General features: G+C 41.5%; 1 protein-coding gene across 1 annotated transcript; it reads left to right on the plus strand.

Annotated features, from left to right (window-relative positions):
* Positions 1 to 287: 287 nt before the first annotated feature.
* LOC149447719 (amine sulfotransferase-like) lies at positions 288 to 42,367 on the plus strand. The gene is made up of 7 exons (XM_089652159.1): positions 288 to 359; positions 2,441 to 2,612; positions 20,378 to 20,592; positions 31,318 to 31,444; positions 33,816 to 33,910; positions 37,444 to 37,624; positions 41,758 to 42,367. Exons 2-7 carry the CDS (start codon positions 2,456 to 2,458, stop codon positions 41,874 to 41,876), a joined length of 894 nt encoding a protein of 297 aa, XP_089508285.1. The 5' UTR covers positions 288 to 359; positions 2,441 to 2,455; the 3' UTR covers positions 41,877 to 42,367.
* The last annotated feature ends 29,722 nt before the right edge of the window (positions 42,368 to 72,089 follow it).

The raw sequence follows: 72,089 nt of genomic DNA on the forward strand, positions 1-72,089 counted from the left end.
GCCCGCAATAAATATCCTTAGAACCCATGAGTCAAATTTTAAAGAAATGCCCTATTGCATTTAATGGTACTTTGTATAGTTTCCTGAAGTTTACTGTACTATAAGCATATAAATATTAGGCACTAAAATCTGCAGTAAATTGTACACACACTGTCAACTACTGAAAGTGCTGGGAGCTCATTAGTTAAAGACTAGGGATTATAACCGTGGGAAAGAGGGGTGGGCTTTGTAATGTCGTAACTGATTGGTTGTTTAAATTCAATACAATTGGAGAGATGAATTAAAATCACTTCTTTGGAATGTTGTGAGTTTAATACAAGCTACGAATCTTGGAGCTAAAAACAGGTGTAAATAGAAAGGTCAGTCTTATTAACGCTGCTGTGTTTTATCTTCATGTATTAACAGATGTGGTGTATGCTTGGTTGTTTATAATATTCTAAACTTTATCTTAAATCTATTCTAAGTGGTAAATGTATAGTTCACAATAACATGTAGTGACTGCGCTTAATGGTTTGTTTAGTATTTAAACTGAGTTAAACTGGGTTTTTTTTAAACTATACAGAATAGAGAAAAAGTAAATGTAAGATGTAAAAATGTTATGGAATAGATCCACAATAGTAATTTTTATCCAAATAAGAAAAGCATTCTGGCAAAAATAACTATTCTGGATGTTCAAGTTTTTGATATAACGTGGTTCTGCCTAGAGAAAAGAAATCTAAAGTGTTTGGTCATTGTGAGTGTTTGCACACAAGGTTTAACAATAAGGATAAGGAACTAGGTGTAAATTTATTAGGTGCAGTCAGCTCAGTGCTTTTGCATCCTGTGATGACTTTAATGAAATTTGCCTAGTTTCCATGCCCAGTAGCATATATACACTTTAAAGCAAATATACTGTATATTGTTTACATATTTTCTGTATTTATTTTGTTTTTAGTTAATAATAAACATTTTCCATTTTAATATTTCATAATTTAATTTTCTGCCAGTGGCTGCAGCTTTTCATGTGTTTAGCAGAACCAAAATTTAGCTCAATAGACTAATCCTTGTCTGCCCTGTAAGGCTTTATATAAAATTTCAATTAGAGAGAAATAAATTGGTAGAAACAGCTTCTACTGTGCTGTCTCTATTTAAAAAAACCCATAATGTATAATGGCACCAGTGTGTGCACCTTATATGAAATGTTAATTTGTAAAACTAATGGTTTTACATACATAGTAGGAAAAAAGTCATAAAATATTTTAAAACATACAAACTTAAAAACAAATTTAAAAAAAATTGACTCAAAAAAATAAATTGCTTTCCCATTATATGAATCTTACACAAGACAGAATCTGCTATGGAGTATAACAGGTGTCCAACACAGAGGTGCTAATGGGGTCTGATAATATTCTTTACAGTACTTTCTGTTATGACCTCAGTGTATGTTGGGACACTCTGCTCTGAATTTAGCGGGAAAGGAATGCAAGGTGCAGCATGCTTAAGCTAGCCATACACTAATAGATTTTCAAATGAACATTAATAGGAATATTCATACAAAATTCTCAGTACTGGACAAATGTTGTTCAAAGTACTTCATAATTTGATTTGCTTTTAACATTCAATTTTGGAATGATTTTAATTTCCCAAACAGAAACTGCATACACAGTTAGAAATTTGTTCATTCAAGACAAATTTTCCATTCTTCTTTCTCAAAATTTCTCATCACTGCAGTCGAAAACAAACATTGATTTGACCCCAATAAAGATTAGAAAATTGGACAAAACTTATATTAACATTTTTTAACAGAATTCTACTAGTGTATGGCCAGCTTTAGATAGGCCTCACAAACTAAAACCTAACAATGTAACATAACATTAGGGGCCTATGGTATTCCTACTTAGGTCTGAAGTAGGGCTTCCATGAAAGACCCTTTTACAGACCCCTTATCCCAGAGGTCTCCAAACGTTCTAAGTGACAGTTTATTGTCCTTTAAGTTTTATGGGGGCCAGACTATGGCCAATGGGAGTAGAAAATGTCCTGGCATCAGTGGGAATAAAAAAAGGTAAAATAGTGCCCTTTCATTGGTGTCAATGGGAGAAATGATGCCCCATTGTTGGTGTCAGTGGAACGAATAGTGCCCCACCATTGAATAGTGGGAGTGGGAAGAATTATGCCCCACAGTTGGTGTCAGTTGAAGGTATGGTGCCTGTTTGTGTTAGTAGGAGGAATAGTGCTTTGTATTAGTGGAAGGAATGGTTCCCTCAAGGGCTGAATAAAGGCAAGAAAAGGGTTGCATTTGGCCCAAGTTTGGAGACAGAAATGTCAAACATGTTTTACAGTATCTGAGAAAAGAATATGCGTTTAGCATTAGTAATTCCAATACTCCACTTTTCGATTCCTTTTTATTACATTTAGCATTAGTCATTCTAATATTCCACTTGTTAATTCCTTTTTATTACAGGTAGCTTTGCAAACAATGGCTGCAATTACTCCTGTACCACGTGACAGTAATCTGTACTGTTATAAAGGATTCTGTTTCTTAAAGAAAATGATGACACCAGAGTTTATAGACTCCCTACAGGATTTTAAAATAAGAGATGATGATGTTTTCTTGATTACATATCCAAAATCAGGTGGGTTTAACACCACTTGCAGAAATTCTAAAAATTCATTCAGAAATAGTTTAGAAATTTATGAATAAGGTCTGTTTTTAGACTGAAATGCGTTAGTAAGTTTGCCGAAGAATATCTTTACTCCTTTATGCATTAAAGAAGATTTTTGTATTCACTTGTTGCTGACATTTTTGGAATTGGACTTGTACTGATAAGCAGATGGAGACTGCTAGTGCAGCACATGAGCTTATATGCTTTAAGTCTAATACATTTGACAGGTAGCAACCCACTTCTGTTTGGATTTACATACAGTATGGGTTTGTACATTTCCCATTCATTTCCAATGAGGCTTTACACTCTGCTTCTTTCACTTTTTAGATTATACCAAAATATTTCAAATGAGCATGTTGTTTTACTAAATGTAGTAATATATCATGCAATAGAACCAGTTTCCGCTGGCTTGTGTACCTGAAGGACAGATAGCTGAACAAAGTCCACACTTCAATAAAATTCTGAAACACAGAAACGCGTTAAAGCAAATGAATATGATGAAGAGAATTTACAGTGCTTTTCCTGAGAAAAAATCTATACATCAAATTAGTGGTAGACCCTGATACATTATAAGTGTAACTGCAAATCAGATTGTTATGACACAATTCCCTCAATAGGATACAGCCTAAGTTTAGGTAAAATTTATATTAACCCCCTTGGAAGTATTCCTGAGTGTAGCTCGGGGTAAAGTTTCAGTACCAAAAGCAGAAACCCTGAGCTACACTCGGGATTACCCTGCAGTGCTGCTCAGGGATTCCCTCGATAACTTTCCTTGTCCTTCGCTCCCGCAATGTCCTCCCTGCAGTGTCCCCGGCCATCTCCTTCGGCCGATGCCAGCATCCATCTTTTGGGTTCCATTCCCCGTGAGCGCCGGGACGTACGGGGAATGGAACCGGCAGGAAATTCAAAATTTTTAAAAGTGACATTCACTCAATACACTAAAATCTCATAGTAAAATATTACTGTATCAAACCATTTCACATACATTTTGTCCCTAGTGCTTTGTCCTGCGCCCTGCCTGCATTTTTTCTGTTCTTTCTGCCTGGAAACTGAGAAAAGTCCATGGCGTCCAAAAAGCATCCCTTTAGGTCAAAAGCGATTTTAGACCAGCTAGAGAACAGCGATAGTAAATTAGAACCACTTGCAGAATTGAGTGATAATGATTTGTGGGGAAATTTGTCACCAGACACTGAAAACAATTTTGCAACTAAGCTCAGCGATGTGCAAACTTGGCTCTCTATTTCAAATTTCAGTGTTTTTGGTTTGATTATATTATTGAATTAAATTTATTATTATTATATTATTAATTTTTATGATTATTTATTATATTATAATTTATGATTTCGTGTTTCAAATTTTATCATACCCAGGATGTTTACTAGACTCTTGTTCGGACAGATTTCAGTGAGTTATTCCTAAGAATTACAGGCCTACAATAAAAAAACAACATATTTCCATGCAAAAAAATGTACTGCTTTTGAGCACAGAAATACTGACATAATCAGACTGCTAGGGAGGTTAAAAAGTCCTCTGTCTTCTCCATACCTCTATAGCCCTAATCTTCCAGTGCTGCAGGAGGTAATGCAAGTGCTGGACCTGTCACAGGTACTGGATGAATGGTGGAGGGAGGCAGAAAGGGTGGACACAGTCAGCACTCCCGATGAATACCTCTCCTTTCTCACACTGGCCAAATCTCTCCCCTTAACAGTCTCAGTGTACAGGATTTTCTGCCTTCCATGAGATTCTAGATTCTTCAGTTTCTACAACCTTCCAGCCCTGCCCATAGACTAACCAAACTGACCATATCCACAAATCTACATAACCTAAGTCAGCTTTTCCCAACCATTTTAATGCAGAAGAACCCTTGAAATAACATTTTAAACCCAGAGAACCCTAATATTTACTATATCAAATGTTCACAGTACATTAGCGTGATGGTCATTGGGAAGAATGCTCCTTACATTTTTTTTTACCATTGGTTAGATTCCCCCCTTACAGGTAGGCAAAAAGATCATTATTGATAGTGGTTACTCATCTGAGAGGCAGACGTTGCTCACTGCGCAAGGAACCCCTATCAACCTCTGGAGGAACCCTAGGGTTCTACAGAACCAATTAAGAGGTTGATCCAAGCTGTAAAGCTGTTTAAATAAATTAAAATGAGTTATTTTTATTCCCTTACACATACTGTATACCACAAGCTAGATGTTGTAAGATGCTATGGTGTGGGTACTGGTGGGCAGAACAAAAAAAAGCTAACAGATTCCTCTGCCCCCACACCCCACCAGGACATTGTATTCTGACACTGGCACCCACTGATTGGTTGCAGCTAGAGATGAGCGAATCGAACCAGGCGAACCGGAATTCGAGTCGAATTTCAGGAAATATTCGATTCGCGTCGAATCCGAAATTTTGCCTACTTCGGGTGCGCGAATCGAACATTTCCCGATCAGCCGGTAAAAGTGTCCCTGCAGTGAGCTCCGCTATTTCTGACAGTTCTCTGACAGAAGGAACACATGTTTAGCGGTTGAAACATTGTATCTATTAGTTTACATTTAGGATACAGATGTTTCAACCGCTGTACATGTGAAGAAGCTGTGAGAGAACTGTCAGAAATAGAGGAACTCTGCACATACACTTTTTGCCGGCTTGGAATTATTCTTCTTTTCATCCTACTTCTTCTTCTTCTTCATCCTCATCCTCAGAAGAAGAGGATGAGGATGAGGATGAAGAAGAAGAAGAAGTAGGATGAAAAGAAGAATAATTCCAAGCCGGCAAAAAGTGTATGTGCAGAGTTCCTCTATTTCTGACAGTTCTCTGACAGCTTCTTCACATGTACAGCGGTTGAAACATCTGTATCCTGAATGGAAACTAATAGATACAATTTGTATCTATTAGTTTTCTGCAGATACACTTAGAGGAGCTCTGCAGATACACTTAGAGGAGCTCTGCACATACACTTTTTGCCTGTTTGGAATTAATCTTATTTTCATCCTACTTCTTTTTCTTCTTCTTCTTCTTCTTCATCCTCATCCTCATCCTCAGAAGAAGAAGAAGAGGATGAAGAAGAAGAAGAAGAAGAAGTAGGATGAAAATAAGAATAATTGCAAGCCGGCAAAAAGTGTATGTGCAGAGTTCCTCTATTCTGCAGATACACTTAGAGGAGCTCTGCAGATACACTTAGAGGAGCTCTGCACATACACTTTTTGCCGGCTTGGAATTAATCTTATTTTCATCCTACTTCTTCTTCTTCTTCTTCATCCTCATCCTCATCCTCAGAAGAAGAAGAAGAGGATGAGGATGAAGAAGAAGAAGAAGAAGTAGGATGAAAATAAGAATAATTCCAAGCCGGCAAAAAGTGTATGTGCAGAGTTCCTCTATTCTGCAGATACACTTAGAGGAGCTCTGCAGATACACTTAGAGGAGCTCTGCACATACACTTTTTGCCGGCTTGGAATTAATCTTATTTTCATCCTACTTCTTCTTCTTCTTCTTCATCCTCATCCTCATCCTCAGAAGAAGAAGAAGAGGATGAGGATGAAGAAGAAGAAGAAGAAGTAGGATGAAAATAAGAATAATTCCAAGCCGGCAAAAAGTGTATGTGCAGAGTTCCTCTATTCTGCAGATACACTTAGAGGAGCTCTGCAGATACACTTAGAGGAGCTCTGCACATACACTTTTTGCCGGCTTGGAATTAATCTTATTTTCATCCTACTTCTTCTTCTTCTTCTTCTTCTTCATCCTCATCCTCATCCTCAGAAGAAGAAGAAGAGGATGAGGATGAGGATGAAGAAGAAGAAGAAGAAGAAGTAGGATGAAAATAAGAATAATTCCAAGCCGGCAAAAAGTGTATGTGCAGAGCTCCTCTAAGTGTATCTGCAGAGCTCCTCTAAATGTATCTGCAGAATAGAGGAACTCTGCACATACACTTTTTGCCGGAAACCGCTGTATGGAGGGAATGTCCCAGAACTGTCAGAAATAGACTATTTCTGACAGTTCTGGGACATTCACTCCATACAGCGGTTTCAACCGCTGTATGGAGGGAATGTCATAGAACTGTCAGAAATAGACTATTAATGACAGTTCTGGGACTGTCCTTCCATACAGCGGTTGAAACATTGTATCTATTTGTTTCCATAAATGGATCCATTTATGGAAACAAATAGATACAATGTTTCAACCGCTGTATGGAAGGACAGTCCCAGAACTGTCATTAATAGTCTATTTCTGACAGTTCTATGACATTCCCTCCATACAGTGGTTGAAACAGCTGTATGGAGTGAATGTCCCAGAACTGTCAGAAATAGACTATTTCTGACAGTTCTGGGACTGTCCTTCCATACAGCGGTTGAAACATTGTATCTATTTTTTTCCATAAATGACATTCTGCAAATACACTTAGAGGAGCGCTGCAGATACACTTTTTGCCGGCTTGGAATTATTCTTATTTTCATCCTACTTCTTCTTTTTCTTCTTATGAGGATGAGGATGAAGAAGAAGAAGTAGGATGAAAATAAGATTAATTCCAAGCCGGCAAAAAGTGTATCTGCAGCGCTCCTCTAAGTGTATTTGCAGAATGTCATTTATGGAAAAAAATAGATACAATGTTTCAACCGCTGTATGGAGTGAATGTCCCAGAACTGTCATAAATAGTCTATTTCTGACAGTTCTGGGACATTCACTCCATACAGCTGTTTCAACCGCTGTATGGAGGGAATGTCATAGAACTGTCAGAAATAGACTATTAATGACAGTTCTGGGACTGTCCTTCCATACAGCGGTTGAAACATTGTATCTATTTGTTTCCATAAATGGATCCATTTATGGAAACAAATAGATACAATGTTTCAACCGCTGTATGGAAGGAATGTCCCAGAACTGTCATAAATAGTCTATTTATGACAGTTCTATGACATTCCCTCCATACAGCGGTTGAAACCGCTGTATGGAGTGAATGTCCCAGAACTGTCAGAAATAGACAGAAACTGTCACAGAACTGTCCTTCTTCTCATCCTTCTCCTTCTTCTCATCCTTCTTCTCATCCTTCTCCTTCTTCTCATCCTTCTCCTTCTTCTCATCCTTCTCCTTCTCCTTCTTCTCATCCTTCTCCTTCTTCTCATCCTTCTTCTCATCCTTCTCCTTCTTCTCATCCTTCTCCTTCTCCTTCTTCTCATCCTTCTCCTTCTCCTTCTTCTCATCCTTCTCCTTCTCCATCTTCTCATCCTTCTCCTTTTCCTTCTTCTCATCCTTCTCCTTCTGCTTCTCCTTCTTCTCATCCTTCTCCTTCTTCTCATCCTTCTCCTTCTTCTCATCCTTCTCCTTCTCCTTCTTCTCATCCTTCTCCTTCTTCTCATCCTTCTCCTTCTTCTCATCCTTCTCCTTCTCCTTCTTCTCATCCTTCTCCTTCTTCTCATCCTTCTCCTTCTCCTCATCCTTCTCCTTCTCCTTCTTCTCATCCTTCTCCTTCTCCTTCTTCTCATCCTTCTCCTTCTTCTTCTCATCCTTCTCCTTCTCCATCTTCTCATCCTTCTCCTTCTCCTTCTTCTCATCCTTCTCCTTCTCCTTCTTCTCATCCTTCTCCTTCTCCATCTTCTCATCCTTCTCCTTCTTCTCATCCTTCTCCTTCTCCTTCTTCTCATCCTTCTCCTTCTTCTCATCCTTCTCCTTCTTCTCATCCTTCTCCTTCTCCTTCTTCTCATCCTTCTCCTTCTCCTTCTTCTCATCCTTCTCCTTCTTCTCATCCTTCTCCTTCTTCTCATCCTTCTCCTTCTTCTCATCCTTCTCCTTCTTCTCATCCTTCTCCTTCTTCTCATCCTTCTCCTTCTTCTCATCCTTCTCCTTCTCCTTCTTCTCATCCTTCTCCTTCTTCTCATCCTTCTCCTTCTCCTTCTTCTCATCCTTCTCCATCTTCTCATCCTTCTCCTTCTCCTTCTTCTCATCCTTCTCCTCATCCTTCTTCTCATCCTTCTCCTTCTCCTTCTTCTCATCCTTCTCCATCTTCTCATCCTTCTCCTTTTCCTTCTTCTCATCCTTCTCCTTCTGCTTCTCCTTCTTCTCATCCTTCTCCTTCTTCTCATCCTTCTTCTTCTTCTCATCCTTCTCCTTCTCCTTCTTCTCATCCTTCTCCTTCTCCTTCTTCTCATCCTTCTCCTTCTCCTCATCCTTCTCCTTCTCCTTCTTCTCATCCTTCTCCTTCTTCTCATCCTTCTCCTTCTCCATCTTCTCATCCTTCTCCTTCTCCTTCTTCTCATCCTTCTCCTTCTCCTTCTTCTCATCCTTCTCCTTCTTCTCATCCTTCTCCTTCTTCTCATCTTTCTCCTTCTCCTCATCCTTCTCCTTCTCCTCATCCTTCTCCTTCTCCTTCTTCTCATCCTTCTCCTTCTCCTTCTTCTCATCCTTCTCCTTCTTCTCATCCTTCTCCTCATCCTTCTCCTTCTCCTTCTTCTCATCCTTCTCCTTCTCCTTCTTCTCATCCTTCTCCTTCTTCTCATCCTTCTCCTTCTCCTTCTTCTCATCCTTCTCCTTCTCCTTCTTCTCATCCTTCTCCTTCTCCTTCTTCTCATCCTTCTCCTTCTCCTTCTTCTCATCCTTCTCCTTCTCCATCTTCTCATCCTTCTCCTTCTCCTTCTTCTCATCCTTCTCCTTCTCCTTCTTCTCATCCTTCTCCTTCTTCTCATCCTTCTCCTTCTTCTCATCCTTCTCCTTCTTCTCATCCTTCTCCTTCTCCTTCTTCTCATCCTTCTCCTTCTTCTCATCCTTCTCCTTCTCCTCATCCTTCTCCTTCTCCTTCTTCTCATCCTTCTCCTTCTCCTTCTTCTCATCCTTCTCCTTCTTCTCATCCTTCTCCTTCTTCTCATCCTTCTCCTTCTTCTCATCCTTCTCCTTCTTCTCATCCTTCTCCTTCTTCTCATCCTTCTCCTTCTCCTCATCCTTCTCCTTCTCCTTCTTCTCATCCTTCTCCATCTTCTCATCCTTCTCCTTCTCCTTCTTCTCATCCTTCTCCTTCTCCTTCTTCTCATCCTTCTCCTTCTCCTTCTTCTCATCCTTCTCCTTCTTCTCATCCTTCTCCTTCTCCTCATCCTTCTCCTTCTCCTTCTTCTCATCCTTCTCCTTCTCCTTCTTCTCATCCTTCTCCTTCTTCTCATCCTTCTCCTTCTTCTCATCCTTCTCCTTCTTCTCATCCTTCTCCTTCTTCTCATCCTTCTCCTTCTCCTTCTTCTCATCCTTCTCCTTCTCCTTCTTCTCATCCTTCTCCTTCTTCTCATCCTTCTCCTTCTCCTTCTTCTCATCCTTTTCCTTCTCCTTCTCCTTCTTCTCATCCTTCTCCTTCTTCTCATCCTTCTCCTTCTTCTCATCCTTCTCCTTCTTCTCATCCTTCTCCTTCTTCTCATCCTTCTCCTTCTCCTTCTTCTCATCCTTCTCCTTCTCCTTCTTCTCATCCTTCTCCTTCTCCTTCTTCTCATCCTTCTCCTTCTCCTTCCTCATCTCCAAGGGCATTTAAATTAAAGGTACAGTGTTCTGCACTAATTTAAAGGCTCTCTGAAGCCTAGAAACCCTTTTTATAAGTCATCTTCGTAGCGAAGAAATTCGCATCGAATCGAATTTCACACTGGAATTCGCCGAATCAGCCAAATCGAATTTTTGAGAAATTCGCTCATCTCTAGTTGCAGCCACTGATCAATGGAAACATTTTCAACATCTCACTTCTATATAGTTTAAATAAACAATTGACTTCTAGCTACTGAGGAAGCACACACATTTAGTCTGGTTCTTGTATGACTGGCTGAACTTTATTCAGTATTAGGCCAGCTTAATGTAGAATTAAAGGCAAAACTTTTTTTTTCCTTTTTGGGTAGAGTAAGGGAGAGTCATAACCCCTGTCAGTTTTTATTTGTACCCAGTTTCCCATTGGGGAGATTTCCTTTCAGTTTCTGTTGCATAGCCAAAACAGAAAGTGAGGGGAAATCCCACCAAAGTGAAAGAATTCCTGTTGTCACTAGTGTCCCCATTGGACGCTTTTCCGTCAAGTACTGTTTTGGTGACAACTCACAATATGACATTTTCTTTTACTTTCACTCTCAGTGAACAGTATACAGGACAAATAAAGAGGGCAAATCTACTTACGGGACACGTAGAGCAATGAAAACCTGACAGTTGTTCTAATCCCTTTCCACTCTGTCCAAAACTTAAAAAAGGTTTTGGCTTTAGTTACACCTCAACTCTCTTTGCCAGTTTTTTTGGAAGCAAAACCATGTCAGTGATAATATTCCATAGCTTTTTTTTGCAGTTCCTCTACCTGCAGTGTGTTGCATGTACTGTAAGTATTTTTTTTTAATTGCCAGAAATATTTGATCAGTATGTTTTCCATTGTAAGCAACATCTAAAAATAGATTTAATTAGAATTACATTTTTAAATATCTACTGCATTTGTTTAGCAAGAAATAACATTGTCACTGATGAGCATTATCTTAATTTACATTACCTGTACATTATAGGCACCAAATAAGATGATAACTATTGCTGGCCTTTGTAACTATTTTTGTTTTTAGAGCATTTCTGTATTTGAATTTGAAATATTACTAACAAATCTAGTAATGTGCAGCATGTTACAACAGATAATAAAACTCTGGATTGTTAGAAATGGTACTGTACATATAAAAAGACTTGTTCTTTATTCTATTAGAATTAATTAATGGAGTCCCAAACACTTAACCAATATAATTGCAAAAAATTAAAAAAATGCCAAGGACACCTATTTTTTGCTGTGTGTCTAGCAAGTCGTTGGAGGTGAAGGACATACTCTAGTACGGGGCATTCATTTAAAATGGGTGTGGTTTTACAAGAGGTATATTGTTAACTTAATGCCATACTTTAATTCAATACTGCAGACCAGGGGCGGACTGACAACTCATGGGGCCCCCGGGCAGTAGGGATCATGGGGCCCCTGTGTCCTTGCCCAATCTCAAAAAAGCCTATGACAAAGGTACCATGGGCATCTCGTGGGGCCCCCTACTGACCCCGGGCCCTCGGGCAGTGCCCGAGTTTCCAAATGGTCAGTCTGCCCCTGCTGCAGAGCCAAGTGCAAGAGACTCTAAAAGGAATAGTTTTAAAAGATAATACCTTACTAAAGATTATCAAGCCAGCAAGAGACAAAGATGTTAGTTGCTTGTATTCCCCAACTTGCAAAGTATAGAATCAAAGAAGGTCACAAAGATATAGAGTGGAGTGACCATGACAATACACTTACCTGTAAATACAGGATCAACAGGTCCTAGATAAACCTATGATTCCAGGAGCAAGAGGGAGAAGAGGAGACTTGAGTTAGTCAGCTCCCTCTACCTCCTGCCGCCACAGGCAAAGAAAGCAATAAAGCACAATTTATGAAACCTAGCAGGAGTTTCCCCCTTAGGCCCCATTCACCCCTGAGCGTAGCGTTTTTGTGCAATTTTTTTGTGCGTTTTGTTGCGCATTTTCATGTGCAACTTGGTCAGGCATTTTTGGTGTTTTTGAGTTCTGGCGTTTTTGTATTAGCCAATAGAGAAAAATGTAATATGTGACATCAGTTGTTTCCATTTTTTGCCATGTCAGAAAGTACTTTTGGTTACATGACAAAATGTGCAAAAGCACATGAAAACGCGTGATTTGTGTTTTTCCATTTAATTCTATGGGAATAAAAACACACCAAAAACACATCAATCTGCCTGGAGTGGAGATGTGAGCCATCTCCATAGAGTAATATTGATATTTTTTTTCTCCCTGAGCATTTTGGAGCTTCACCCTAAATGTGTCCTTGGTCTTCAGCTAGCTAATGGTGGAGCTCAAAAGTATCACTGTGCAATGGCAACTAGCAAAGTTAATATGATAGCACAGTGTATTTCCCAACCAAAGCTTTTAAGTAGATAAAGAGGGGGATAATGGTGTCTGAATGCAGTATCTATTGTGTTAGCTTGAATATTGGGCTTGCACCCGGTCACCGGACCCCTGGGACATGACACCTACAAAGTGCCCAGCAGCGGCCAACCCGATTTCCTGATGTTACTGCGGTCCCTGGAGCATTGAGGGTCTCCCCGTGGTGCTGATTGATGCTTGACTACCGAGAAGGTTTACTGTGCTAGACAGTGAAGCTGCAGCCTGGTCCTGAAGGGGAGAGAGACACGATCCCCTCTGTTAGCCTCCAAGTCCCCACATCAAGAGCCCCAGCATGGCTGCTGTAGGGGAATATATCTGCATCCCCAGGATGCCCCTCAGTTTTTATTTCCTCTGGTAGTCCAGAGAATGCTGAAGAATACAATGTCTTTAGGCGATGGGACTACAGGTCCAAAGTTCCTCTGCTTCTCATACACACTCCCCACTCTGTCAGCAGGACATGACAGGGGGGACAAAAGAGGGGAAAAAAATGAATCTTAGTCTATGCAGCAGATGTCCCTGAATTGCAGAATGACCCAGCCTGGACCTGGCTACGTAAATGTTAAACATTTTTACTGCCCCCAACTACTTCCCATTAAAAAATGATCCCCCCATTGCATTCGGTGGACAGTACCATTGCTGAAAGTGACTGATTCAAGTGAATGAAATCATGCTGGAACAGAGGGCCAAACAGTAGGCTCACAGTTGTGGTGCAGTAATTCCGATCATAAAGCCCCTTCAGCTTTCAAAAAAACAAATAGGCATTTAGGAGGTGGCAGTATTGCTTCCTGAATGCTTGTCATTCGCCACTGCAATGCTCTCTAAAAAGCTATCCACGGCAATCACCAGTCAAAGGGCATCGCAGGTGTAGACAAGCCCTAAAGTTGGCCATAGATTACTAATTTTTTCTTTTGATCAGCTTGCAGGCTGAATGAAAAAACAAAAATGAAGGAATTCCTCCACCCACACAAGCAAGGTGGAATTCTTCCCACTGCTGAGACATTGTATTCTGACAACAGAGACTCTCAACTGTCAGAATACAGTGGTCAGCAGCTACAGCCATTGATCGAGAAAAATTTTCCAACATTCATGTTTCATAGAAGTCATTTGAGAGATCAAATTCTGTTGAGCAGGATCGGCCATACATGGATCGAAATCCAAGCCAGTTCCTGCTGAACCAGCCAAATTTAAATCCATCGATGACCAGCTTCAGAGTGCTGTAGTTATCAGGACTAAAGAAAAACAAAAGAAACTAAAAACAGCAAAGCACTGGTATAATGCCTAGTACATGCTATGAGAATATCAGATGAAAGATCATCCATTTTTGGGGGGGCTAGTCTCATATTGAAAACAAATAATTTAGTAAAGTTATGAAAATTCTCGTAAGACAAAATACAACTTCAGAAGTAATGTAATGTATGATATTGTGTTGTAATGTATTCTTTCATTTCTGAGCATGCATGGTCTTGCTCACTCGACAGACAATTGCTGTGCTAATTACAAGAAAATTGCTAGTTCTGTTATCTTAGGTGAAAAATGTTTGTGCTTGTTCCTTCGGAAATTTTCGCATGAACTGTTGTCATCAGCTCTCGAAAGCTGTGTACTATTAAATAGATTATCAGACAATCGCTCTGAATGAGTTTTCATTCATATTATTTTCTCATTGTGTATACCAGGCATAACAGTATGTAAGTAAACACTAATCCCAACATTTTAAAGGAGGACTGGAGACATGAACTACATGAACACTCATTCTGTGCAGTAAAATAAATGGTGGAAAACCACTACTAAAATTAATTAAAGAAGAATTCCAGATATGGATATTTTTATATAGCTAATGCTCCATCAATTTACTTATATAATACAGTTATATAGTTATTTAGCAAACATACCTGGCTGATGCCCCTGGAAGCTGTGAAATGAACACTGCTACAGCAGTGATCTCCACTATTTTACAGGTCCTGTGCTGAGCAGCTTCTCTGCTGAATTATGAACACATTAGGTCAGATGCTCAGCACGGGTGCCAATCAGGGAATGCTTTGCATTCTCTAAATGAATGCAAAGTGTTCCCTGATTGGACAGAGTAGGGAGGTGGGATGGTGATGTCAATGCATCAGGGCAGCCTCTCAGCACGGGACCCAGATACAAGTGGAGATCACTGGAGTAGCGGTATCTACTACAGTGATTTCCACCTTCCTGGAAGATGGGTCAGGTATAGTACAAACATAGTTACATTGGTATATAATATATATATATAATATAGTCATACCTGGATAATGCAATAATAACCCCCAACATAGGTGTCAGTGAGTACAAAAATAACCCCCAACATTGGTGTCAGTGGATACAATAATAACCCCCAGCACTGGAGTTAATGAATGCAATAATAATCCCCAGCACTGGAGTCAGTGGACAGAATATTAACTCCCAGTATTGGAGTCCGTGTACACAATAATAACCCCCATCGGTGTCAGTGGATGCAATAATAACCCCTAGCACTGGAGTTAGTGGATGCAATAATAAGCACTGGAGTCAGTGGACAGAATAATAACTCCTAGCTTTGGAGTCTGGACACAATAATAACCCCTTGTGATGGAGGGTAGGCAGGACAGAACACACAAGGCGGATGACAAACACACAAAGCTTTATTGAGACAAATGACAGTCACTCAATGGGGGGATTGCAAGGAGTGGGACAGCGCCCAGTATGGAAATAGGAAGGAGAGGGCTCAAAATAATTGTAATCCATCCCCAAGGGGTAAGTTAGAGTCTCTAGCGATTTGTAATCCAAGTAGGGAGCAGAGGGGGAACAGAGTGCAAGAACAGTCTAGGGGGAATAAAACAGAGGTGCATACACTCATGGCTCCGGCAGGGGTGTTGTCAGGGCTCCGGGTATGACCAGTGGTATGTGAACTGACGCAGGGAAACGCAGGCTTCAGATATGTTATAAACAATATAATTTAATAATACTAACAATACAAAACGCAGTGCAATACTAAAACATAAACAAAGTGCAAACTAACCAAACCACCCACAGATAACAATACATACAATGCAAGCGTAGTCAGGCAGGCCGGGTCAATAACAATCGGGCAGGTAGGAACAGGAGGAGCAGGCAGAGAGTAGTCAGGTCACGAGCCGGGTACAGCAACTAACGGGCAGGTAGGTACAGGGGGTCAGGCAGAGAATGGTCGGGGTCACAAGCCAGGGATCAAACAGGAGAAGTCAGCAGAGGTCAGGATCAAGCAGGGTTGGCAACAAGTCAGTCAGGCAGGAACAGGAACAGGAATGCAGGTAACAAGATACAGGGGCCCATGGAAAAACACCCACCAAGGCACAGACTGCAGGTCTGGCCATCCCTTAAATACACCTCCGTAATCAGCTTCAGGTGTTTGGCTGACTGCAGGGTTGAGTCTCTGATTGCTGAGAGCACCCGCTGGCCAGCCCTGGTACTGCAGCCCACAAGGCAGGTGAGTCCCACCATTATTGGCAAATCCATTCCTGACAGGTGTCCTGGCTCACAGCGGACGGCAGCAGGGCGACCCTGCACAGCACACAGCAACAGCGGGTATTTCTAGCACACATCAACCGCGGGTAATCCGGGCCCCAGAGTATTAGGCAGAGTATCATGGGACCCACAGCAGATAGTCCTGACCCAGGGTATTAGCAGTGTCAGCAGTGCTCCCAGCCCTGGAGTGTTAGCAGTTAGCAGCGTCAGCAGTACTCCCAGACCTGGAGTATTAGCAGTGTCAGCGGTACTCCCAGCCCTGGAGTATTAACAATGTCAGTGTCAGTAGTAGCTATCCCCCCCCCAAGTCCTGGGTGACTGCAGAGGGCAGCTGACGTATCTCTACCTTCTCCTGGGGCTTTGCGGTGGGGCAGCTTGCGGTAGTCTCCCCCTTATCCTGGGGATCTGCAGAGTGGCAGCTTGCAGAGGTCTCCCCCTTCTCTGGGGCTTGCGGTGGGCAGCTGCGTGGTTCTCCCCCTCCTCTGGGGTGTGCAGAGCGGCAGCCCGCAGAGGCTCCCTCTTATTCCTGGGGGGTCTATGCAGAGTGGCCACGAGGGTCCCACCTCAGCTGGGGATCCCTCTGTGGCTTGGCAGCGGAATGGATGACCGGGGAGCCCGGCATTGATCTTTTAAACCAATGCAGGACGCTTCCCGGTCGTCCTCACAAAGGTGGGAGGTCTGTGGGCGGCGTGCCTCGTTGCCCCTCTGGACAGGGGTCGTGCTCTCGTGAGTGCGGCCTTTGTCCGGAGGCATCCGCAAGAGCGGAAACTCCTCGTGCCCACTCTGCGCATGCCGGAACCTTGTGGAGTCAGCCTGACGCCATGGTCTGGAACATTTCTGCAGGAGGTTTGCACCTCTCCGCAGAGAGGTGTGAACCTCGCTATCTTGTCCCCTCTGGCCTCGCTGGATGGGGATAAGATAGTAGCAGAGGTGAGAGGAGCCGCGCCTCTTGTCTTGCGCAGCTCGGCTTCAAAGAGCAGGACGAGAGACAGCAGGGGGGCATTCCTGAGCGGGCCAGCAGAGGGGGGAGAGCGACAAACTGTGACACCCCCATTGGGGTCAGTGGACATAAGGGTAACCCTCAGCATTAGTCTCGGTGGACACAATAATAACCTGAACACTGGTGGCAGTGGATGTAATAATAACCCCAGCACTGGTGTCAGTACTATTAATCCCCCACATTGGTAGTAAGTGACATTGAAATGTAACCCCCCATGAGTAATAATGTTGGGTTAACTTTCACTACCATGAAGGTTAACTCCCCATTCCCCACTGCATTAGTGGTGATGGCAATGAAAGTTAACCCTTTCCTCAATCGCAGCCCTCTACCATATCCCAATTACCTTATAACAGGCTCCTGCACCACTCTCTCTTCCTACTGGCCGGGGCTTGCCTATACTGTGGGCAGAAATATCTCCAACCACAGTACAGTCTGTACAGTCTATACTGAAGTGTGTTCTATGCAGCAGCCAGCCGCTGAGTTCTTTTATGGATGCAGGCACAGCTTTTGCATCTATCTCTGGCAGGAAAGATACCCTTCTTTCCAGCAGCGCTGTGAATTTCACTGCACACAGTGCGGTGTAGCTCGGCTGAAATGAGCTAACCCATGCATTCTGTTCCCAACCCAGGATGCAGCCCAGGATGAAAATATCCAGGGACAAATGGCAAGGAAGCTGTAATCTCCTGCTAAAAATGGGATTGTTGGCAACTATGAACCAATTGTCAGTGTGTGCTAGGAAAATAGTTGTACACCAGCATGGTTGCCAACAGTCATGATTTTAGCAAGGCAGCAAGATCTGCATTGACAGCTGTGAAAAGTTAGCCCTTCATCCTCCACTTTGCTTTTGGGTTTTATTGCACCCACTGACACCAATGCTAGGGGTTATCATTATGTCCACTGACACCAATGTTGGGATTATTATTGTGTCCACTGACTCCAATACTGAGGGTTATTATTGTATCCACTTACACCAATGTCGGGGAACATTATTGCACTCACTGACACCAATGTTAGGGGTTATTTTTGCATCCACTGACATGAATGCTGGGGATTATTATTACTGCCACTAACACCGATGCTGTGGGTTATTATTGCAGGCACTGGTACTAATACTGGAGTTATTGGACTCCTTCAGTGTGCCTTTTGATACATTGAGGTGTGCTCAAGCTCATTAATTGTGCAGCCCTCAGGAGGTGTTAGGGGCTGCACTTGAAGCCCTCTATGATTTTCAAGTACTGCTCAGGGCACTGTAAAGTCTGATCTTCAGAGTTGGCTGCAGAACCCAGAAGCAGAGTATCTCCACTGCAGGGCAGCGGGTGAGTGTGTGGGATAGATGGCTGTGTCTGCAGGCAGTTGGTAGACACATGTGGCGTTCTGCTGCAGCTTGCTTCATTTGTGTGTTTCATTTTGTGTCCAGTGTCTTCTGCAGTGCTGGAACTCAAGGGCAATTTAGGAATAACTCCAGGTATGGCTATATTATACATAGCTACATTGGACCATTGTAACTGTGTTTATACTATATCTGACCAATCCCCCTGGAACTGGAAATCACTGTAGTAGACTCAGTTTCTCCAGTGACCTCCACTTGTTTCTGGGTCCCTTGCTGAGTGGCTGCCCTGTTGCATTGACATCACCATCCCACCTCCCCACCTTGTCCAATCAGAGAATACTTTGCATTTATTCATAGAATGCAAAGCATTCTCTGATTGGTGCCCGTGCTGAGCTTCTGACCTCCTGTGTTCAGAGCTCAGCAGGGCAGCCGCTCAACACAGGAGCTGAAAACTAGTGGAGATCACCCGAGTAGCTGTGTCTTTCAGTGATTTCCAGCTTCCAGGGTCATCGGCCAGGTATGGTTTATTAATAATTCTATTGGTCCAAGCTGGAACAATACAACTATTGTATATATAAAATATCAATACCTGGAATTCTTCTTTAATTACTTCATTTAAGTAGTGGTTTTCCACCATTTACTCCGCAGAATGATCATTAATGTAGTTCATGTCTGCAGTCCTCTTTTTAAACGCTGTGAGTAGTGTTTACTTATTTATTGTTAATATCAGTATTTTGTTGTTTTTATTTACTTTTGTTTTTCTTTAGTACTAATGTTGGAAAGTTTTTCTTGATCAGTTGGCTGCAGCTGATTGGCTGATCAGTGGATTCTAGCAGGGGAGGAGTTCTGCTGTCAAAATACAACAGCACAGCAGGGAGGATTCTACCATCCAGCTTGCTTGTGTGGATTGGGAAATCTGCTTGCCTTTTTTTTTTTGATCAGCCAGTGGCCAATAAAGAACTGTATCTGGCCAGCTATGGCTGGCCATAGATGGATTGGAATCTGGCCAGTTCTGCAGGGACTGGCTGGATTTATATGTATATGTAGAAGCTCCTGCTCAAAGGAATTCGATCTAACAAATAATTCTATCAAATGGGCAGGTTGGGAACTTTTTCTTGATCAGCAGCTGCAGCCTCTGATCAGTGTATTTTAACTGTGAAAAGACCCTGCTATCAGAATACGTCTCAACAAGGAAGATTTTTCCATCCATTTTTTAACAGCTTAACGGGGATTTTTGAATGCAAATATCACATCACAACTGCAGGCCTACTGTTTGGCTAGCTGTTGTAGCGCGGATCACTTTAATCAGTCACTTTCAGCAGCAGTACTGCCCACCGAATGCAACAAAGGGGATCATTTTTGCCACCTAAGGGTTGGTTCACACTATAGAAACGCAGTCCAGATGCGTTTCCTCATGCAAGTTTTTTTCACACATTCCAGTGCATTTTTTATGTATGTTGACGCATTCCAGTGCGTTTTTAATGCATTCCAGTGCATTTTTGGTGCATTTGGTGTATTTCAGTACAGTTCTGTGCAGAAAAAATTCAGCATGTTCTACTTTTTTTATTTCAACCGGAACGTACTGGAACTGCAATCGCTGATGTGAATTATGACATTGACAACCATATATCCTACTTTCTGTGCATTTTGGATGCAGAAAAAAAGCAACTGAAAAGCATGCAGTGTGAACTGGCCCTAAGGGCGAGTGGCTGGGTGAAGTAAAAACATTTAATATTTAATATAAGTATTGTATTAGGTTAACAATATGCCTCTTGTAAAAGCACACCCATTTTAAATGAATGCCTTGCCCCTAATTAGAGTACATCCACCTACAATGGCTTACTGGACACACAGCAAAAAAAGGTGTCCCTGGAAGTTTTTTTTTAAATATTGGCAACTATGCACCCTATCACAGAGCATCCTGGAGAGATACAGCTAAGGTTGTGTTATTGTATATGTACAAATTAATGCATATTAGCCTTTCACATTAAAAAGGAACCATCTGGTCTCAGCAAATATTAAGCTTAATATGCAGTGAAGAGCACCGAAATGGTACTAAAAAAATTGAAACTTCTGAAAGAGTTCAATGGCTTGAATCCCGAGCACTAAATCCGGACGTAGATTACAACAGTCGTCCTTCACCTCGCCTGTTTGTATCCCATTTGTCAGAAACATTTGTTCCCCGAGGAATGAAAAATACAAAGGCAAAAGTAAGTAGTATCATTTTGGACTGATAATGTTATTGGAATATGAAATTAGCTAATGTATACAGACCTAAATAAATAAATAAATGCTTTTTGTCCCAAAGTAAAAATTTCTGTACAGTATGTGAACCCTCTATAGCAGGGGTCCTCAAACTTTTTTAAACAGGAGGCCAATTTACTGTCCCTCAGACCGTTGGAGGGCCGGACTATAGTTTTAAAGAAAAAAACTATGAACAAATGCGGACACAGTACAGGAGATGACCAGAGACTGCGGACATACAACGGCGGCAGGAATACTGGGCCGGCCGCTCCATAAGATGCACAGACATTTCACCCCAAGTGTGTCTTATGAAGCGAAATATACGGTAAATGCAGGACACCTTGTTGGGTCAGATCTGTGTACAATGTAAAGAGAGGGGGGGGAGTAAGGAGGGGAGAGAGTAAGAGAGAGAGGAGGGGGGATAGAGAGAGAGGGGGGAGAGAGAGAGAGGAGGGGGGAGGGGAGAGAGAGAGAGGAGGGGGGAGAGGGGGAGGGGGGAGGAAGAGAGAGAGAAGGGGGGAGGGGGGAGGGGGAGAGAGAGGAGGGGGGAGAGAGGGGGGAGAGAGGAGGGGGGAGAGAGAGAAGGGGGGAGAGGGAGGAAGGGGGAGGGTGAGAGAGAGAGAGAGAGAGGAGGGGGGAGAGAATGGGGGGAGAGGAGGGGGGAGAGAGGAGAGGAGGGGGGAGAGAGAGGAGGGGGAGGGGGAGGGAGAGAGGGGGAAAGAGAGAGGGAGGAGATCGATCATTTATTGCATTTATCTAGGGTCCATGGCCGTGATACCCGACATGCAGCGATGGAGTCTCCTCTCTTACTCCCCCTCTTCATGGTCAGCTCTAGGCTCCACCCTCCGGCCGTGAAGGTTGCATGCACTGATCAGAATAGATGGCCGGCTGGCTGCAGAGAGGCCAGGTGAGTGGTGCGGGTTCATAAGCCGAGTCCACCTTCCCCTGTTCTAGAATTGCTGATCCCGCCCTCCTGCCTCCCGCCCGAGCCCTGCCGAGCTCTCCTGACCTGCCAAACCCTAGTCCCTTGCCTCGTGGCAGATATGCCCCTACCCGGAGGGCAGGATAAATGTCCTCGGCGGCCCACATGTGGCCCACGGGCTGTAGTTTGAGGACCCCTGCTCTATAGCGATCCTCTTCAACCCCAGTTGGCACACATGTTCTAGAGAAGCATGCCATTTAGCCCTGGCTCACCCCAGTGCGACTTGTCATGAGATTTAACAGTTTCAAGTTGCATGAAAAGTCGCACCCTATTGTCTGCAATGGAACCATTCAAATCGGTGTGACTGATGCTGTCGGAGTTGCACTGATTTTGAAAGTAGTTCCTGCATTATTTTTTGTGATTTCAGGGGTGATTGCATATACATTTGTACATGAAGTTGCACATCTGTCTGCCAAGGTTCCCCTATAATAGCATGCCACTTTAAAATCGCACAACTTCAAATGCAGTCATACAATTTCAAAGTCAGATTCGGTGTGAAACAAGGCTTACAGGGAACTTGGGAGCTGGAGTGATGGGAATGGTAGAGTGTAGACATGGCCAGGACTCAAGGTACCCAATGAAGGGAGAACAGCAGAGAACTGCACATAGACAGCTAGAAGAGTTATCAGCTCTTAGATTTGAAAAAGTAGCATGGAAACAGGGTTACAAGAGTACTTGAGGTAACACTGTAGTAACATTAATGTTAAAACTTGAAGTAACAATTCTAGTAATACTAGTATTAAATTTTGCTGTAACAGTTGTAGTAACACTTGCAGTAAGATGTATGATTATTACTTTGCTCTGTCACAGAAAAATTGCAGACAGTGTGCTGGTAGTAGCAGAAGGTCATCAACGTATCACCAATTTATGCCAGCAGGTCACACAGTATCAATACAGGTATGCAAAGGTATTTCTTTAGGCTCACAGTAAGGCACAATACATTTGAGGCCTACTTTGCTGGGACAGCATCTGCTGGTGGGAAGACAAGACTTGGCTAAATGTACTGAGCAACGTTAGGAAGGTTGCAGCAGCAGCAGTGGTGGCCAGTGTTGACAACCTCCCAAAATAAAATTTACTGACAGGACACCAAAAATTTACTAAGAGCACCATATTTTTTAAATGACAAAATGCATGAAATTTACTGACAGAGCCAAATATTTTGCTGCCACTTTAAAAATAAATAAAATGACCGTTTTCAGTGCAAATATCAACATTTATGCTATAAACATGTATCCAGTGCTATTAGCAATGTGGTTAAGGTATAACAAAAGGCAAAAAACACATTTCTCCATTTACATGAAGATCAGGTTAATATAACCCAGCACAGAGCTTCTCTTTACATCAGAGTCTGCAGGGTTCCCCTTTACAGTACAAGGGAGAGCTCTGTGGACCCTGATGTAAAGGAGAACTATGAGGACACTGATGTAAGGAAGAATGCTGCAGACCTAAAATCGGAGTCCACAGAGTTCTCTTTTACATCACAGTCCACAAAGTTCTCCCTTACATCAGAGTCCACAGAGTTCCCCTTTACTGTGGTAAGGGGAACTTTGAGGACCCTGATGTAAAGAAGAATGCTGCAGACTGTCAGACTGTCCGTGGTGTAAAGGGGAACTCTGATTATAAGGGGGTCTCTGATCACCAGAGCCTCTCTTGCTTACACAAGAATCCACAGCGTTCCCCCTTACATCAGAGTCTGCAGGATTCCCCCTTAAAATACAAGAGGGAACTCTGTGTAAAGGGAAATGCTGATGTAAAGAGGAATGCTGTGGACTGTGATATAAGGGAGAATGCTGTGGACTCTGGAGTAAAGGGGAACTCTGATGTAAGATGGGCTCTGCAGCATTCCCCTTTACATCATGGTTCACAGACTTCCCCCTTGCACTGTACGGGGGAATCCTGCAGACTCTTATGTGAAGGGGAACTCTGAGGGCACTGATTTAAGGGGGAACACCAGGAAGGGAGGGACTCTGGTGACCACAGACTACCTTCCGCAGAGCAAATACCCTAAGGTAAGGGGGTTCTGATATGAAGGAGAACCTTTTTATTAGTGTTCCCCTTTACCTTAGTGAATTTACTCCCCAAGTCCCTCCTTACATCAGTGAACCCCTCCCCAACAAGACTGTGTGGCCTTGCTGGTGACTGGAGTAATGTATTGTGACACTGATCTCCCAAATGCTTGCTCGCTCGGCCTTGGGTCGGAGTCACGCCACTTTCCTTCAGCTCCAGGCAGCAAGGCTTCTCTTTGACAGTCTGCACCAGCATTCTCTTCTCCAGTCCACAGCTCCCTTTGGTGCTCCCACTCCTGGGTCCTCCTGCCTCTCCTGGCTGGCCCTGCTATATCTGTAAAATGTGCCAAGTGGCACAATGGCATCACCAATGCCTGCCCCCTCCTGCCTGAGCCCTGCTGAGCTTGGCCAGCTCAGAACTGCGCATGCCTCACCTCACCCATCCTCCATCAGCTCACGGCCAAATGCGGCAGACACTGTCCGTAAAAGACATTTATGGACAGCTTGTAAATAGTCCGGTATTTACAAACTGTCCATGATTTTATGGACAGTTAGCAACCCTGCTGGTGGCTTGAGGGGTGTACAGTGCTATACCTACACTTTCCCTCCTCATGTAAGAATCTTTTCCTAATGCTATATCTCTTTCTCTTTCCTGTCCCTCTCCTTTACCACTTGCAAATGCATGCCAAACCCGGGCAGGGTCCCCTTTTTTTATAAGGGCTGCCCTATCCAAGACGGCCATGGGAAGTTCACTGGGGACTGCAGTGTCCTATCGGATAGCTGGTCTCCCTGAGATGTGTATGGAGGCTGCATAGCGGCAAAACACCACCATCAGGATAGAGTGAGAACTACACCTGCCTACTAGTGTTCTTCAGAAACCTCACATGACTGTTTTTTTTTAGGACAAAGTTCTTTTACAGAAGAACTCTAGTCACAAAAGCTTTCATTGAGCCTGGGTTCACACTGATGCGGTGCAGAATTCACACCGGTTTCTGTGCAATTTCCGCACAGCATCACGATTGCACCCCAATTATGCGAATCGCTGCAGGTATGTATGTTAAGTTAACAACACCCCGAAATTGGTTTGCAAAATGCAGTGCAATGTGCAGAATCGGATCGCATGGGTGTGAATACCCATGCAATCCGATTCTCGTGTGGACCACAAAAAGGGTCCTGCACTATTTGGTGCAGATGTGGTGTGATCTGAGCCATACAAAATGTATGGCTCAAATTGCACCGCACAGAAATCGCATGTGATTTGCACAGGAATGCATTGCGGTTCCTGTGCGAATTGCATGCAATGTGCCGAACTGCATCAGAGTGTAATTAAACTCTGCTATTTTTTTATGTGCCCCCAGGAGTCATTAGCCATAATGTGTTGGTGTGCACAGTATATTAGCATATTATGCCAGACTTACCTGTCAAACGATCCCCTCAAGCATTGCACTGGTCATGGGTGCTTCCATCTAATCCCAGTCTTCCTTTTGGATTTGGTCTCTTCAGCCGCTTGAATGGCCAGGCCAAGATGATGTCACACCCATGCATGCACAAGGGAGTCATATCAAAATTGCTCAGAGCAATTCCAAAAATGTATGCTAAGCTGTGCATGCAAAGCCCAGTTTACATTACCACTGACAGGCAGGGAAAAGCAGTTATGACAGAAGAGATCAATATGGTCTCTTCTGTCATTAAAACCCTTCCTTTCAGCCATTTTTCATTTTTTAGGTTCAACCATCATTGTACTGCACAAAGCCTGTCCAAAGAGGGGAGCTCTGGTTGGGACACAGCAGGTCCACACACTAAAGCTTGCTTGCAAAAAATGAAAGTGGGGCAAATACAGGACCACACATCTTGCACAAGAGGGAGCAGTCATGACAGGTCTTTTACAGAAAGCTGCACAGAGGCAAAGTGAAGGGGTTATTTCTTGTTGGATTACTCCACAGATCTGAAAGAAATACACTATATTGCCAAAAGTATTGGGACGCCTGCTTTTACAGGCACATGAACGTTAATGGCACCCCAGTCTTAGTCCGTAGGGTTCAATATTGAGTTGGCCCACCCTTTGCTACTATAACAGCTTCAACTCTTCTGGGAAGACTGTTTAGGAGTGTGTCTGTGGGGATGTTTGACCATTCTTCCAGAAGCACATTTGTGAGGTCAGGCATTGATGTTGAATGAGAAGGCCTGGCTCGTAGTCTCTGCTCTAATTCATCCTAAAGGTGTTCTATCGGATTGAGGTCAGGACTCTTTGAAGGCCAGTCAAGTTTCTACAGCCCAAACTTCCATGTCTTTATGGACCTTGCTTTGTGCACTGTTCCAACATGACTGTTCCAACAGTCATGTTGGAACAGGAAAGGGCCATCCCCAACTGTTCCCGCTAAGTTGGGAGCATGAAATTCTTCAAAATTTCTTGATATGCTGATGCCTTAAAAGTTTTCTTTACTGGAACTAAGGGGCCAAGCCCAGCCCCTGGAAAACAGCCTCAAACCATAATCCCCCCTTCACCAAACTTTACACTTGGCACAATGCAGTCAGGCAAGTACCGTTTTCCTGGCAACCACCAAACCCAGACATGTCAATCGGATTGCCAGACAGAAGTGTGATTCATCACTAGAGGCGCTATGCTTTAAAGCACTGCATCTGGCGCTTTGCATTGCACTTAGCAATGTAAGGTTTGAATGTAGCTGCTCGGCCATGGAAACCCATTGCATGAAGTTCTCTATGCACTGTTGTGCTAATCTATTAAGCTTCTTTCCTGAACACAAGCATGTATACCCTATTACATCATGCTTTGTACTAATGTGGGCATGGAGCACTGCAGATATGTGCCTAATCCTGTGTTGTTTATTTTCAGACGTCAGCACCTGCAACATATTAAGAAGGGTGCAGTTAAACTTTGTGATGCCTTTAACACCAGCATGTTTAATAACTCTTTGATGAGATCGCTCTCAAAGTCTCTGCCTCAGTCTGAGTGAATCTTTTGGGGTAGACCGTAATGAAGAATTATTCCACCCAACCTTTGCCTAGAATAGAAGCGCTCTGTTAATTTGAGAAAAAAGCTTGTGCATATCAGAGAAAGTGGTCGGTCACCACCAGAATGTTCCCTTGTTCACTTGTTTTAGGTTCCAAGCATGGGAAATAAATGCACACCGACTCTATGGGACTTTGATTCTGCAGGTGGCCCATAGGAGCAACTCTTGATGGTACAGCCTTTTATTGTATACACCGCAAACATGAGTGGCAGTAAATCTATATTCATCTTCATTCATTCAGTTCATGCAAGGCCAGTAAAACTGTTGAAAGTCCTCTCCGGTCCTAGGTTTTCGTGTCCATCATGAAAAGCCATTAGTACCACCTTTCCTCAAAACCATCGGTGGGACCTTTCTGTAAATCAGCCCATTGCTGAGTTGCAGTCAATTCCATTCTAGGTGAATCTGATTGGCCCCCTCAAGAGATTATGTTAGAAGCTCTTTCTGGTGAATTTTAAGTGCTTCCAAAGTTAGATAGCTGAGGAGATCTTCTGCTTGGTCTTTTCTTAGGTCTTTTTTACTAAAAGTGGGCACACCCCTGTTTCTCACATGGGTCAGATTGCAGTAGAGTATATGAACACCTACATTAGTAACCCCAATGGCTTCAACCCCTGTCACTCCCCTGTCTTAATAGCTCTCTCTCTGACATAGGGCTTGTATTCCTTCTGCCATCAGTCAAGTCCACAGCCCTTTGTAGGCTTCAGCTTTGAGGGGTCTCCTGGATAGGACATCAGCATTCCTATTGTTAAATCCTGGTCGATATTTCAGACTGAAGCAATATCCAGACGGAGCAGCTAGCCACTGATGCTTCATGGCATCTAAGTTAGCTGTGGTGAGGATGTACAGTTGTGTTCAAAATAATAGCAGTGTGTTAAAAAAAGTGAATAAAGCTCAAAATCCTTCTAATAGCTTTTATTTCCATACACACAAATGCATTGGGAACACTACACATTCTATTTTAAATAAAAACATGAAGAAAAATATATCAAATTTGTGTTGTTCCTCTAAAAAAATTGAAGAAAAGTGAATATTAGACTGTTCAAAAAAATAGCAGTGTTTGTATTCTTCTTTACAAACTCAAACATTCACTACATAAACTGAAAATGTTTGAAGATTTTGCTTTCCTTTGAATCACTTAATTAATATTTAGTTGTATAACCACTGTTTCTGAGAACTGCTGTACATCTGTGTTGCATGGAGTCAACCAACTTCTGGCACCTGTGAACAGGTATTCCAGCCCAGGATGATTGGTCTACATTCCACAGTTCTTCTCTATTTCTTGGTTTTGCTTTGGAAACTGCATTTTTGATGTCACCCCACAAGTTTTCTATTGGATTAAAATCCGGGGATTGGGCTGGCCACTCCATAATGTCAATCTTGTTGGTCTGGAACCAAGATGTTGCACGTTTACTGGTGTGTTTGGGGTCGTTGTCTTGTTGGAACACCCATTTCAAGGGCATTTCCTCTTCAGCATAAGGCAGCATGACTTCTTCAAGTATTCTGATGTATTCAAACTGATCCATGATCCCTGGTATACGATAAATAGGTCCAACACCGTAGTATGAGAAACACCCCCATATCATGATGCTTGCGCAACCATGCTTCACTGTCTTCACAGTGTACTGTGGCTTGAATTCAGTGTTTGGGGGTCGTCTGACAAACTGTCTCCGGCCACTAGACCCAAAAAGAACAATCTTACTTTCATCAGTCCACAAAATGCTGCGCCATTTCTCTTTAGGCCAGTCATTTTGCTCTTTGGCAAATTGTAACCTCTTCAGCACATGTCTGTTTTTCAACAGTGGGACTTTGCGGAGGCTTCTTGCAGATAGCTTGGCTTCACATAGGCGTCTTCTAATTGTAACAGTACTCACAGGTAACTTTAGACCTTCCTTGATCTTCCTGGAGCTAATTGTTGGCTGAGTCCTTGCCATTTTGGCTATTCTTCTATCCATTTGAATGGTAGTTTTCCGCTTTCTTCCATGTCTTTCAGGTTTTGGTTGCCATTTTAAAGCATTTGCGATCATTTTAGCTGAGCAGCCTATCATTTTCTGCACTTCTGTATATGTTTTCCCCTCTCCAATCAACTTTTTAATCAAGGTACGCTGTTTTTCTGAAAAATGTCTGGAACGACCCATTTTCCTCAGAATTTCAGAGAAAAATGCACTGTAACCAGCATGTACAACATTTGCTGCCTTCCTTCCTTAAATAAGGGCAATAATTGCCACCTGTTTTTCAAAGAATGAATGACCTCACTAATAGAACTCCACACTGCTATTATTTTGAACATGCCCCTTTCAATGAGTGATTCAATTACACAGAATCAGCAGCATGCATGTCATGACTGTTGGGTCTGTTGGATTTCTATTACTCTACTACACCTGCTAGTAAATTATTTGCCATGTAGAAATATCATTTCTACCAAAAAGAGTGATTGATCAGGTTAGTGATGTCTGACTGCTATTATTTTGAACACAACTGTATGTGAGTGAAGAGTTTTCAGTCTTGACCTTTAAGTCTGCTCCATAGAAGTAGTATTATAGTTTGCCTGCTGCTGCCCACTACAGAACAATAAACTCTAGCTTGTGAGTGTGGTAATTCTTCCGGGTGTGGGTGAGGCTCCAACTCACAGGTCATGCTCTTGTTGCCACATTTCACCAAGTCCCTCTCTAAAGGCACCAATGAACACTTTGTAGGGCTGAGCAGGATGAGCATAAGCCAGAACACAGGTGTGAGGCAGGCTCCATTTCAGCTGTTTGTAGGCCTGTTTATATTGGTTTCAGTACTCTTTTTGTATTGACTATTGTGACTTTCTGGCCCTTTAGCATGAGAAATCAGATCTGATGGCTTTGACCAATTTTATTCTGTGTCAGTCCTCAGAAGTTCATTGTTCTACCACGATTGGCTTATCGTGCTAAAACCTTCTGCAAGACTCCTGTAACAGGAGCATGATTCCAGAAACAGCTATAGCTCTGTGACATATCAATGCCTAAGCCAAAAAGTCTCTACCTTTTTGGTGCAATGGCCATTCAGATGGCTGACACAAAGAATTCAACACCAACCAATTCCTTTTCTATGTACAATGCTACCATAAAATTAGTTCCCAAGCTGGGTAAAGATGCTAATAAACCAGACCCTTACAGACCCATACCTTTTATTAAATTTCTATTTTTTCTAAATTTTAATTTTGGTATTTCTTTATAAGGCCGTCCTTATCGTGTTGAAGATAACACAGGCAGAAATGGCAATACAACCTGAGCACTACCTTTTCAAAAATCCTAGGCCTAAGCAGTACATTATACCTATGCAAACATTTGAGCAATGGGTTTCTTGCAAGATAAGACTGCCAGTACAGAAAAAGGCCTCACAAAGGCATTCTCTTAGCATTATCTGCGCATGGTTCTCTGACTGAAAACAGCTTATCCATTTAGTGTTAAAAGCATCCCTGGGCTTTTCTGACAATGTCTGGGAATGGTACATTCACCCTGCCAAAAAGTCAATAAATAGAAATTGACATGTCACATATATTACAAGAATTAAGGGTATCATATGTGATGTTTGCATGAATGCTGAGATATTCGCAATGAAAATTTTTTATACATAGACTTCCCCTATGAAGCAACTTTAAGAGGGACAGGCAAGGCACGTTTTTTATGAAGAACTAAAAATTAAAGTGTGATATTTCACAAACAGTAGCCAGAAATCTTGTACACTACAAAAGCAGCATTAATAGGCCACAATATAAAAAGGAGAGAACGGGCAGGTGTAAAAAAATAGAATGTATTATTTCAAGGAGACAATAGCCAGAAATATTGCACAGACTCCATTCACATTTTTTAAGCAGCTTTACTAGTCTGCAGTTTAAGATGGAGAGCCTAGGCAGGATTTATTCAAGCAATTAAAATAAGAGTGTATTATTTCACAACAAAAAAAACAAGAATATTTGCACAGACTTAAAGTGATTGTAAAGGTACAGGTTAAAAAAAAAATGACAAATATGTCATACTTACCTGCTCTGTGCAATAGTTTTGCAAAGAGCAACCCCGATCTTCTTCTTTTTGGATCCCCCACCAGTGCTCCAGGCCCCTCCCCCTGTTGAGTGCTCCCAGAGAAAGCAGCTTGCTCTGGGGGCACCCATGCCTGTTTGCTCCTGAGCCACCTCTGTGTGTCTATGGGAACCTGCTCCTTCCTCACTGGCTGTGATTGATAGCAGTGGAGGCCAATTGATTCCACTGCTTTGTCTCAGCCAATGAGGAGAAAGAAGCACAGGAGAGCTTCTTCTCTCATGCACATCAGGCTCAGGTGAGTATAAGGGGGGGGGGGGGCGCTGAGGGGGGAGCTACACAGTAAATGTTTTTTACCTTCATGTATAGAATGCATGAAGGTAAAAAAAAAACTTCAGCGTTTAGAACAATTTTATTACATACTATGTAAGCAACTTTAGTAGGATGCAATTTCAGAGGAAGAGACTGTGTTGGTTTTAATCAAGTAAAATAATACCTTGCAAAAATAATTCACAGAAACTCTATAACTTCACTTTTTTCTTTTAGCCTGTAAGAAATGTCAACAAACCACACCAATTACAAAATTAAGAAAGGGTATGCTGGCCATTTTATGAAACTGTTAGACATCCATAAATACATCTCTAAGTAATGTATGGTTTATCTCTTATTTCAGGTTATCTATGTGATGAGGAATCCAAAGGATGTTATGAATTCATTTTATCATTTTGAAGACATCTCTGTTGTAACAGAGAAGTCACCAGATTTCCATCACTTTTATGAGAAATTTTTGGATGGAGAAGGTAATTATACTGCGTGTTTTAAGTGTTAATGTTATTGCTGATTTAGTAAAAGATTAGTTGTCACAAGATTTGCAGAAGCCTTGGTTTGTTTCCAGTACGCATTTGGGCTTACAATAAATGTTTATATTTTTTTCAGATCACCTGATATTGGTTGGGTATTTGCAACATAGAAAAGCCAGTAACAAGTTTAAGGAAATAAACAATGTTTTACTTTCTTTAACACCGTTGTTTACAGACAGTTTACAAAAGCTGTCTTTTTTGAACCATAGATTGAAATATTAATTTGCATTCAGGTAAAATAAAATTCTAATAATACATTGACTTTATTTAGGAATGAAGGATGGTTGAAATTACAGAGTAAAATCTTACTGAATTATCACAAGCTTTTCTCTGTCTTGGTTGTCTATCCATACATAAAAAAAAAACATTATTTTCCTATGATGAGCACATTGTTTGCAATAATCAGGTAGTCACATGCTGTGTGAATGCATTTGATGTAACCAATAGGTTCTACAAAACATTTATTTCAGGACTTATGGGCTTGTAAATGTAGATTTTTGGCTAGACTTCCACAGCATTTAAAATAATTGCACAGTTCTCCCTATAAGAGAACCATCTTCGTATTTCTTGAGATTTCTTCATCATTTCACATCACTTTTGAACTAGGGGCCTTTTAACTTTTTCATTGCCTTTTCCAGGTTCACTATACACAGCCCTGTACAGTTCAAATGCACATAGATTAACAGTAGCACATCTTCTCCTAACACACCTCCTTTTGCATGCATCCAGCCTGTCTGACCAGACACTGGCACTCTTACCTGCATTCTTGACAGTATTTATCAATGCACTCTTAGGAATGCACAGCAGGTTCCATACAACAAGCCCTCTTTGCTCTCACAGCTACTTATAGAAAATACATTTAACTCAATATATTAATCACTATGTTTAAAGTGATATTAAAGTGTTACTAAGCCCTGCATTCACTATATCCAGTCTCCTACAGTACACTGAACTTAGAAATGCAATTATTTTAGTAAAAAAAAAACTGCTAAATATCTTTTCTCATCAGCAGTATATAGCAGTCTATAAACTTAATAAAGTAAAACTTGCAGGAGGAGTTTTCACTCTCCTCTGACTGTCCTATGAGGCTGCATGACCCCTGACCCTCTGTCTGAACTGTTCTGATTAGCCTGTGCTTATCACATGCACCCTCCCAAAGAAAAAAAAAGACTCTCCAGCAATACGCACCAAACTGAGCATGTGCAGAGTGTCTCCTAGGGCTCTGTATTATCAGCAAATGGATTGGGGACAGTAGAAGAGGGGGAGCATCAGCGAAGACAGGATCAAACAGCATTTTTACATAATATGGAGGATTTACCCGTTAGGTTCCACTTGATTTACTGCATATATAAACTGACTTTACTATTGTGGGTGTAGTAACACTTTAAAAGTTTTCTTTTTATTTAAAGATTTTTATACTTACTGTACCTGCTCGGTGCAATGATATTGCACAAAGAGCTTCTTACCTATTGTTATGGAGTCCCCTGCCAGTGCTGTCCACTTCTTCCTAGCAGGTTTTGTGCTATGGGGGCATGCCCCTGAGCTGGGCATAGAGGGGGCATGGCTACACCCCCCCTCCGACTATGGCTCCCACTCCTCTCAGAGTCTCCTGTGAGACCAGGAAGAAAGAGCAGTGGTGATGCAGCCGGAATATTGCTGGAGAGCGTGAGTGGACTCACGGTAAGTGTTTAGGGTTTTTTGGGAGTGCACATGCATTGAAATGTTAATGCAGGGAATGCATTAAGAAAAAAAAATTTTGCTTTGAAAACTATTTTAACTATTATGTTTTTATTCTATATTTCACTTTAACCACTACTACAATTTGATTGCTAAAGAAGTGTGGGAATAAAAAAAAACAAACTTACAAACTCATCTCTATGGCTGCAGCATTTCTGTGATGCTGCAGCTATTCCCTGCTTGCTCTATGCCCGAGAACTGAGCAATCACATGACTTCTGACTCACTCACTGAAGCACTGGGATGGGGAGTGGGCAGGAGCAGCTGGCTTAGGCTCCCAGCAGCGCAGGATCCTTCCAGAACTTGATCCGGCTCTGTGGCATGGCTAAAGTCTGCTGTCAACTGATTCTGGGTCATGGGAATGCAACACTAATTGCACTCCTGTGACCCAGAAAAGAAGTATGACCAAAACATCTTTGGAAATACTTCTGTTTTAAATTAACTGCTGAAATCTTGAAGTGAAATTCAAAGAAATTTAAATGAAGTAAAAAGTGAAATCAAAATAGCTTTCCCTTTTCCAACAGTCTACCTGCATTTTTCTAGGCTCTTCCTATTGTGATTTGTTGTTTTCACAGTTTTTGCAGGCAAATGGTTTGATCATATACGAGGATGGTACAATCATAAGGATGCATACAATATCCTTTTCTTAAAATATGAAGACATGATAAAGGTAAAGGCTCTGAGTTTTAATACTAACATATGAAAACAAATGTTTAAAGAGGATTTTTAGATAATTAAATAATTAGATAGATAATCTAGGCACAGTAATCATGAATGAATGTTTATAAGATTGTGCTGTGGACATTTCTCTTCAAATAGTGAAATTCAGAGTGGATACTGCAACTTGCATATAAACCATACAAATTGCAGCCAAAAGGTAATTGTAACAAAGTTGCTGTAGAGAAATTATATGGAAACCCCACAAACTCATAGGGATAGATGAGGATCAGTTATCAAATTTTGGTCTACCTCTGTCAATTGCAGTGGTGAGGAACATTGCCTTGTTTGCTCAACCAGTGTTCACGTATCTTCAACCCAAAAATGTTTATTAAAGGCTAATTCCACTGGTTTCAAAATAAATAAATAGTGCAAATACAGTGCTCAGCATAAATGAGTACACTCCTTTTGAAAAGTAATATTTTAATCAATATCTCAATGAACACAAGAACAATTTTCAAAATTTTGACAAAACTGAGATTTATAGAACATTTGTTTAGCTCATTACATGAAAGTAAGGTTAATAATATACTTTAGATTACAAAATCTTCAGTTTTACTCAAATTAGTTGATGCAAAAATGAATACACCTCACAACAAAAACTACTATATCTAGTATTTTGTATGACCTCTATGATTTGTAAGGACAGCGCCAAGTCTTACAGGCATGGAATGAACAAGTTGGCGACATATTGCAACATCTATATTTTTCCATTCTTCAAGAACGTCCTCTTTTAGAGCCTGGATGCTGGATAGAGAGTGATGCTCAGCTTGTCTATTCATAATTCCCCATGGGTGTTTGATGGGGTTCAGATCAGGAGACATACAGTACTTTGCCACTGATTCACTTTCACCCTGTTCTTTTTCAGAAATGCAACAGTGGTCTTAGATGTGTGTTTTGGATCATTGTCATGTTGGAAAAGTGCACGACGACCAAGGACATGGAGTGATGGTAGCATCTTCTCTTTCAATACATCTGTGAATTAATGATACCATCAATGAAATGCAGCTTCCCAACACCAGTAGCACTCATGCAGCCCCACAGAAGGACACTACCACCACCATGTTTCAGAGTAGGCACCATGCATTTTTCTTTGTACACCTCACCTTTGCAACACCATACAGTTTTAAAGTCATCAGTTCCAAAAACATTTATCTTGGTCTCATCACTCCAGAGTACAGTAGTCCCAGTCAGTCTTCTTTTTCAACATGGGCTTTGGCAAATTTTAGGTGGGTTTTTTTATGAATGGGTTTTAGGACAGGCTTCATTTGTGGACAACATCCATGCATGCCATTCATTTGCAGTGTACACAATATTGTGTCACAGAAAACAATCACCCCAGTTTGGCTTTCTACTTCTTAAGCTAACTGCAGTGAACTTAAATGGGGATTTTCTTCTGGTACAATCATTTTTATTAGTTTTTCTCTTTTTTCTTGTTTGAAAAAATAACAATGTACAAACATTTAGAAAATAAGGTCCCTCGCAGGGGACCAATTGTCAGATATACAATACAATAAGCTACACATAAATAGAGTAGCCTTCAACAAAAGAGTGCCCCAACTAGAGCAAAAGGAACCTGAGTAAAATACCCAGCAAAGGTAAATTGTGGGGAAGTGGGGGAGGGAGGGGGATAACATAGCTGAAGATCAAGGAGGAAAGAAGTACAGTTAGAAAAAAAAGTTAAGAAGAAAGAATCAGAAATAAGAGAATATGAGGGCAAGGACCCCCCTTAAAAGTGGTATGAACCCAGGCTGTATTCGGGAAGTGAGGGGTGAGCATAAGACCACCAAGGGCTCCACATTTTCAGGAACCGAGGATGAGAATCCTTAAGGATTCTTGACATTTTCTCATGAATCATGAAGGTGGTCATAATATTCTTCACTTCCGCAACTTCAACAGTTGGTTTCTTGTAGGCCCTATTAATGGCCCTTTTAGTTGCTATGAAAAGATAGGTGGCCAACTTCTACTTAAGGCACAAAAGGCCAGGAAGTGGGTAATGGAGGAGCGCATGACAGGGATCTCTACGGAATGTAGAGTAAAAAAGGGTCGACAAAAGGCCATAGACTCTGGACAAAAGGTCCATCAGTCGCAGGCACGTCCACCATACATGTAGCTCATCTCCACGAATTCCGCAACCTCTAAAACATTGATCGCCACAAGACGGATTTACATGGGCTATCCATGCCGTGACCCAGTACCATCTGAGAAGGACCTTATATACCGCCTCCATAGTGGTGGTGTTAAAAGAACATTTGGCCACAGCCATCCAAGCACTAATCCATACCTCTGGGGCCAATTGGACAGCAAGATCGCGTTCCCATTTTAAAACATAGCGATGGGAGCCAGGAGAATGTTCCACAAGAAGGTGTGAATAGAGTGCCTCATGTACCAGGGGAGTGCTGGCAAACGTGTAAATGGCGATTTTCTTCAACCCTTCTCATCAGAAGATGCTCTTGTTGAGGTTTTAACTTCCATAGACATCCTGAACATCTCTGTGAGATGTTTGCAGTTCCATCTTTGTTAAATTTTTGTATCACTTTTGCTACAGTATTCTGACAGATAAGTACATTTTTGCTTATCTTCTTGTAGCATTCAACTTTCCTGTAAATAAATTATTTTCTTTTCTCAGGTGCCATTTCTCTTCCATGTGGTGTCATTGCTGACAGCACAAAATGGGAAGGGGTTTTCTTTGTTAAGAAATCCCCATTTATAATCAACTGTCTGCTGGACACCTGTTTAATGAATAATTAGACTCACCTGTGATTGAATTCTCGTTAATTAGAATTTTGTTGTCTAAAATTTAGCTTTGCTCCTAAGACTTTAATTGGGGTGTATTCATTTTTTAAACATGGCCTTGAATGAATTTCATAGGAAAAATACTTCTTTGTGTGTGCAAATTAACAAATCTTGTTTGCAATCAATGGCCCACATTTGTGGGAGTATTTTGTAGTATAGTGTCTCATAGAAAATTTTGATTCTGAAAGGAAAGTAAAGGTTTTCTGACAAATCTGTTGGGGTGAACTCATTTATGCTGAGCACTGTATTTGCAGATACAAAAATGTGCATTTTTTAATTTGTTTTCCATGCATTGAAACCATGATCAGGGGAATGCAGGTGCAATGGCAGGCTCCTGCACACTCGTTCTCCATCTCTATGCCCAAACCAAGGTATGGATTTTTAGTTATAAAGCTGTAGGAAATGTCAATGGACTATGAGAGCAATGATAACTGCACTTGTGCTTGTATCCCTTTGAGAACTACAAGTCATTTTGGGAATTGTCTAAACCTATATTCAGCAACTTTGCGTATTTTCCATGTTGATCTCCAATGCAATCTACTCACAATTTCAGATTTGCTGAGTATTTTTGGGGCTTTGCAAAACTTTGAGCAAATCGTATTTTTCAAAGCTGCCAAAACTATTTTATCAGATAGTAATAGTTATTCCTATTTTTGTTTTTTGGTGAAATGAGTTTTCTCATGTTTGTAGGACCTGCGGTCTGTTGTCAAGCAAGTTTCCACATTTTTAGGAATAAAATTAGATGATGAGGCAATGGACATTGTGGTGAAAAAAGCATCTTTCAAAGAGATGAAAAAGGATCCTCTTGCAAATAAAGAAAATATGCCCGAAGACATTATAGATAAAAGATTTGGGTCATTTATGCGTAAAGGTAAAATATTAGCTATAGGGGTTTTGTGATGTGTAATGTGCTGCAATATTTATCATATTGTATGTTGTTAGCATTTAATTATTTGGTATATAGTAATACCGCACATACACTAAATATATATATATATATATATATATATTTTATATAGATAAATTGTGAAATTCAGTGCGACCTTGCCAGATAGCTGTAGGTGCAGTCACCAGCTATGAAGAAATCCACTGGTGCTGGAAAGGTAGGTGGTAGTCTACTAAAATCAGAAATAATGGAGGAGAGCATGAGGGTAGTGGATGACCAACAGCTGCAGGTGAGAGCTGTTTCAGCATTTGGAAGCCAACACAAAATGTGTGCAGCATCTGTGAGTGAAAATGAAATTGCAAAGCTTCTTGGAACAAAGTATAGCAGAGCAATATAAACATTTACCAGCACACTTTCTAACTAGTCACCAAAAAGGAAAAAAAAAGTTTTATGTTAAACACAAGCTTTTGTTGCCTACATTTGCAAACACCTGTAAAACCATACTGCCCGTCAAGGCAACTCTATAAGGTATAGTCAATAACCCTAAATTATGTGAATTCTCCAACAGGGGCATATAATAACTATGCATAAAGACACTGGTCATTGGGAGTGCATGGCAGGAAATCACAGCTCAGTATTCCTCTTAAAACATAGGGTCTTCAACGCCTACAGCAGTGTAGAGAGGAATTGGAAGCACAAAGTCCTTTTCAAATTGGCATATACTGTAGGTCCATACAGTGGGAGGGAATTGAGTTGACAAAATTACATGTAGCCAGGTGCTTAGCTAGAGAGCAACTATAAGGAAACTGTGCTGCAGCTACCATGTGCCTAAAAAGGAATTTTATGCTGGTGTCAGCACCGTTCTGCCACCTCTCAACACGGGGGAGCCAGTGGGACTGAAATTACGCTTGCAGGCCACACTGAACTGAACTGTGAGTGATGTAGGCTAGGAAGCAACCTTACCATGAAAGTGCATGGAGCAATGGACTACAATTCCCAAGTAAAACCCCTTAAGAGGAGGGGGAATAAGCATTTTTCTCTGGGTAATAGGGAAAAAGACTCCTTTGCTGTGCAGGGACTGGAGCTGTACACACCTGTGTGTAGAGACCAAACAGCTAGAGAGCCACTGAAGACTGAGTTCCTGAGGATCAGAGACAGAGGAGTGTCCAGGACAAGATTCGCTGTGTGCCCTGACTGGTGACCTACTGCAGATGTGCTGACTTTACCACTGTTTAGCAGATCAGGAAAAAGACTGCCTATTCGCCAAGGTCCTCCAAAAACAAACCACTTCATGCAGGCTTAAAGGGATGGTAACTAAGTGCACCTCTGTACAGACTTGGCCCCACCACTTAGCAGGCTGGAATTTGCAGGTCAGGCACCAGATACTTAACAGCTGCTTCCCAGGGGTACCCCTCTTATACATATATTCATACCTACACTAAGGGGGATATACACAGAGTGCATTCTGAGTCACCTGTTGATCATCTATTCCAGAAGAGTTACTGTGAGACTTTTCATTACTGTTGGTCCTGTTCATTGTTTACACTGTGCATTGTTTATACTGTTCACTGCTTATACTGCTCACTACCGGTGCTGCTGTTACTAGGTTAATCTTGCCTAGTGATTTAGACTAACTGCTAAGCTATAACCTAATAACTACGTCAGTTAGCTTACTGCATGCAAGCAGATTCTTTTACCTGTTCATTAATATTTGTGCATTGCCATTAACTTTGTCTTATTACATTTTACTTACTTTATTTACAATTAAGTAGCCTGGTCCCTTTATCCTATATGCTGATATAGTTGTGAGTAGTATACTAATATTTCAGCTCATATAGGTGTTTGCAGCATCCCATTACCTAACCAGATATGTCAGAGAACTCTTCCGGGGATATCTTAGTCTGGGGAACATGACTGATTCTGTCAATGCCAGTAGTGCCACAATAAAACTCTATAAAACTCTGGTAAAGCAGGCTTTGTTTACCCAAGACCACAAAAGATGACACTGGCTCCTAACAGATCTTCATACTCAATGGTGAAAATATTCAAACGCCGACTCCCTCATGCTCCCTTATTTGGAAAATGGTTCTTCAAAGGTGAAAAAATAAATATAACTGCTGTAGAACTCCTGAAGGAAATAAAATAATGTGTAATTTCAGTTTTAGACTTTTGATTGCTGCTTGAAGAATCATTGAGGAACTCTTCTCCTAGCTTACTGCCCTAGTGACAATGTTGTCACTGTGAGGCTATGTTTGACTTAGGGCTCGTTCACACTTGACTGTTTTACCAACGCTTGCCAAATGCCCCTATAAGCATTTGGCAAGCGTTGGTCCGCATTTGCAGAGCATTTTTTAACGCTTGGCAAACGCTCCGCAAACGCCGCATGCGTGGTTTAGCGGTAGTTGCTAGGCATTTACAGAGCGTTAAAAACGCTCCACAAATGCCTATAATGAAGTTTAAATGGTGTTACCACTCCGCAAACGCACTGCAACCGCGTCGCAACCGCGCTACAAACGCCGGCCAGGCGTTTGTGGAGCAGCACCATAGACAAAAATAGGAGGCTTCAACGCCTCTGGACTCAACCAGAGGCATCCGTTTTGCCGCACCGCAACGTGCCACAACACTACCGCTCCCGTTAGAACAGTACCATGTGCTGCAATGGGCAGAATTGTCCGAGGCGTTTGGGAAGCGGTAAAAACGCTTCCCAAACGCCTCTCTGCTGCCTGCACACAACGCTAGTGTGAACGTAGCCTTAAAGTGGTTGTAAACTTAAAAAACAAAATATAAACTGAACATTTTATATAACTAAGCTACTCATGTGCTCATAGCATGGCAGGAAAAAAAGCAGTCCTTCAGCTGTAATCTTCCCTGCTTTGATACTGTAAAAAATATCTGACACCTGCTAAAAAAGTTGTCGCCATGACTCCTCTCCTTTGATTTACAAAGAAGAGGAGACTCATGCATGAGCATGTGTGGTGGGGACGTGTCTACAGCTGCCTCAGCCTGACTGAGCATGGAGCAGGAAGACAGGTGACTTTCACTTTCTTCCCGCACATCTCCTCAGGACTAGGAGCAGGCAAACATTTAAAAAGTGTACTGAATTGCACAGAATTAATCAGTTTCAAAAAGATACCGCTGGCATGAAGTCTAAGCGCCGGGTAGCTTTGTCATTGTGGGCGCATTGCCAGGTGATGACACTTTACCAAAGAACCAGCAAACACAAATGCTCCTGCGCTTGGGGATGGACTCGATGCAGGTTACAACCACATTAAGAATGTCCTGGAACATGCACACCTTGCTGCCCTCAAATGGACTGGGGGAATCCAAATATACTGAATGGGGAAAGAACAAAGAACAAACAGGCCTAGTGCATTACCATAAAAAATGTTTAATAAAAAATAAAGTAGGTGTTGTACTCACAAACGACAAGGCACATCATAAAAGAACAGCTGGGTCAACACCGCGCTGAGTAACAGTCCGCAATAGGGAGTGTAGACATCCAAAAGGCTGACGCGTTCCGAGGACTTGCCTCTTCCTCAGAGCCCTGCTCTCTGTATTCAAAATGCTGGACAAATATGTTGTTTTTCAGTTTCATAGGTCATGCACTTAATTTTAGACAAGCTGAAAACAGTTTCTTTCCATTACAGTAAGCCTGAAAAATGCTTTTCTGCAACCAATCCTCCAAACATTTGGATAACATTTTTCTGCCTATTCTGCTTGAAACAAAAAATGATAGGGATCCATTTTTAAAAATGTGTCTTTAAAAAAATTCTAAAAAAAAAGTATAAGATTTGTATGGAGAACATGCATAATTTCTGTTTATAATATGAAACCACCTATGTAATTGGGTATAATTGTAGATTTAGCACTATCATCTATCAAATGGATCTATCACTTAGAAAACTCTGAAGAAGTATTAAATATAAATAAGAATACCAGTCTTCATGAACTGAGGATAGACCCAGATAATTTTTATAATGTCTGTCATCTGAGATAACAACTAATCTAATAATAACCATTTTTTTTTTACTCAAGTAAAAGCCTTTAGGCTCCTGAATTATTTTATAATGTATATGAGATAAATATTGTAAGTTGGGTTTGTGTCACTTTCTCTTCAGGTCAAGTTGGAGACTGGAAAAACATAATGACTGTGGCAGAGAGTGAAACATTTGACAAACTATTCCAGGAGAAAATGGGAGATTTATCATTAAATATTACCTGGGAAGTCTCTGAATGAACAAGAATAGCCCTCAGTTTTCTCTGATTTCACTTTCATATCTTAAGTCATGACAAAAGTAAAAATGCATTTTGTTTGATTTAACCTGTACATGTACAGATTTTCTTTGTAGAATTTTTGTTTCAAGAATATTCATTTGATTTTCTAATCATTAGTGAAGTCAAACTGATGTTTATTTTTGACAGCAGTGACGGGAAAATTTGAAGGGGCAGGAAGGAAGGAAAACTTTTCGATCAAATTTTCGGCCAGTGTATGTGGTTATTGTTTAGAAATTGCATTCATTTTAAAATCGAATGTTAAAAGCAAAAAACAATTTTTGATCGACATTCATCCATTCATCAAATGTACAAATATTTTTCATACGACTTTTCTTATGAATATTCTCGTCCTAAAATGAACATGTGTATGGTTAGCTTTAGAGCTAGTTGTAAACATAAATAATGTGTATCTCATAGACTTTGAAAATAAAAATAATACATCAACAACATAAACATTGAATGGCTGTTTGAATTTCCTGTATTTAACTCTACATTCAGTGTCCTTACATAACCTGCTTTAAACAAACAACAGCGGGTAGTGTGGTGTGTATTAATGTCAATGGGAGCTAGAAAATAAAATTTTCTGTATAATGTTCAACCTGTATGCCATATCAGCAAACAGGCCAATAACATAAAGAGGCAGGACTAGTTTACTCCAAGAAAAAAATGTTACCATCCATTGAGGGACACAAGAATTGTGGATAACTATAGACAAATGAGACATCAGAAAGCAGTACAACTGAGGGGCAATCAATAGCAACTGAGAGATTTATCAAATGTAGAAATGTAAGTCTTGAGCTACTAGCCAGGCCTTAAGAGTTACTCGCCACCAGTTGCTCACCCAACCCTTACCCTGCTACACCCCTAATTCCCCCCTAAACACGCCCTCATAAATGATTTCATGAAATGACACTGTTAAATGTTACCCACATTACATCAGGGTCCCCAGAGTCCCCCCACATTACATTAGGGCCTCCAACGTCCCCCTAAACACTCCATCATACTTTGACCATGCACCGTATATAACCATAACCCCCCATAATCTTTCGCTCACACAACCATAACTCTACCAAGCATATCCTACCTACTATCCAACTCAGCAGTACCTCAAATGTCCCATACTCTACCACCCATAATAACCACATCATCTTGAACCTGACCAAACCACCCATACATGAAGGTTTACATACAGACACATGTACATACACACACACAAACAGGAACACCTGTACACACACACAGACATGTACATACACATACATACACAGAAACATGTACACACACGCACAGAGACACATACAGACACATGTATACACACACAGACACGTACAGACAGGCATACATGTATATGCACACAGACACATGTACATACACAGGAATACACAAGTACAGACACATGTACATACATACACATGTACATACATACACAGACACATGTACATACACACACACAGTACATGCACACACACATGTACACACACACATACATGTACATACACGCAGACACAAGTACAGATACACAAATGTACATACACATAGACACATGTACATGCATACACAGACACACACAAACACACATACACACACACACGTACACACACACACACACACATACAAATACACACATACACACACGTACACACACACATACACACGCACACACACACACATACATCCCTATAAAAAGTTGCAGTACTTCATTGGTCACTCACAGAGCCGGGTACTGCACTCTAGGGGGAGGCAGAGAGCACAGCACACACTCCTTCCTTTGCTTCCACTGCGCTCAGCTATTGAGCAGTCTGACGGTTCCCAGTGCAAGTGACAGATCAGGCCTGAGCTCCGAGCCTGCTCAGCCCTGGGTTATACACTCGCCCCCACCATAATTTCTACTCGCCATTGGCGAGCAGGCGAGTGGAAATTTCAAAGCCGCCTGATATAAAGGATAGCAGCATAAAATAGAAGATTTGGTCAATAATGAAAACATCATTTGGAAAACTACAAAAGGAGGCCAAGCCTAACTTGCCTCACTCTTGTTCAGGGAACAAAAGTTTGGACGGACAAGATATATCCTGATGAATGATCAATTAGGGAGCTGCTAAAACTCAGTAGAATATACCTAAGTCTTGATTTCAGGGAGTGGAATATCAATGAGAAGAAAGGATGTTATCCTAAAAAAGGTACACTTAAAAAGAGAAACAAATTTTAATAGTACTAATCCTGACCCTTTTAGTAGGGAAGGGTAGAGTGACCAAGAACCTCTCTATAAAAAAGGGGGTAAAGGAAGAAGTAGAAGGACAAGAATGGAGAGCACCTAAGACTGTTCTGGAGTGTGGTAGATACACAGAAAACCTGTCTATGAACCAGGTTGCTTTGGAAATACCAGAGTAGAATTCCAGAATCCTCCTGGCAAAGACTGTGCTGAGGAGTGAAGGGTAAGAGCCCTAAAGTTAACACTAGGAGTATCTATGTAAAACATAGAAGGAAAGAATCTAAGGAGTCTACCTCAAAGGATTATAGCACAGCACAGTAGAAAAAATTTCTTCTATAAGCATGTCCCACAAAGGACCTTTGGAATTATTCAGGCCTCTAAGGAAAACCATAGCAGGGTAACAAAATGACATGTCTGCTGAATGTCAAAAAAGTACAGAGCCTGCAAAAAATGTATGCTTTCATGAAATTAGGAAGAGGGGTACACAAATGAATACCCCTCAATGACTACAGAGATATTGTAAAACAAACAATGAGAGTTGAAAATACTATCTGACACAAGAACTGTCTGTTTGGACTATCATAAGGGTTTTTTTTATATCAAAAGAGGCTTTATTTGAACCCAAACAAAAGAAGATTATTACAGGAGTTTAGTACAACTGAGCACCCAAAACATACAATAGAGTTCCCAAGCCATGAAAAAGAAATACAGAGTTAAAGCATTTGGACAGTGAGGCTGCTTCCCATAAGTACTGTATCCATTATACGATACACATACAAAGAAAGCAGTCTTATACAGAAGTGTCTGTCTAAAAGGCCCATAGGAGCCGGATTTGGACCAGCTCCAAAAGACTTAGTCCAAGGTATCCAGCCAAGGAGCCCAGAGCTTCTCAAATTTGGCAGGGCTTCCCCTATGTTGGTATATACTGTATATGTTCTAATCTCAGGGAATTGTCCTGAGAGCAAATCTATTCCCGCAGGGAGGGAGGACTTACAGATTTCCAGTGAATCAAAAGTATTTTGCGTGCTATGAACAATGCTCTGGAGATAGCTTCACCTACAAATTCTCTAGGTTCTACATCCTACAATATATTCAACAAACAACATTTAGGGTCTAGTGGAAGCTTAGCTTGGAACACCATGTTAATGGTGTCCACCACTTCCTTCCAGTACAGATGAAGTTTAGGGCAACACCAGAGTAGGTGCACAAGATTGACATGGCATTTAGGGGATATGGCTGAATACCCATTCTATGCAGACGCAATGGAGTATAATGCACTCTGAGTAGAATATATAGTTGTGACAATTTTTGAGACACATTAAGAGAGTAAGTAGTAGGCCTCCTCCCATTGATCACCTGACATGAGGTCCAGGTCTCTCTCCGACAATGCCAACACGTTTACGGGGTACTTCTTTACATATTCAGTCAAAAGCATGGAATAACAATTGGGGGTAAAACCCTAGAGGTTTCGGCAGTAAAGAACAAGTTAAAGAGTGGTGTATTAGATAAGTGCCAAGGAGGCGCATCCCTCATCACCCTAATAGCATGTCGTGTGTCCGGAGGACACAGCGGAACACCGATCGCTGTATGGGACCTCTGTGTGAGGTCCCAATCATGTGAATAGTAGTAAGCAATAGTAGTAACCTCTGTGTGAGGTCCCAATCACATGAATAGTAGTAAGCACGATTGCTTACTACTAGTGAAATCTGTGAATGATCACAGAGGTCACATGGTACAAGGCTAGTCACAACAGCCTTGTACCATGTAACGAGCTGTGATCAATCACAGCTCTCACAGTATTTCTCAATGGCTGCAAGAATGCAGCCAGAGAGAAGGAGAAATTATTGCTTTTACAGTCTTTATGGGTGTAAAATCAATCAGTGTGAAAAAAAAAAATCATCACCCCCCACAAGTAGTACAGTATCATTATGGTGACACTGTACTGCTAGGGTGACAGTATGTTAAAAAAAACATAAATAATAATATAAAAAAAAAAATAAAAATGTAAAAAAAAGTTTGAATAATTATAATTTTTGTTTATAAACTAGTTTGGGTTATTTTTTTTTACTAAAAATATAGCTGAATACATTTTGGCCAAGATTAATGAATAAAGATTATTTATTTGCAAAATTTTATTAAAAAAACACTTTTTTTTCAAATTGTTTGAACTTTTTCATTTATACTATACAGTAAAAAAATAAAAATCCCAGTGGTAAATAAATACCACTAAAATAAAGTTTTATCTGTCTCAAATAAATGCTGAAAAATTCACATGGGTACATTGTTGCATGACTGTGCAATTGTCATTCAAGTGTGATAGCACTGAAAGCTGAAAATTGGCCTGGACAGGAAGGGGGTGAAAGTGTCCGGACTTGAAGTGGTTAATGTGACGATTGTGGCGTCAGACCCCAGCCCTTCTCACCAAACTCCTGACCGAAGGACTAGCCAATCTAAAACAGCGATGTCACGTGCGTAACAATGCCATGCCCAGCTGCACCCTGCACAAAGATTTTCCAGCTAATGGACTACAATCTGTGTACCGGCAGCCTGGGAGCGATTGTTACTGGGTCAGGTTAATTACGCAATTAACCCTACACACTGCCACCACCTCCTTTTTGTACAGAGAAAGAGGAAACTCAGCAATATCAGCAATAACACTATGATGGTTAGATAATCGTCTGTATACCACTGTCACCGCAGGCAGGTTATACAGAGGGTTTAACACCCACACAGTAGTGCTCTTCAGCGGCAGGAATTTGTAATTTGCATTAAAGAGCGTTAGAAACTGTCACGAGCCTGACGTGGAGAGAGGGCATCCTCTTACAACACCCGCTCGGAGCCCCTGAAAGTGGGAACAGAGGCACAGAGCCAGGAGTGGCAGGAGTGCCATGTAGATCTTGAAGCTGACGGCAGGTAGCTGGGGACCCAGGAGATCCAGACACACGCCAGGTGCAGGTGCAGGAACGTAGGTGCAACAGCAAGCAGGTGTGGCGGCAATCAGGATGCGGATTTGGGACCAGGCACCGCTGCGTGGATGCAGTGGCAGACAGGTATGGTGGTGATCTGGATGCAGACCCGATGCAGAACCGTGGGTGCAGCGGCAGGTGAGTATGGTAGCCGACAAGATGCAGGTCAGGTGCAGGTGTAGGTAGGATAATATAGCAGAGTCAGACAAGCCGGGTCAGTATCAAGTGGGCAGATAAAGTACAAAAGGAGCAGGCAAGCGAATGGTCAGGGATAGCCGGGGTCAGTGCAGGCGGAGTTCTTTCTTAGTCAGGTAATGCAGAATACAGGTATCAGGATCAGGAATATATGCAGGAACGTTGTAGACCAGAAGGCAATGATTTTACTACTAAGTAGGTTTAAATAGCCCGCCTGACGTGACGTGTGCATTTACTGCGCATGCGCGAGTTTTCCACGCTACCGCGCATGCGTGGCCGCACGCTCCCGTGCCTGTGCACTAGCACTGCCTTGACTCGAGGGGATCCGTCACCGTCGCACCGCTGCACGGCAACAGGATTCCTGACAGAAACAGTTCAACGCTTTCAGAAAGTAAGATTTATTACTAAAAGGTCAAAAGTGTGCAATAAAAAATAAAAAAATATTTACAGAAAAAGATATAGCCAATATATATATATATATATATATATATATATATATATATATATATACAGGGAACAATAGCACAGCAAAGAGATAACAGAGAGAAGTTAGAGGGTTAAAGTTCTTGCCACATGTCCTGGGTTAAGCAGCTTCCAGGTTTCAGAGCCAAAAGGATGCTTGATCTCCCACTGTTAGTTTCGATGTTAAAGGGAGACTCTTCAACTCACACCCACAGCTCAACTCAGCCTAGCTTTTCTAGCAAATCCACAGGGTGTCACTCTGGAGCAGTAACCCAATCGTCTCTTTTGGGGAGGGAAGTGTAGGTGGAGACCTAAGTTATAACCAGAAACTCTCATAGCTTATATTTTGGTCCATAACTTTTCCTAGGTACATGTAACATTCCACCCACGGGTAGATTAACATGCAGAATCGTCTGCCGAAGGTCTACATATGAAATGTGACATACCTGCTGGGATGGTTAAGGAGATTTTATTTTCTGCTCTTCTGTTGATCTCAGCTAGGGAATGTAATATACCAAACGATTTGTATTAACGTGACCAATCTGAAGATATGCCTGGTTTTTATGTAAGTCTCTCATATTTCAAGATATGAAGTCATAGGGGAAAATGGATGTTGGATGTGGTGTCTTGTTTTATGCCTTCTCTGGAATGTCTTTGAACTCCCGTGAAGGGCTTGGTTTATGCTTTTACGATATCTTTCCAAGCAAAAGTTTTAGACATAGAGGCACCTACTGTAGCTAGTGAGGTTTTATAGCCAGGACGCCCTCCCACTGAGTTTGCTGCCTGTGATATCTTCAAACACACACCGACCACATGTCACTCAACAGAGAGGGAGGGGGGTGGGAAAAGAGGGAGAGAGAGATAATTATACAAGATGGACGATCCTTTGCCAAAATGGAGGTTCCCATCCATCTCTGTATGCCCAATTGCTACACCTCCCCCCTCAGGTGGTTGCATGGAAGGGGACTGCAATTTCCTTCCTGACGCAACCGTATTCTGCTGGCTCGACCTGTCTTGATAACCCATCAGCATTGCCGTGGGTGCTGCCCTTCTTATGCTGTATGGTGAAATCATATTGCTGAAGAATTAGGCTCCACTGAAGTAGTTTGTCATTCTCCCCAGCAACATGATTTAACCAGCTCAGAGGATTCTGATCAGTGATCACTGTGAAGTGCCACCCATAAAGGTACATTTGTAACTTCTGGAGAGCCCACACGATCGCAAGACACTCCTTTTTAATCGTGGCATATGCTACCTCCCTGGGAAGCAACTTCCGGCTCAGGTAGAGGATGGGATGTTCCTCTCCTGCACCATCCACCTGGCTCAGGACTGCACCCAATCCATATGCAGAGGCATCCATCTGCACTAGGAAACGGCGGGTGAAGTCTGGAGCCTGTAGCACAGGGGTACTGGCCAGCCCCTCCTTCAAGGCCTGAAAGGCCTTCTCACAATCGGGTGTCCAAGACACCACCTTGGGTAGTTTCTTCTTGGTCAGGTCAGTCAAAGGTTTCGCCAGGTTACTATAGTTACTTACAAACTTCCTATAGTAACCGGCTGTCCCCAGGAATGACATGACCTGTTTCTTGGTTTGCAGGGTAGGCCAGACCAGGATGGCCTCCACCTTCTCTGTTTCGGGCCTCAGGGTGCCTCCTCCTACCTGGTGTCCCAAAAACTGGACATCTGTCATGCCTATCTGACACTTACTGGGTTTGACGGTCAGATTGGCGGCTGTCAGTTTGTCCAGAACCTGTGACAGATGCACCAGATGTTCTTCCCAGGTGGGGCTGAACACGGCAATGTCGTCCAGGTAGGCTACTGCAAATTGTTCCAGCCCCTCCAGCAAGTCATTCATGACCCTCTGGAATGTAGCTGATGCATTCTTCATGCCAAAGGGCATGACTGTGAATTCGAACAAGCCAAATGGGGTGATGAAGGCAGACTTTTCCTCAGGTGCCAGAGGAATTTGCCAGTACCCCCTGCTCAGATCCATGATTGTGATATAATGGGCAGCCACCAGCCTATCCATCAATTCATCGATCCGGGGCATGGGGTAGGCATCTGTAGTGGTGATGGTTAGAGATGAGCGAATTATTCAAAAATTCGATTCGGCTGATTCGCCGAATTTGCGGAATAAATTTGATTCGATGCGAATTTATTCGCTGCGAATTTAACTTATTAAAAGGGTTTCTAGGCTTCAGAGAGCCTTTATATTAGTGCAGAACACTGTACCTTTAATTTAAATGCCCTTGGAGTCTGCTGGGGAAGAGAAATAATACTGTCAGTCAGTATGACATGCAGATGAGTGCCGTCGATCTTAGAATCACCGCACACTTCACTCATTTGGGCAGTCACGGGGCACGACGAAGAAGATGAAGAAGAAGAAGAAGAAGAAGATGATGAAGAAGAAGATGATGAAGAAGAAGATGATGAAGAAGAAGAAGATGAAGAAGAAGAAGATGAAGAAGAAGAAGATGAAGAAGAAGAAGAAGATGAGGATGAAGAAGAAGAAGAAGAAGAAGAAGATGAAGAAGAAGATGAGGATGAAGAAGAAGTAGAAGAAGAAGAAGAAGATGAGGATGAAGAAGAAGAAGAAGGAAAATAATAATAATAATAAGAAGAAGAAGAAGAAGAAGGAAAATAAGAAGAAGAAGGAAAATAAGAAGAAGAAGAAGAAGAAGAAGAAGAAGGAAAATAAGAAGAAGAAGAAGAAGGAAAATAAGAAGAAGAAGAAGGAAAATAAGAAGAAGAAGAAGGAAAATAAGAAGAAGAAGAAGAAGAAGAAGGAAAATAAGAAGAAGAAGAAGGAAAATAATAATAATAAGAAGAAGGAAAATAAGAAGAAGAAGAAGAAGAAGAAGAAGGAAAATAAGAAGAAGAAGAAGAAGAAAAAGGAAAATAAGAAGAAGAAGAAGGAAAATAAGAAGAAGAAGAAGAAGAAGGAAAATAAGAAGAAGAAGAAGAAGGAAAATAAGAAGAAGAAGAAGAAGAAGAAGAAGGAAAATAAGAGGAATGAAAATAAGAAGAAGAAGAAGAAGGAAAATAGGAAGAAGAAGAAGAAGAAGAAGAGAAGAAGAATGAAAATAAGAAGAAGAAGAAGAAGAAGAAGAATAAGAAGGAAAATAATAATAATAATAAGAAGAAGAATGAAAATAAGAAGAAGAAGAAGAAGAAGGAAAATAAGAAGAAGAAGAAGGAAAATAAGAAGAAGAAGAAGAAGAAGAAGGAAAATAAGAAGAAGAAGAAGAATGAAAATAAGAAGAAGAAGAAGGAAAATAAGAAGAAGAAGAATGAAAATAAGAAGAAGAAGAAGAAGGAAAATAATAATAATAATAATAAGAAGAAGAAGAAGAATGAAAATAAGAAGAATGAAAATAAGAAGAAGAAGAAGAATGAAAAGAAGAAGGAGAAGAAGAAGGAGAAGAAGAATGAAGAGAAGAAGGAGAAGAAGAATGAAAAGAAGAAGGAGAAGAAGAATGAAAAGAAGAAGGAGAAGAAGTAGGAGAAGAAGAATGAAAAGAAGAAGGAGAAGAAGAATGAAAATAAGAAGAAGAAGAAGAAGAAGAAGAATGAAAATAAGAAGAAGAAGAAGAATGAATGAAAATAAGAATAAGAAGAAGAAGAATGAAAAGAAGAAGAAGAAGGAGAAGAAGAATGAAAAGAAGGAGAAGAAGAAGGAGAAGAAGAATGAAAATAAGAAGAAGAAGAAGAAGAAGAATGAAAATAAGAAGAATTCCAGTACAGCAAAAAGTGTATCTGCAGAGAGCTCCGCTATTTCTGACAGTTCTCTGACAGTTCCTTCACATTTACAGCGGTTGAAACATTGTATCTATTTGTTTCCGAATAAAAACATCTGTATCCTAAATGGAAACAAATAGATACAATGTTTCAACCGCTGTAAATGTGAAGGAACTGTCAGAGAACTGTCAGAAATAGCGGAGCTCTCTGCAGGGACACTTTCTGCCGGCTGTAGAAGGGATGAAAATCGGCCGATCGGGAAAAATTCGATTCGTGCATCCGAAGTTTGCTAATTTTCGGATTCGGTGCGAATCGAATTTTTCCTAATATTCGAAACGAATTCCACTTCGCCAAGTTCGATTCGCTCATCTCTAGTGATGGTGTTCAATTTCCGATAGTACACACAGAACCTGGTCGCCCGGTCCTTTTTGGGGACCAGGACTACAGGAGATGCCCAGGCACTGTGGGACTTCTGAATCACCCCAACTGCAGCATGTCCTCCACCTCCTTTTTCATATCAGCCAGCACCTCCAAAAAGACGTGATAGGCTGATTGTTTAATAGGAGGATGGGCCCCTGTGTCTACTTTGTGGGCAGCGAGGTGTGTTCTCCCAGGCTTCCCAGTAAACCTACTCCCATATACTGCTATTATTGCAAATTAACATGTTTTATTTTACCTCCTCATATACTGTGTTGTGTACTCAGCTTGTTTCCTTGTTTATACTTCAGTACATTTATGGTACTATTCATCAAAAAACTTGTATGTCTGATTTTTGTTGGTCGGTGATCTTGTTTATGACTGTTTCTCTGATGTTGTCTTTTTCTATAATAAAATCCATTGTAAAAGAATAAGTTTCTCCATTGTAGCCACTAGGAAAAAACTCTCTCTCATGACTGAGGATATGTAAATGACCTGAAATCTACTTCCTGGCTTCCACTGCTGGTAATGCTAATAATTTTAGACACTGAGAGGCTCGCAAGTAGGAAGAATACAGGGCCAGGAGTACTGTGATCACCATGATATTTTCTAGAGGCAAAGCAATGGTGCCCTTGATTGTACTGAAAAGAGCCCCGAGGTATACAAGAGACTGAGTGGGCTACAGGTGCCTCTTTTTCAGTTTCAGCAGCCAGACAAATTCGAGGATCATTGAAATGACCCAAGCTCTGTGCTCCAGCAGCTGCCCTCTGTCTTGTGATAGTAAGAGAAGTTCATCCAAGTAACAATGCAGACATATGCCCCTTGTTCTGATTAAGGCTAAAACAGCCAATAAGACTTTGAAAAACCTGCAAGGCGATGTTGAAAGCCCAAATAGTAGAAAAGTGAGCTTGAGATGTTCCTGACCTACAGCGAACCGAAGGAACGTGCGGAAGACTTCTGCAATGGGCAAATGAAAGCCGGCATCTTCAGGTCTTTGGACATTAGCCAGATGCCTGGCTGGACCTCCTGTGAATCATGGACAATGTCTCCATCTTGAATTTCTCCTTTTTGATTAAATAGTTTTAGGTGCGGGAGGTCTATAACCGGCCTAAACAAGCCATTCTTCTTCATGACCATAAGGAGGGGCTAGTACATGCCCCGAAATCTCCCACATTCTGGAACTGGCACAGTAGCACCTTGTGTCACCAGTAACTTTACATAATACAAGAGTATATGCTTCTTTTTCCTGGAGTGAAGCAAATCTGCAGAAACAAATCCAAGATGAGGAGGACTTCTGAAGGAACATGCATGTCCTGAAAAAACCGTATTGAAGGTCCAATAGTCAGAGATTGAGACCCAAATTCAAAAGAATTAGTAGCTTCTTGGTTACCCAAGTTCAAGTTTTTAGCAGACTTCTGAGGAGATGACTGGCCTCTTCCCCAGCTCTTCCTAAAGTCCCAACCTGGTCTGTAACTTTGTCTTCTAGACTGTGTCCTCTGGCCTAGCAGACGCTGGTCCTGAGGCAAAAAACCTGACTTGCCACCTGTGGTCCAGGCTATGGTGCTATTAAGCTTGTTGACAAAATATGGAGCTTCTTGCCTTAGAGGTGGGGGTCAGTAAGCTGAGGCCTCAACCACAATGCTCGCTTTGCCGTAGCTGACAAGAGCATAACCCACGCCACCAATCAGATGATATCAAATGAAGCTCACCATGAAAATCCTATGCAAACTTCAGCTCCTGAACCGTCGAGTCTCTGGGTGCTTCATCTGAAAACACTCTTAGAATACTGTATCCGCATTCTCCTTCCAAATTTCTATCACTTTAAGAATTGTCGCAAGAGCTAAGACCAGCTTATAGGCCATTCACTGCATCTTCCAAAGGAAGATTGACATGCTTTGCTAGCTTAAAGAATGCCTCAACAACTAAAGAGGCAGCCTCTAGATCAGGGGTCCTTAAACTATGGCCCGCGGGCCGCATGCGGCCCGCCGAGGACATTTATCTGGCCCGCTGGGTATTTTGTAATATTTGTGATCCACGGCGGCATATCCCTGCGCATGTCACGGGCATGTAGCCGATCGCCGATCAACAACTGTAGCACAGAGCTGTCACAGTTAACCCCTTTTCTGCTGCACCGCTGATTACACTTACACACGCCGTTCATCCCACGGATCACTAGCCACCGATGCTCCAGCAAGATGGATCAAAGATGCGTATTGGGGAGCATCATGGATCGGAGAGAGGACAGTTACATGGGGGGGGGTTGTGACATGGGGAAGACACTGACATGTGGGGGGGGTCAGTGACATGGGGGGGCCGTGACATGGGAAGACACTGACATGTGGGGGGCTAGTGAAATGTGCTGAGGACAGTGACATGTGTGGGAGTCAGTGACATGGGGGGGCTGTGACATGTGGAGGACAGTGACATGTGAGGGGCTAGTGACATGTGCTGAGGACAGTGACATGTGTGGGGGTCAGTGACATGGGGGGGCTGTGACAGGCGGAGGACAGTGACATGTGGAGGGCTAGTGACATGTGCTGAGGACAGTGACATGTGTGGTGGTCAGTGACATGGGGGGGCTGTGACATGGGGAAGACACTGACATGTGGGGGTCTAGTGACATGTGCTGAGGACAGTGACATGTGTGGGGGTCAGTGACATGGGGGGGCTGTGACAGGCGGAGGACAGTGACATGTGGGGGGCTGGTGACATGTGCTGAGGACAGTGACATGTGTGGGGTTCAGTGACATGGGGGGGCTGTGACATGCGGAGGACAGTGACATGTGGGGGGCCAGTGACATGTGCTGAGGACAGTGACATGTGTGGGTGTCAGTGACATGGGGGGGCTGTGACATGTGGAGGACAGTGACATGTGGGGGCCAGTGACATGTGCTGAGGACAGTGACATGTGTGGGGGTAAGTGACATGGGGGGGCTGTGACATGCGGAGGACAGTGACATGTGGGGGGGGGGGCAGTGACGTGCTGAGGACAGTGATATGTGTGAGGGTCAGTGACATGGGGGGGCTGTGACATGCGGAGGACAGTGACATGTGTGGGGGCCAGTGACATGTGTGGGGGTCAGTGACATGGGGAAGACACTGACATGTGGGGGGGTTCAGTGACATGGGGGGGCCATAACATGTGAACAAAACTGCGGGTGTCATTAACTTTTTAATGACACCCGCAGTGGTTCGCAGGCCCATAGTTCCCATTGAAATACTAATACGTTTATTGATTAAACTTTACTTGTTCTTCCTTTTTTAAATATTGTATTTGTTCCCGGTTTGTTGTTTTCACTTCAAAATAAGATATGTGCAGTGTGCATAGGAATTTGTTCATCATTTTTTTTTTTTTAAACTATAGTCCGGACCTCCAACGGTCTGAGGGACAGTGAACTGGCCCCCTGTTTAAAAAGTTTGAGGACCCCTGTCCTAAGTGAAGGAACAAGGTAAGATGTCAAAAACAGAGGGTCCTAGGAGGAGGACATAAAAAGAACACAGCCTCTGGCTCTAAGCCAAAATTTATGGGAGTGGGGTGCTATAGGATTGGAGAGGAGGCGGGGTAACTAGGGTTGCCACCTCTTCCCTTTAAACCCAAACACATACTAATTACCCAGGTTCTGAGGCTAATTTAATGCAGATAAGACCCAAAATGAGTTTAATTGCCACCTTAATCAACTACAGAGCCTGTATATTTAATATGTGTTCAGTTTTAAAGGGATGAGGTGGTAACCATAGGGTTAACTCATGCATATGCTTCCACTTAGTCTATCAGGAAAGATTAATTTCAGTTCTCAGAATTATTATCTTAGTGAAACACCCATTGTTTTCATGGCTAGCATCCAGGTGAACTACATTCTAGCAGATAACACAGTCACATGCTATAATAAAACTAGGTGCATCTGAGGACTCTAGGGGAAGGTCACATGGTTTTGAGCAACAGTAAAGAGTAGTAAACAGTTGTTTCACACACAAAGTCTCTCACATAAAGGGTAACAGCAAGTGTTTAGAGTAACTAAATCCAACATACCCCTCAATCTTTGATCCAGTTAGGTCAGGGTATGGCTTCCAAAACTACTGCTGAGGATACATACACTAATTTGGATAGCTGCTGTATAGAGAAAAGCACAAGCAGCATAATAAACATTTGAAGAAAAAACAGCTATGGAGTACCAAGTATGCTGATAGAAGATAAAAATGTAGCACTACCCCCTTAAAGGTTGCCATTTGTTTCTAACCTCTGCTAAAACCACCATGCTCATGTGACCAAAGTAAATCACAACTGTAAAATGGACTCACACACAAATTAGTGTAAACCAATGCAAAGTTTATGTTGAAATTAAAGGGTAACTTGGTCAGAAAGAACAAAATGACATTATATATATGCAGCAAATATAACCACTTGGTAATTGTGAGCACAAGTAACGACATTCACCATAAAGCAACAATAACTGTTAGTAGGCTTGCTTTCAGAAATATCCACTGTCTCCAATCTGAGGGGACTGCTAAATCCTCAGTGAGCAAAGAACAACTATAAAAAAAACAGGTATGCTCACTGGGGGTCCTCAGAAAAAGATGACAATGATTAGATATGAAGGAAAGAGAATTCTCACTTGAAATTGAGCACTGTGCCTGTAAGAACACTACAAAGTCTTCTGTACGGTCATTGGGGCCCAATTGGTATGCCGTTAACTTGAGGTGTGGAATATAGTTCCTTGGGATGGTAACATAAAGTTAGTTAAGGAGCAAGGGAGATTTAACACTTTCCCTCTCTTTGGTAGCAAATTAGGGCTGAAAGAGAGGTCTGTGCTGAGGGAGGAGTTTAAGGCTGGAAGTGAGAAATCCATACAGGGCTGATTTGGGCTGTTGGGGGACATCTGTACTGTAAGGAATCTGGGCTTGACAACGGGTATGTACTGGAAGGAGTAAGGGTCCTTTCACACGGGCGTTCCATATGTCTGTTTTTCATCTGTCCATTTATGGATGAAAAATGGACCCCCATGTATTTCTTTGGACTTGCAGGTGTAAACTGATGAACATCTTTTTATATCTGTTAATGTCCGTATCTGTTAACATCTGTTTTTTTTAATGGAAGAAAACCCTATTTTTTTCCGCAAAACAAACTGGAACAGCCGAAAAACGGATGTCAACGAATATCAATGGATTGTATGCATCCCAGCAGATCAGGAAAAGGGGGAGGAGGGACGTGGTATCACTACTCCTTCCCAAAAAAAAGTGTAGTGTGAAAAAAAGATAGGAGACAGTCTTTTGACAAGTCCTTTATTAAAAGAAGGAAAATAAAAGAATGTCCCCCATCAATATGGGGACAAGGTTCTTGGGAGGGGGAAGCACCCCCTATGTTGAGGCCATGTGGCCTGGTGTGGTTTAGGAGGGGGGGTTTTGCTCACCCCCCCCCCCCCCCTTTCCTGTCTTGCCAGGCTGCATGCTCAGATAAGGGTCTGGTATGGATTTTGGGGAAAGGGAGCCCACGCCATTTTTTTTTTAAATTTTGGCGTGTGAGTTCCCCTCAAATTCCAAACCAGATCCAAAGGGCTTGGTATGGATGGAGGGGGGGGGACCCCATGACATTTTTTAAATTATTTTTTAATTTCCTGCAATTTTTTTTTTTTTTACATTTAGCTGTCAGTAGGGGAACCCCGCTGACAGCTGATGACTAAAAATGGATGAAAAAATGGATATAAACTCATTCGTTTTTTCTCTGAAAAAACATGACTGAACTGATGAAAAAATGGAACGCCCGTGTGAAAGGACCCTAAGTAATCTTTTTGGACTCTATACACTAACCTGTGTATTATGCACTCCTTACCAATGCACTCTGAATTATTTACACCTGACCTCTGCACTCTCTGCATTATGCACTCTTGATCCCTGCACTCATTACACGCTCCTGACCCCTGCACCCTAAATTCTGTGCATTATGGTTCCTGACCCCTGCCACCTGTGTGTTATGCACTCATTACACCTGAACCCTGTGTGTTACACACTCCAGAGCCCTGCTCTATAGGCACTGTTAGTGCAATTTGGCAACACCCACCATTCTTCTCCTCTTGGTGCCCAAAGATGCCCCAGGTCTTTCACAATCCAGGCAACACCCCTGTACTTCCCCAGTGCCATGAATTATTTATAATATAAATCTTGTTGTTTTATATAGGCAGTATTTTTTAGAAACCTTATTCACTTTATAACACTTAAGCATTAAAAGTAATTCCTTTGAAAATGTAACCTCTTTCTGTTTCATTCTAGACAGGATTGTCTGAACTTCCACAAGGTGCACAAGAGTTGGCTTGTTGGACATTAATTTCTGGTCATGACAACTAACTCAGATGGCATTCTTATAGGGCTTGTTCTCACATTCGACAGTCCTTGAAAAGAGATCTGTGGTGGATTGCTTTTTTTAGGGCTGCTGACAACTGGCTGTGAGGTGATATATTACTTCCTTACTGTTTGTTTTAATCCTAAAAAGCCTAAACCATCAGTCAGACGGTTTGCAGCACAGCCACATTATCATTAATGGGTCACACTCGGTGGTGGTACTGCCTGCCGAAAGCTCTAAGATTTTTCATTTTTGCTGTGGCAGTGAACCTAAACATTGTGGCCATGGTAAAAGTACAGTCTCGGGCAACTGCTTGTCTTTGTTTTAGGGGGCATATATTAGGTGAAATTCATCCATGTATGATAAACTGATGTGTGATTTACCATAAACCAGGAGAAATATATAACACTATTAACTGCAACTGCTAATGACAATTTATGTACACACATTCTCATCTCCATGCTGCAGCAAGTGTGAAGCTGCAGCTGTCCCACATCAGCTCTAGGACCAAGAAATGAGCAATCACATGACCACTGATCACTCTCCTGGTAGGCAATAGCCTGCTATTAGTTGATTCTAGGTCCCAGGAGAGCAAAAGTAAATGTACTTCTGTGACCCACAAGAAGAATGGTCAATAAAGTTTTGGCTATACGTCTCTTTGTATACAGGTGAAACTCGAAAAATTAGAATATCATGCAAAAGTTCATTTATTTCAGTAATGCAACTTAAAAGGTGAAACTAATATATGAGATAGACTCATTAAATGCAAAGCAAGATAGTTCAAGCCGTGATTTGTCATAATTGTGATGATTACGGCTTACAGCTCATGAAAACCCCAAATCCACAATCTCAGAAAATTAGAATATTACATGCAATCAATAAAACAAGGATTGTACATAGAACAATATCGGACCTGTGAAAAGTATAAGTATGCACATGTACTCAGTACATGGAGGTGTTATGGAAGACCAGGATGCTTCAATAACGGCCTTCAGCTCTTCTGCATTGTTCGGTCTCATGTCTCTCATCTTTCTCTTGGCAATGCCCCATAGATTCTCTATGGGGTTTAGGTCAGGAGAGTTTGCTGGCCAATCAAGCACAGTAATCCCACGGTCATTGAACCAGGTTTTGGTGCTTTTAGCAGTGTGGACAGGTGCCAAGTCCTGCTGGAAAATTAAGTCAGCATCCCCAAAAAGCTTGTCTGCGGAAGGAAGCATGAAGTGCTCCAAAATCTCCTGGTAGACGGCTGTGTTGACCCTGGACTTAATGAAGCACAGTGGACCCACACCAGCAGATGACATGGCTCTCCAAATCAACACAGACTGTGGAAACTTCACACTGGACTTCAAGCATCTTGCAGTGTGTGCCTCTCCATTCTTCCTCCATACTCTGGGTTCTTGGTTTCCAAATGAGATGCAAAAGTTGCTCTCATCAGAAAAGAGGATTTTGGACCACTGAGCAACAGACCAGGTCTGTTTTTCTTTAGCCCAGGTAAGACGCTTCTGACGTTGTTTGCTGTTCAGGAGCGGCTTGACAAGAGGAATGCGACATTTGAAGCTCATGTCCAGGATCCGTCTGTGTGTGGTGCCTCTTGATGCACTGACTCCAGCCTCAGTCCACTCCTTGTGAAAGTCCAACACTTTTGAATTGCCTTTTCCTGACAATCCTCTCCAGGCTGCGGTCATCCCTGCTGCTTGTGCAGCTTTTTCTTCCACACTTTTCCCTTCCACATAACTTTCTATTAATGTGCTTTGATACAGCACTTTGAGAACATCCAACTTCTTTTGAAATTACCTTTTGAGGCTTTCCTTCCTTATGGAAGGTGTCAATGATGGTTTTCTGCACAACTGTCAGGTCAGCAGTCTTTCCCATGATTGTGACTCCTACTAAACCAGACTGAGAGACCATTTAAAGGCTCAGGAACCCTTTGCAGGTGTTATGGCTTAATTAGCTGATTAGAGTCTTTGAGCCTAAAATATTGTATCTTTTCACAATATTCAAATTTTCTGAGATTGTGGATTTGGGGTTTTCATAAGCTGTAAGTCATAATCATCACAATTATGACAAATCATGGCTTGAACTATCTTGCTTTGCATGTAATGAGTCTATCTCATATATTAGTTTCACCTTTTAAGTTGCATTACTGAAATAAATGAACTTTTGCACGATATTCTAATTTTTTGAGGTTCACCTGTATGCTAAACATGCACAACAATTTCATGGCATTAGAGCGACATCTGCTGGTAAATCATTGAAAAACATGTCTTCACAGAAATAATAAAGTCCTGATTCCTTAAACTGCAAAAGCCTTTAAAGAATATTTGTACCTTTCAGGAAACCCTCCACCCCACCCCACCTGAGTGCAGCCAACCTCAACCAAATCTTCCCTCTGTTCTAGTGGATTTTATTATGTGGTCCTGCCCAGAGCCACACAGTGTCATAGATAGGAATCTGCTATCACTAGGGAGCAAAGTGGCTACCCAGCAATTAGTGGCTTGGAAGTCATGTTGGCCAAGGAGGAGACACAAAGAACTGCGAAAAATCTTGAAGAAGCACAATACCCTTTGGCATCGGAGGGCAAGCCCAGAGTACCTGCATGTACAGGTAGAGCACTTAGAAAGGCTGAGGTACCCCACATGGAAGAAAAATATATATTAAATATATTTTGAAAGCATTATTTACATATATTTGAAATAGTACAATTTTGTCCATATTACATATATATATATATATATATATATATTTACTGTATGTTGAAATTTTTATATATTTTTTAAATATATTCTTCAAATTTTTTTTAACATATAAAAAAGTCATTTTAACATATATTTTTACATATGTTTGTAAATGCATTCCAAAAATGTAGATTAAATGTATTTTTAAAGGCATACAGTATATTTGGAAATGTACTTTTAAAAATATTTTTCATATATTTTGTAATATATAAAAAACACATTTCAACATACAGTATATATATATATTGAAATATATTTTGAAATATATTGAATAATGCCAAAATTTTAGTATTTTCAAATATATGTCAATATATTTGGGAAGATATATATATATATATATATTTAAAATATATTTTTCTTCCATGTGGGACAGAACCTAGAGAGTCTCCTTGTCTTGTTAGAGCTCCTAAATTCCGGGGGGGGGGGGGGGGGGGTTGCTGCAGATGGCTTCCAGGTCATGGCCTTCTGACTCACCTGAGCAGGCAGCTACTGGAAATTGAATGCAAGTATACAGGAAAGTGCCCCTTGCTGCGTTTAGATGCTAATCAGTAGGTAACACAGTCAACTGGGATTGGGTAGAAGTGCATAATGACACATAGGGGTTTATTTACTAAAGCTGGAGAGTGCAAAATAAGGCTCACTTCTGCATAGAAACCAATCAGTGTCCAGATGGCTGTCCAAAAAGCTTCTCTATTTCTTCTGCCTTACTTCCAGGAGAGACTTTTTCGTCATGACACAAGAAGGAGTTGACCTTAGATCTAATGTCAACTATGTAGTGCAGGTGCCTGCCTGATTGGATACAGAGTAGTGGGGTAGATAGGTGGGTCCTGCTATTCCATAGTTCTGGAAAATCTAAAGAAAATTGTACAGAGATTGTACAATCAGATTGCATAGTGTATGGCCATCTTTAAACAAGTACATAGGAGGGAGTGAATGGAGACACTCAGCTGTTGAACCCCGTTCACATCTCTGCATAGCGGGAACTCACATTCCCGCATGCGTTTTTTTTTGGGGGGGTGAGGGGGCTGTTTTGGAGCACTTTCTCTTGTCACGCATAGGGCAGCTCATCCACTTGAATTGGCTGCTGTATGCGCAAAAATCGCACCAAAGAAGCTCCAGAACTTTTTTTTAAGAGTGGAGTGCGGTTCTTTTCTAACTGTGATTTTTGGTGCATTTTTTTGAAATACAAGGTAAAGTGCGCATTTTCTATGCAGTGTGCCATGCGCTCAGAAACACACAGATGTGAATGGAGCCTCGTTGTTCTTGTGTAAACACACCAATTTCACTTTCAGGCCCCATTCACATATAGCATAGTGGGAGTGATTTTTTGGCTTGTTTTACCCGTGACATGCATAGAGCAACCTATTGATTTAAATGGTTTGTGTTACATGTGGCTCATTTTGGTGCGATGTGGGTTGCGTATTTTTTGCTATGCATTTTGCTGCGATTGCCACTTATTTTTCAAATGGAAAAATGTGTTTGCTTTTGTATTTATGGTGCCATTAACAATTAGTGGCACTGAAAGAACAACTAGTTCATTTTAGGTGTATAAAGATGGCCATACACAAAACAATCTGATTGAAGAATCTCTGTACAATTTCCTTTAGATTTTCCAGTACTATAGAATAGGAGGACCCACCTATCTTCCCAACCACTCTGTATCCAATCGAGCAGGCCCTTGCACTACATAGTTGATGGTAGTTCTAATGGCGATTGTTCAATCAGATTATATAGTGTATGTGACCTTTATAGAACCTAGAACATAATTCTCCTGTTTTCAATACTACAGATCTATCCACATAAGCTGTTATCTGTTCACACAGCACACTCTGCCAAATGAATGATCTATGCAAGATGAAAGTTAAAGTGGAGCTCCCCCAAAAGGGGAAGTTCTGCTTTAAGTCTTTGCTTCCCGCTCCCTATAAAGTATTGGCACCTTTGGGGAGCGGGGAGGGAGTGGGTACCCAAATTTGACAGGTACCTGTTCCCACTTCTGCTGTAATTGCCTAGGCAATCGGAAGCGGAAGTTGTCCTCCACTCCTCCCTCCCCGTGGTCTTCTGGGACACGTGACAGGTCCCAGAAGACTACGGGGCCATTCACAAAGCGCAGAGCTTCTCGCACATGTGCAGTGGGCACCCGGCTGTGAAGCTGCAAGCTGAAGATGCCGGCACCAGAAGACAGCCGGTGAAACCAGCCATGATGAGGACACCGCTGGACCAAGGGACAGGTAAGTGTCTGTATTTGAAAAGTCAGCAGCTACAGTTTTTGCGGCTGCTGACTTTAATTCTTTTTCTTTCAGTTGGAACTCCGCTTTAAGGTAGAATTCTAAAAATCAATGTCTGTGTACGTATTTAGAGAATACAGCGATCACTGACTGATTGCATTTCATTTAATATTTGTGCAACTGGAAGTGGGTGGGAGGTAGGAAGGTAGATGATGCAGGATGTGTGCTAATGAGGTCAGCTGGTCATTTCCTTCCTGTGTCATGACCTAAAGTCTGACCAGGAAGTGAGGCGGAAGTAATGGAAAAGCTTTTTGGACAGCCATCTGGATACTGACATAAAGCTGGGTAGAAAAATGGAAAGCTTTTGAATTTCTGCAAAAGAAGTAGATTAATGCTATATTGGTACATAGCAGAGTTGGAATTATAAAAAAAAACGTGAACTAATCCTTTAACACATTTTAATATTTGGGGCATGCTAAAGGGACAATCCAACCACTGTTACTTATCATGCTGATCCTTTGGCTTAGATATTTTGAGTCACTAGCATTCTACAGGTATGTGGATAAGGACCTTTCTGTGAATTTCCTGATCTGCACACTTCTTCTGGGTCAGTGACTCCTTAAGAACTGAAGGAAGTAGGTCAACAGAGGTCAGCAATGGCAGTCGTCATATTATATTTCCAGGAAGGTTTACTTTAACCTCCCTAGTGGTATGATTATTTCATATTTTTGGTGCTGAAACCGGTACAATTATTTTGCATGGAAATATGTAGTTTTTTTATTGTAGGCTGTAATTTTTAGGAATAACTCACTGAAATCTGTCTGAACAAGATTCTAAATCATACATTTAATTCAATAATATAATTAAACCAAAAACACTGAAATTTGAAATATAGCGCCAAGTTCACACATCGCTGAGCAAAGTCGCAGAATCGTTTTCAGTGTTTGATGACAAATTTCTCCACGAATCATCACTCAATTCTGCAAGTGGTTCTGATTTACTATCGCTGTTCTCTAGCTGGTCTAAAACCGCTTTTGACCTAAAGGGACACTTTTTGGACGCCATGGACTTTTCTAAGTTTCCAGGCAGAACAATCAAAATGCAGACAGGGGACAGGACAAAGCACTAGGGACAAAATGTATGTGAAATAGGTTGAAACAGCAATGTTTTACCATGTAAAATCGTTTTGAAAAAAATGACATTTTTTTTCAATTTTCAAATTTCCCGCCGCCGCTGGCGCCCGTACGTCCCGACATCACAGGGACTGGAACACAGGAGCCGGATGCCGGCATCAGCCGGAGGAGATGGCTGGGGACGCTGCAGAGGACACATCGCGGGAGCGAAGGACAAGGTAAGTGCTGCAGGGACTCCCTATGCAGCGCCGCATGGTAAGCCCGAGTGTAGCTCGGGGTTACCGCTTTTGGTACTGACATTTTACTCCGAGCTACACTCGGGAATACCGCTAGGGAGGTTAAGTCATCCCTTTTCATACTATAACAAATGGACATAAAAAGAAATGTAAAACAGGCACCCACTGATGTTTGCATGTACAGGTGTACCTCGGTTTACGAATTTAATGCGTTCTCTGGGACATTTCGTATTGAAAAAATTTGTAAACCGAAATGTGGTTTCCCATAGGAATGTACTGAAAACCAATTAATCCGTTCCGGAGGTTAGAAAAAAGTTTTTAAAAAATTGCTGCCACTGTAGATCAGTGCTGGTTTTAGTTTATAGTTTCCTTTTAGTTTATTTCCGGAGTTAAAAGAAGCAATGTTTCCTTTTAGTTTGTTTCCCAAGATAAAAGAAACAAAGTATCCTTTAGCTCCGGGGAAAGTGACAGCTAATTCTGTGAGCTATAGGGAAAAAAAAAGTTGGCAATCACATTTAAAAATCGGTACTGACATACACTTCGTATTGCGAAAATAATTTGTACAAAAATTTTAAACCGAGGCATTATTTTCAATGGATTTTCATTCGTAAACCGAAAATTACGTTAACCAAGGCGTTCACAAACCGAGGTACACCTGTACCTCTGAAAGTGTGCTAAAGTGCTCAGGACACCTCTTTGGTGCTTTGGTCCGATATTACCAAACCCCAACCACCTCACTATTGTGAGCCCACCCTTTATGTTTAGAAAGAATAAATAGAGATGTAAAGTGGTATACCTAAGTACAGTAGGTGTTTGAATATCAGAGCGCTGAGAGTTTCAGGACCTTGAAGAACACATTCAGAAAAATGTGTAGGCACCAGATAATGCATTCTTTATATTCCTGTTCCAGCTTTCCAGTTTTTATAGCATGGAAAGAGATGCTTTAAATTTATTTGGCATTCTAAAAATAAAGATACTCTGGTTATTCTTTATACCTTACGACATTATCCTGTTGGGACTACCAAGCAATTTGTCCTTCAATTTAGTTCTCTTGTCAATTCATGTACAGTATATGGCTTTCCTGCCCTCCCTGACTTAGCAAGAAATTCTCTGCCTGCCCTGGACTCAGGGTGGTCTGGCATGTCCAAACCTCCACACATATTTTTTGGCAGCTCTCCTTACTCATGAACACAACTAGGTTATTTCTGATGACTCCAATGTGTCTCTGGTCTTGAAGGCAGCATATTTAGGTTCCTTTGAATCCCTGCACTATCTGCCATATCAGGGCCCTTGGACCTTTTTGTCTATGAAGGCTGTGATTAAAGCCTGGCAAATCACTATGCACCCAGCTCTTCGGCCTCTGCACAATGGTCTCCACACACTCCTCTCTAGTTTAACCGACCGATCTCAGAGTTCATGACAATTCCAGACCCCACTGTATGGAACTTGAAAGGCATTAAATATTTGAAAGAGGTTTATACAGGGGGTTCTTTGGTCACTTTTGATAGGTTGAAACAAAGCTATGAAAATTTTCTATTCTTCAGATTCCCACAATTCCGCAATGCCTACCATTCACAATATAGTACCCAACCACTTCAACTGTTGCAGGACAACTTGGAATCCCTGTTGCATGCAGTAGATTTAGAAAATGCCCTATCAGTAATATTCAAGGTTTTATTGCCATTGGTTTATGTAGGGCTCGACCTACTGTAATTGAAATGGTGGGTAGAGGTGCCAGACCCAGAATGTGAGGACTGGGAGGATGCTTGGAAATACCCATTTACCCAATTGGTTGCTATAAGGGATAGGTAGATACCGTTTAGAATTGTGCATATGGCTTATCTTACCCCTCAAGGACTTCATAACATCTTCCCTGCTGTGGCACCCAATTGCTGTTGGGACACATCTGCTGATTATTTTCCATGTCTTTTGATCCTGCCCCATTATTGAGAGCTCTGGGCTGCTGTTGTTCATTTTACCTACTCTCTAACCATGATATCAGTTCTCCAGACAATTGCTGTATGTCTGATGGATTTAGTCAATCACTTAGCGTTTACCAGAGCATCTAGAACCTTTTAAGTTTACTCCTTTTCTATGCCAGGAAGGCAATTGTGTTAGTTTGGAAATCGGAAAGGCCTTCTTCATTAGACTGTTGAAAGAAACTGGTTAACTCGGTGATGCCATTGTACAAAATGACAAATCTTTCTTATGGATATCCTAAGACATTTCATAAGGTATGGGATATATGGCATGAGTCCCTCTCTACTATTGAAGTTTGATCAAATACTGATAACTCTGTACCTTGACCGGGCTTGTTTGTTATTTCCAGGGAGATGGTGGTGTATGGGTATCCCTCCTTGGTCCTTCACACACCTCCATCCCTCCTCCCTCTCCTCTTTTTCTCCTTGTGGGAATAGATTTTTGCCCTTTACCAGTACCTGTCTGGTTTCTGATACCTGCCTATAGTGCCAATGCACTTACTTGACCAGTTCTACTGTGATTACTGCTTTAGCTGCTATATGTGTATATTTCTATATGTATTACTTTTCTCATTGACCATGAGGTGTAATTGAGCCACTGTTGTTGGGATGTTTTGCTAACTGTTGAGGTGGGGAATGCCCAGAGGCTCTGTTTTGTAACTTTTCATACAAACTCTCATAAACAGAATTTGTATGGCTCCATTCACACTAGGGCATTTCAAATCGCGAGCATAATTGATTTAAAAATGCGCAGTGTGCAATGTGAAAACACGCATTTGCATGTTTAGATACCATTCATTTCAATGGCACCTGAAAACGTGGGGCATATTTGTCGCGATCTCAGCAAGTTTTTCCACACGACAAATGCACCACGATCACACAAACAAAATCGCGGGATGCCAGAAAAGGTTCTGGGACCTTCTTTGGGCATCTTTGCAATTCTGCACGTTTGCGGCACATTTGCCACGTGGGAAAACATGTCACGATTGGGACAAAAACGCCCCGCGTTTTCAGATGCCATTGAAGTGAATGGCACATGAACACGCGAATGCACGTTTTCACATTGAGTTTTCAAATTGCGGGCAGAATCGTGGCGATTCCGCCCACAATTTGTGAATGGATCTTTACAAAAAAATATATACTATATATTCTGCATTCTAAAGCACAAATATGTTTAACAAGCAATGACTAAAAGCAGTGGTTCAGTAAAATCACTTTTCATATTCCACAAATGTATATTTTAAAGTTAGGTTTGCAGATGGTTGTTATATATTTATGGGAGCCTCAGTATAAATTATTGTATCCTTGTTCATTGTGCGCTTGGACTGGTTTGCATGCCACTTGCCTTAATAACCCCCCTGGCGGTATTCCCGAGTGTAGCATAGGGTAAAGTTTCAGCACCACAAGCAGTAACCCCGAGCTACACTCAGGAATACCCTGCAGCATTCCTGCGGGATCCCTTGATCACTTACCTTGTCCTTCACTCTTGCGATGTCCCCCCTGCAGCGTCCCCGGCCATCTACTCCGTCCGATGCCAGCATCCGTCTTCTGGGTTCCGTTCCCTGTGACGTCGGGACGTACGGGAACGTAACCGGCGTGAAATTTAAAAATTTTAAAAAGTGACATTCACTAAATACACTAAAATCACATAGTAAAACATTACTGTATCAAAAAATTTCACATACATTTTGTCCCGAGTGCTTTGTCCTGTGCTCTGCCTGCATTTTTACTGTTCTTTCTGCCTGGAAACTGAGAAACGTCCATGGCATCCAAAAAGCATCCCTTTATGTCAAAAGCGGTTTTAGACCGGCTAGAGAACAGCGATAGTAAATCAGAACCACTTGCAGAATTGAGTGATAATGATTCGTGGGGAAATTCGTCATCAGACACTGAAAACGATTCTGCGACTTTGCTGAGTGATATACGAACTTGGCGCTCTATTTCAAATTTCAGTGTTTTTGGTTTGATTACATTATTGAATTAAATGTATTATTATATTATTATTATTTATGATTGTTTATTAAATTATAATTTATGATTTTGTGTTTCAAATTTTAACATACCCGGGATGTTTACTAGACTCTTGTTCGGACAGATTTCAATGGGTTATTCCTAAGAATTACAGGCCTACAATAAAAAAACAACATATTTCCATGCAAATAAATGTACCGCTTTGAGCACAGAAATATTGACATAATCAGACTGCTAGGGAGGCTACAGGGAGATTGTCATGAGAGAAGTTTGGAGTAGCTATTGCTGGCCTCCTTTAGAAAATGTTACTAGTCTAGCTGTCTCTGGCCTCAGTGCTATCAAAGTCACGGGACTGGCATTCATGACATTACTAATCAACCTGTATACTAAATTGTGTTAGTACCATTACTAATCTATTTCTATGCTTACCTCGTTACCAACAATATATTAAGTTTGCCATTACTAACTGGTTTGATGCCTGGTTTCTTTGACATGGTACTACTACATTTCTGACTCTTCAAAAACGCTCCTATAGCATTAGTATGGGCATTAGAAAGGCTTTAATGAGCTTTAGTATGAGCGTTTTACAAGCGTAAAAACAGTCCCAAAACGTACCCTATGCACAGATTTGAGGCATTTTATAAGCATTTTACAAGCATTAAAATTGCATCACAAATGCCTATAATAAACTGTAATGGTATTAACGAGTCAAAACTGCACTGCAGATGCCCCACAAACGCCAGCGCGATTGTGGAGCATCACCATAGACTTGAATGGGAGGCATTAAAAGGCTTCAGACTCCTCCAGACTCAACATGAAGCTTTAATGTTGAAGGGATGCGATGATAACGCTTCATGTTTTGATAATGTGAACAGCACTGTGTGTTGTCCATAGTATCATTTGCATAGGCTTTAAAAACACCTGCTTTCAATGCCAGTGTGAACTAGACCTTAAAGAGGTTGAGACAAAAAACAAAGAACCCATCTTTACCAGTGGCTTCTACAGAGGTAGCTCTACAAAAACATACTTCTATACACATGGGCTTCTGGTATCTAATAAAAACAACAATAAAATGTAATAGCCACACCACCATCACCAAATAAGTAGACACACACACACACACACACACACACACACACACACACAGATTTAGGAATGATTATCTTGGGCAAGTCTGACTCTCAGGTACTGGTCTTTTTTTTTTATAGACTCTGTATGGGAACAGCCAATCTATTGAGGTTTCATAATCCAACAGGTAAAAACTGGTGGAATCAGAATTAGGCTTCAGATTGCTGCTAAGCGCTGTATATATGCCAACCCACATGATTGGCTTTTTGGCCTTTGGCAGGTAAAAGAGTCAGTTTTTTTATTCTGCAAATACATGTTGGAAGTATGTTTTCATCTGCTGTATTTTTTAAGTTTTTTTCTATTTTTTTAGGTAAAAAAGAACACATAATGAAATATAAATGCTACAGGATTATTGTTTGCTGCAAAATATACAAATGGTTAGATTTTCTGCATGCATTCAAAATAGGATATATAAATATTACTGTATATGTGAGTACGGTAAGATAACATTACACCCTGTTCCAAATGATTATGCAAATGATATTTTTCTCATTTACCTAAATAATTGATGTAAATAACAGTCAGCATAATTCTCATGTTATAAACTATTAAGAGTACAATTCAAATTTTATTGAACAAACCTCCTAATGATAACATTATTTTTTTTAAACATAAAAAACTTCCAATGCACTGTTCCAAATTATTACGCACAGTAAGTTTCAAAACACTTTATAGGTTGTAAAGAACTGAAAATTGTCATTTGTTGTGTTTGCAGCATATTTACTGAAATCAAAAGCTATTTCAATCAAACTTTTAACAACATTTTAACTTTTTAAACATTTTAACAGGTCACGTTACATTGTAACATAGGACCCCTTATTTGATAGCAGCTTCACAAGTCTTGCATCCATTGAACTTGTGAGTTTTTGGACAGTTTCTGCTTGAATTTGTTTGCAAGATGTCAGAATAGCCTCCCAGAGCTGCTGTTTGGATGTAAACTGCCTCCCACCCTCATAGATCTTTTGCTTGAGGATGCTCCAAAGGTTCTCAATAGGATTGAGGTCAGGGGAGGATGGAGGCCACACCATGACTTTCTCTCCTTTTATCCCCATAGCAGCCATTGATGCAGAGGTATTCTTTGCAGCATGAGATGGTGCATTGTCATACATGAAGATGATCTTATTACGGAAAACATAGTTCTTCCTTCTGTACCAGGGAAGAAAGTGGTCATTCATAAACTCCACATACTTTGCAGAGGTCATCTTTACACCTTTGGGGACCCTAAAGGGGCCGACCAGCTCTGTTCCCATGATTTCGGCCCAAAACATGACTCCACCACCGCCTTGATGACGTCGCAGCCTTGTTGGAACAGGGTGGCCGTCCACTAACCATCCACTACTCCATCCATCTGGACCATCCAGGGTTGCACGGCACTCCTCAGTGAACAGGACTGTTTGAAAATTAGTCTTCATTTATTTTTTTGCTCAATGCAGCCGTTTCTGCTTGTGAGCATTGGTTAGTGGTGGCCGAATAGAAGGTTTATGCACAGTTGCAAGACTCTGGAGGACTCTACACCTTGATGTCCATGGGAATCCAGAGGCACCAGCAGCTTCAAATATCTGTTTGCTGCTATGTAATGGTATTTTAGCAGCTGCTCTCTTGATCCGATGCATGGATCTGGCAGAAATCTTCCTCAATATGCCTTTATCTGCACGAACCCATCTGTGCTCTGAATCAGCCACAAATCTCTTAATAGTGCAATGATCACGCTTAAGTTTTCGTGAAATATCTAATGTTTTCATACCTCGTCCAAGGCATTGAACTGTTTCACTCTTTTCGGCAGCAGAGAGAACCTTTTTCTTCCCCATATTGCTTGAAAATCGTGCTCTGCTTAATAATGTGGAACACCCTCCTTTAGTACTTTTTCCTTAAATTGGGCTCACCTGCCAATCTAATTATCACAGGTGTCCGAGATTGTTTTCAGTGATCAAAAGAGCCCTGACACACAATGCCATCCATGAGTTAAACTGAAAAACAAAATATTTAATCTTTGTGACACTTAAATAGAATTTGCATAATAATTTGGAACAGGGTGTATAAAGTAGCTATACAATATACGATATTTGGGTGAAATAAGTGAAATAATTTGAGTAGATTACATATATGGCAAAAAGGATAAAATACACAATACAAAAAGAATGAACAGCTAGATAATCATACTAATGCAATTTATTTTTTTGCATGCTTTAAGTTACATTTTGTGATTCACAATGAAACATTTGTTATATTCAAGGGTATATTATATTTTATTTATATTGGGCCAAATAAGAATTTAAGTTAGCATTTACTATAGTTGTTTAAAGTATGCACAGCTTTTAGAAATATGTTGTATTTATGAGTTATATGGTTACTTTCATGTTAACTTCACTTAGTTTTTATTTGTTTTGTGTGATTTCTGTTATCCACCTCTAGATGTCAGACAAAACCATAAGTTACAGAAAAGAACAGAC

This window comes from Staurois parvus, unplaced genomic scaffold (genome assembly GCF_062004578.1).
Source record: "Staurois parvus isolate SC_StPar_1 unplaced genomic scaffold, SC_StPar_1.0 ptg000672l, whole genome shotgun sequence".
Lineage (NCBI taxonomy): Eukaryota > Metazoa > Chordata > Amphibia > Anura > Ranidae > Staurois > Staurois parvus.

What these genes read in the sequence shown, in the direction of transcription:
- LOC149447719 (XM_089652159.1), top strand. Translation starts at nt 2,456, where the DNA reads ATGGCTGCAATTACTCCTGTACCACGTGACAGTAATCTGTACTGTTAT. An exon ending in TGAAAAATACAAAGGCAAAA is followed by an intron (nt 20,593 to 31,317) that starts GTAAGTAGTATC and finishes CTCTTATTTCAG; the next exon opens with GTTATCTATGTGATGAGGAA. An exon ending in TGGGTCATTTATGCGTAAAG is followed by an intron (nt 37,625 to 41,757) that starts GTAAAATATTAG and finishes CTTTCTCTTCAG; the next exon opens with GTCAAGTTGGAGACTGGAAA.